Below are 72,089 nucleotides of genomic sequence, written 5' to 3' on the forward strand. Positions count from 1 at the left end.
TGCAGCTGAGGGTCCTGTCTGGTAGAAGGAAAACTAACAAACAGAAAGGACATCCACACCAAAAACATATCTGTACATCTCCATCATCAAAGACAAAAAGTAGATAAAACCACAAAGATGGGGAAAAAACAGAGCAGAAAAACTGGAAACTCTAAACAACAGAGCACCTCTCCTCCTCCAAAGGAACGCAGTTCCTCACCAGCAACGGAACAAAGCTGGATGGAGGATGACTTTGATGAGTTGAGAGAAGAAGGCTTCAGACGATCAAACTACTCTGAGCTACGAGAGGAAATTCAAAACAATAGCAAAGAAGTTAAAAACTTTGAAAAAAAATTAGAAGGATGGATAACTAGAATAACCAATGGAGAGAAGGGCTTAAAGGAGCTGATGGAGCTGAAAGCCAAGTTTCGAGAACTACGTGAAGATTGCAGAAGCCTCAGTAGCAGATGCGATCAACTGGAAGAAAGGGTATCCCTGATGGAAGATGAAATGAATGAAATGAAGAGAGAAGGGAAGTTTAGAGAAAAAAGAATAAAAAGAAATGAACAAAGCCTCCAAGAAATTTGGGACTATGTGAAAAGACCAAACCTACGTCTGATTGGTGTACCTGAAAATGACGGGGAGAATGGAACCAAGTTGGAAAACACTCTGCAAGATATTATCCAGGAGGTCTTCCCCAATCTAGCAAGGCAGGCCAACATTCAGATTCAGGAAATACAGAGAACGCCACAAAGATACTCCTCGAGAAGAGCAACTCCAAGACACATAATTGTCAGATTCACCAAAGTTGAAATGAAGGAAAAAATGTTAAGGGCAGCCAGAGAGAAAGGTCGGGTTACCCACAAAGGGAAGCCCATCAGACTAACAGCTGATCTCTCGGCAGAAACTCTACAAGCCAGAAGAGAGTGGGGGCCGATATTCAACATTCTTGAAGAAAAGAATTTTCAACCCAGAATTTCCTATCCCACCAAACTAAGCTTCATAAGTGAAGGAGAAATAAAATACTTTACAGACAAGCAAACGCTGAGTGATTTTGTCACCACCAGGCCTGCCCTAAAAGAGCTCCTGAAGGAAGCACTAAACATGGAAAGGAACAACCGGTACCAGCCACTGCAAAAACATGCCAAATTGTAAAGACCATCGAGGCTAGGAAGAAACTGCAGCAACTAACGAGCAAAATAACCAACTAACATCATAATGACAGGATCAGATTCACACATAACAATATTAATGTTAAATGTAAATGGGCTAAATGCTCCAATTAAAAGACACAGACTGGCAAACTGGATAAGGAGTCAGGACCCATCAGTGTGCTGTATTCAGGAAACCCATCTCATGTGCAGAGACACACATAGACTCAAAATAAACGGATGGAGGAAGATCTATCAAGCAAATGGAAAACAAAAAAAGGCAGGGGTTGCAATCCTAGTCTCTGATAAAATAGACTTTAAACCAACAAAGATCAAAAGAGACAAAGAAGGCCATTACATAATGGTAAAGGGATCAATTCAACAAGAAGAGCTAACTATCCTAAATATATATGCACCCAACACAGGAGCACCCAGATTCATAAAGCAAGTCCTGAGTGACCTACAAAGGGACTTAAACTCCCACACAATAATAATGGGAGATTTTAACACCCCACTGTCAACATTAGACAGATCAACGAGACAGAAGGTTAACAAGGATATCCAGGAATTGAACTCAGCTCTACATAAAGTGGACCTAATAGACATCTACAGAACCCTCCACCCCAAATCAACAGAATATACATTTTTTTCAGCACCACACCACACCTATTCCAAAATTGACCACATAGTTGTAAGTAAAGCTCTCCTCAGCAAATGTAAAAGAACAGAAATTATAACAAACTGTCTTTCAGACCACAGTGCAATCAAACTAGAACTCAGGATTAAGAAACTCACTCAAAACCGCTCAACTACATGGAAACTGAACAACCTGCTCCTGAATGACTATTGGGTACATAATGAAATGAAGGCAGAAATAAAGATGTTCTTTGAAACCAAAGAGAACAAAGACACAACATACCAGAATCTCTGGGACACGTTCAAAGCAGTGTGTAGAGGGAAATGTGTAGCACTAAATGCCCACAAGAGAAAGCAGGAAAGATCCAAAATTAGACACCCTAACATCACAATTAAAAGAACTAGAAAAGCAAGAGCAAACACATTCAAAAGCTAGCAGAAGGCTAGAAATAACTAAAATCAGAGCAGAACTGAAGGAAATAGAGACACAAAAAACCCTTCAAAAAATTAATGAACCCAGGAGCTGGTTTTTTGAAAAGATCAACAAAATTGATAGACCGCTAGCAAGACTAATAAAGAAGAAAAGAGAGAAGAATCAAATAGATGCAATAAAAAACGAAAAAGGGGATATCACCACCGATCCCACAGAAATACAATCTACCATCAGAGAATACTACAAACACCTCTATGCAAATAAACTAGAAAATCTAGAAGAAATGGATAAATTCCTCGACAAATACACCCTCCCAAGACTAAACCAGGAAGAAGTTGAATCTCTGAATAGACCAATAACAGGTTCTGAAATTGTGGCAATAATCAATAGCTTACCAACCAAAAAGAGTCCAGGACCTGATGGATTCACAGCTGAATTCTACCAGAGGTACAAGGAGGAACTGGTACCATTCTTTCTGAAACTATTCCAATCGATAGAAAAAGAGGGAATCCTCCCTAACACATTTTATGAAGCCAGCATCGTCCTGATACCAAAGCCTGGCAGAGACATAACCAAAAAAGAGAATTTCAGACCAATATCCTTGATGAACATTGATGCAAAAATCCTCAATAAAATACTGGCAAACTGAATCCAGCAGCACATCAAAAAGCTTATCCACCATAATCAAGTGGGCTTCATCCCTGGGATGCGAGGCTGGTTCAACATACGCAAATCAATAAATGTAATCCAGCATATAAACAGAACCAAAGACAAAAACCACATGATTATCTCAATAGATGCAGAAAAGGCCTTTGACAAAATTCAACAACCCTTCATGCTAAAAACTCTCAATAAATTAGGTATTGATGCGACGTATCTCTAAATAATAAGAGCTATCTATGACAAACCCACAGCCAATATCATACTGAATGGGCAAAAACTGGAAGCATTCCCTCTGAAAACTGGCACAAGACAGGGATGCCCTCTCTCACCGCTCCTATTCAACATAGTGCTGGAAGTTCTGGCCAGAGCAATCAGGCAGGAGAAGGAAATAAAGGGTATTCAATTAGGAAAAGAGGAAGTCAAATTGTCCCTGTTTGCAGATGACATGATTGTATATCTAGAAAACCCCATTGTCTCAGCCCAAAATCTCCTTAAGCTGATTAGCAACTTCAGCAAAGTCTCAGGATACAAAATCAATGTACAAAAATCACAAGCATTCTTGTACACCAATAACAGACAAACAGAGAGCCAAATCATGAGTGAACTCCCATTCACAATTGCTTCAAAGAGAATAAAATACCTAGGAATCCAACTTACAAGGGATGTGAAGGACCTCTTCAAGGAGAACTACAAACCACTACTCAATGAAATCAAAGAGGATACAAACAAATGGAAGAACATTCCATGCTCATGGGTTGGAAGAATCAATATCATGAAAATGGCCATACTGCCCAAGGTAATTTATAGATTCAATGCCATCCCCATCAAGCTACCAATGACTTTCTTCACAGAATTGGAAAAAACTACTTTAAAGTTCATATGGAACCAAAAAGAGCCCGCATCGCCAAGTCAATCCTAAGCCAAAAGAACAAAGCTGGAGGCATCACGCTACCTGACTTTAAACTATACTACAAGGCTACAGTAACCAAAACAGCATGGTACTGGTACCACAACAGAGACATAGATCAATGGAACAGAACAGAGCCCTCAGAAATGACGCCGCATAGCTACAACTATCTGATCTTTGACAAACCTGACAAAAACAAGAAATGGGGAAAGGATTCCCTATTTAATAAATGGTGCTGGGAAAACTGGCTAGCCATATGTAGAAAGCTGAAACTGGATCCCTTCCTTACACCTTATACAAAAATTAATTCAAGATGGATTAAAGACTTATATGTTAGACCTAAAACCATTAAAATCCTACAAGAAAACCTAGGCAATACCATTCAGGACATAGGCGTGGGCAAGGACTTCATGTCTAAAACACCAAAAACAATGGCAACAAAAGCCAAAATTGACAAATGGGATCTAATTAAACTAAAGAGCTTCTGCACAGCAAAAGAAACTACCATCAGAGTGAACAGGCAACCTACAGAATGGGAGAAAATTTTTGCAACCTACTCATCTGACAAAGGGCTAATATCCAGAATCTACAATGAACTCAAACAAATTTACAAGAAAAAAACAAACAACCCCATCAAAAAGTGGGCAAAGGACATGAACAGACGCTTCTCAAAAGAAGACATTTATGCAGCCAAAAAACACATGAAGAAATGCTCATCATCACTGGCCATCAGAGAAATGCAAATCAAAACCACAGTGAGATACCATCTCACACCAGTTAGAATGGCCATCATTAAAAAATCAGGAAACAACAGGTGCTAGAGAGGATGTGGAGAAATAGGAACACTTTTACACTGTTGGTGGGACTGTAAACTAGTTCAACCATTGTGGAAGTCAGTGTGGCGATTCCTCAGGGATCTAGAACTAGAAATACCATTTGACCCAGCCATCCCATTACTGGGTATATACCCAAAGGACTATAAATCATGTTGCTATAAAAACACATGCACACGTATGTTTATTGCGGCAGTATTCACAATAGCAAAGAGTTGGAACCAAGCCAAGTGTCCAACAACGATAGACTGGATTAAGAAAATGTGGCACATATACACCATGGAATACTATGCAGCCATAAAAAATGATGAGTTCGTGTCCTTTGTAGGGACATGGATGAAACTGGAAAACATCATTCTCAGTAAACTATCGCAAGGACAAAAAACCAAACACCGCATGTTCTCACTCATAGGTGGGAATTGAACAATGAGAACTCATGGACACAGGGAGGAGAACATCACACTCCGGGGACTGTTGTGGGGTGGGGGGAGGGGGGAGGGACAGCATTAGGAGATATACCTAATGCTAAATGACGAGTTAATGGGTGCAGGAAATCAACATGGCACGTGGATACATATGTAACAAACCTGCACATTGTGCACATGTACCCTAAAACCTAAAGTATAAAAAAAAAAAAAAAATGATGAGTACATGTCCTTTGTAGGGACATGGATGAAGCTGGAAACCATCATTCTCAGCAAACTATCGCAAGGACAAAAAACCAAACACCGCATGTTCTCACTCATAGGTGGGAACTGAACAATGAGAACACCTGGACACAGGAAGGGGAACATCACGCACCAGAGCCTGTTATGGGGTGGGGGGAGGGGAGAGGGATAGCATTAGCAGATATACCTAATATAAATGACGGGTTAATGGGTGCAGCACACCAACATGGCACATGTATACATATGTACCCTAAATGGAGACTTCTGATAACCCTAAATTCCAGGATTAAATATGTGTCGTGGCACATCAGTCAGCCTGATCACACACATTCTTATAATCTGCTCATGACAGTTAGGAAAGGGAAGGGAATTGACAAGCGCTTTAAACACACAACAATGGAAAATTCTAAAATAAACATGAGAGAGTTGTCATGTCTAAAACAAAGTAGATATCATTTTAGATATGAAATGGTTCAGTACAAATTTCCATCACTGCTGATTCATTACAAGTTTCTAGAACTATTTTATCAAATGGGTCATTGATGAGATAAAAACTGCATTAATATAGATGTTGCCATTTTTTCAGGGATTATTTAATTGAGGGGGTAGTTGACAGAGTTTGGGAAGAAACGTGTAATATTTCCTCACTCTCGAGTATAGCGTTTTAATGGTTAATAGCTAGATAGAAAAATGTGTGTGTGTGTGTGTGTGTGTGTCACCATCACAAACATACATATACATGTCCAGTGACTCAGGAATTTCATCACTGCCTGTCTCATATGAAATTTAAGATTTAGTGGTGAAACGTAAGAAAAACTAGAAAACAGTGTTACATCTCTGAATGCTCAATTAGGGGAGAAAGTAAAAAAGATTTGGGAATACATCAAGAAAATGGAACATCTGATTGAAGGAACAGCATTCAAAGAGCAGATCAAACTTTCATTTGGTTGAGCAAAGTACTTTCCTTCCTGCTGCCACCTGAGTGTCCACAGTGAAGGAAGAGTAAATGAGTAAATATAAGCAAAGCCCTTAAAAAGCTTCCTCACAGTGTCAGTGCTGTATGATTGCTTAATTAATAAATCTGGAAAGATGTGCAGAAACTTAACCATTGTTACTTCCAGAGGCAGAACCTGATAGGCTGTGGAAGAGGGAAAGAAGGAAACCTAGATTTCAGTGTATGTTATTTTGTACCTTATGAATGTCCTACAAGTGTGTTATTCTTGGTGCTTTTACTGTGAATTTCTTTTTTAAGAAAGAACCATCACCACCAAAATAATGTATAAAACAACCATTTTATTTTGTTCATGGTTCACAAGGCTAGAAAGACACAGAAAAGATGGCTTATTGCTGCTTATTGGTGTTTGGGGACTGCAGAGAAGACTCATTGGCTGGAGTTGAATCCACAGCAAAGGAATGGCATCATCTGGAGGTGACTTCACTCACATGTCTGCAGAGGACATGGGGCTTGGCTGCAGGACCTATAGGAGATCTCCCAGGTACCCTGGGCTTCCAGGTAGCAGAGCAGTCTCAGGACATTCAGAGCTTTGACTTGGTGATCAAGGGCACCATAGGTGAGTGACCTGAGTGAACAAGGCAGATGCTCATGGCCTTTTTAAACATAACTTTGGAAGTTACACAGCATCACTTTCATGTAATGTGTCAGTGACAAGTGAGCACTAGTGTCCAGTCTGGTAAGGGTGGGTATAGACCCCCAAATCTCAAGGGGAGAATAGCAAAAAAATTGCAAACATCTTTAAAAAGCCACATGCATATTCTAGTTTAAAACTACTCAGGTTTTATCTCTCCTGGGCTTCCCACCACAGCTCTGGGGTGATCTTAGGGCTTATGTTTCCTTCTCAACTTGGAGGAAGCAGAGAAAGGGACCTTGGTAGTGGTTGTGGCCAAGGGTCTTTTGCTTATGTCCTGGGAGATCTACCCAAGAGAGATGTAGGTCAGCAATTGCCCAGTCTCACTTATAATTGGGAGCTAAATGATGAGAACTCATGGACACAAAGGGGAAGAGCAGACACTGGGCCTACATGAGGGTGGGGTGGGAGGAGGGAGAGGATCAGAAAAAATAACTATTGGGTACTAGGCCTAGTACCTGGGTGATGAAATAATCTGTACAACAAACCCCTGTGATATGAGTTTACCTACATAACAAACCTGCACATATCCCCCGAACCTAAAATAAAAGGTAGAAAAAAAAAAAGTTCTCAGTAGCAGAGATGCCTCTCAAATACATTGATAAAAGATATGTTACTTTATCACATAGGCCAGGAGTAAGGTAATTGTGGGTTTTACTTCTGCCTCAGTCCCTGTGAGTTGATTGACAAGTAAATGCAAACATAACATTGCATTATGGGGCAATAAAAACTAATGTCTGCCTTAAATGTTGCCCTATCAAGGAACCATTTAATTGACTGTTAAATTTAAAAATCACAAGATTTAGGCTGGGCGCGGTGGCTCACGCCTGTAATCCCAGCACTTTGGGAGGCCGAGGCAGGTGGATTACCTGAGGTCAGGATTTCGAGACCAACCTGGCCAATATGGTGAAACCCCACCTCTACTAAAAATACAAAAATTAGCTGGGCGTGGTGGCAGGTGCCTGTAGTCCCAGCTACTCAGGAGGCTGAGGCAAGAGAATAGCTTGAAACTGGGAGGCAGAGGTTGCAGTGACCCAAGATTGCACCATTGCATTCCAGCCTGGGCGACAAGAGCGAAACTCCATCTCAAAAAAAAAAAAAAAAAATCACAAGATTTAACTATTTGGAATGGAGAGGAAGCTTTATTTCTTATAAGGGGTTACAGCCTGCAACAGGCTGAGAAGAATGCCTCTGGCTAAGACCAGAGACAGGCACTTTGAAGGAAGATAGGTTGGGGTAGGAGCATTATGCTGGACAAGTTAGCTAAACATACATCTTCAACTGGTTAGAGGAGGAGCTATGAATATGCATGAAGGTGGTCCTGATGCACGTGTATTGAACCAATATGCATGTAACATATGACCTGTGTTCACTCTGGGGTGGAGACCTAACATTTGAATGTATTATAATTAGGCCCTATCAGTCAAAAGGTCTTTTCAGGACACAAAGGCACTCAAGTGTGCAACCTCTGTAAACCCAGCCAGAACCAGTTTATGGTGGGTGGTCTTCTTATCAGGAGAAAGTTACTGAAATCAGTCTCTTGTCTAATCAAAGCTGTAGTTATGGTGCTTGGGACAGGGGTTGGGAGCCAATTAGTGTCTGCTGAAGAGCTACAGTTGTTTTCATTTTGCTTATCTCAAGGCCAGTGCTTATTTAGCTGCTAGAGAAAAAAGAAAACCCTTGTGGCAGTTAGACCATAGTTAATCTTTAAGTTTAAGGTGCTTGACCTAACCCTTGCCTGGCATGGCCTTAGGTCTTGTTTATAATTTGGCATCTAATATATGTTCTTCTAGTAACTGGAGACTGATGTGCTGCAGGGCCAGACAGCTGTGTTCTTAGCTGAGTGACAAGCAAGGCTTTGCTGGGCTTTTTTTTACCTTATTCACCTTATAGTCCAAGCTGACCAACTCAAAACTATACACATGGGGCCAGAAAATCATCAGCCTCTGAGGGTCAGCTATATGATCTTACAAGAGCTCATTAGAGATGAAAAACTGCTTTGTAAATTCCAGGGCATACCTTTAGCTCAAGATTGCCCCTCTTCATATTGTCTCCTTTTTTCCAGTGGCTCCAATAGGCAAAAAACATAGAAAAATTGTTAATTTTGGAGACTTGTTCTGTTTCCAGTATTGAGAATTTAAATTCCAAGCTGTCCGCTAGCTGCAAAAAGCAAGGAAGTTGTGTCACACTCACTTTCCTCTGCAGCTTTTCCTGATCAGTGTGTTCCCCCTAGAATTTATGAAATTGAAAGCATTTAACATTTTATATCAATTTTATCATATTAATACATCTAGATGTAATAGCCACAAAACACAAAGCCATTAAACATTTTTTTTTCTATTGCAAACTAAACCCATAGCAGTAAATCCAGCATTTGCAGTTAGGTTAGCATTACTGCTGTGGGAACTATTCAGGTTGGAAAGCAGACGAGGGAGGGTACAGGGGTGGCAAAGAAGGAGGCAGCTCTTGCAATAGGGCAGCAGCTGGGCTGAAGAAAAGGCTGGATGGAGTGTTGGCGTCCTCCCCACCCTCCCACCCTCCCACTCCAGCTTTACTCCAGCCCTGAGAACTTTTAACATTTTGGGGCCACCCAACACTCACCTTTATAATTTGTCACTGTTGTTTTTCTTACCTCCCACCTGGAGAAGAGAACAAAAAACAAAGGCATCACCTAGGTGCATATTTTCCCCCTCACTTCATCCAGCACAGAGGAAAGAAGCCAGGGTTGGATCCATTTCTAACCCCATAGGTCACTGTGTCTTCTACCAGCAGATGGCAGTTCAGCTGCTGCTCTCAAACCATGGAGGGCTCCATAGACACCCAGGTATCAAAGGCTTATCACCGTTCCCCTTCATTCTTCCTTTTCCCAAACAGTGATGGAGCCGAATCTTAGTGAGTCAGGGTTGTTCTAGCAAATTCCACTTCTGGGCCAGGTTCAATGAGTCATACCTGTAATCTCAGCACTTAGAGAGGCTGAGGCAGAAGGATCACTTGAGGCCAGGAGCTCAAGATAAACCTGGGCAACATAGCAAGACCCTATCTTTACAGAAAAAAAAAAACAAAGACCCCTGGATGGTGGCACCTGCTTGTAGTCCCAGCTATTCGGCAGGATACATACCTGTAATCCCAGGTTAGGCAGGAGGATCACTTGTGCCCCGGAGTTCAAGGCTGCAGTGAGCTATGATTGTTCCACTGCACTCCAGCCTGGGTGACAGAGTGAGAAGTAAAAAAAATTTGCTTCTGATGCCAGCTGTATTGGGGATTCCCAAGAACACTTCTGGGTTAAACAAATTGCTAGGAGGACTGACAGGACTTGGCATGTAGTCACAGTATGGCTACAACTTATTACAGCAAGGTCAGCAAAGGGTAGAGGTCACCGGGCCATGTCCAGAGGAAACCTGGTACCAGCTTCCAAGCATCCTCCCCTAGTGTAGTCACATAGGATGTGCTGAATTCCTCCAGCAACACGCTGTGACAACAAATGCAAAATGTTGTCACAGAAGCTCCTTAGAAACTCAGTGCCTGGGCTTTTTATTAGGGGCTGGTCATGTAGACACTGTCTATTATGCACAAATCAAAATTCCAGATTCCCAGAAAAAAAGCAGGTGTTCCACAGAAACCTTATTATTTAGGTACAGTGGAGCCATTTGATCAGCGAGGGTTGGGGGAACCCTTCTGAAATCCAGGTTCCCAAACCTTCCCAAAATTCACGTTCCCAGATACCAGCCAAGGATAGGATAGCCATCTCAGGCCACTTCAATGGCAACTCTACTTCAATTGATTTTTTTTTTTTTTTTTCAGATGGAGTCTCACTCTGTCACCAGGCTAGAGCGCAGTGGTGTGATTTTGGCTCACTGCAACCTCCAACTCCAGGGTTCACGCAATTCTCCTGCTTCAGCCCTTGAGTAGCTGGGATTACAAGCACGTGCCACCACGACCAGCTAATTTTTGTATTTTTTTTAGTAGAGACGGAGTTTCACCATGTTGGCATGTATGGAGCTCGATCTCCTGACCTTGTGATCCACCAGCCTCGGCCTTCCAAAGTGCTGGGATTACAGGCATGAGCCACCACACCCAGCCACTTCAATTGATTATTAGTTTGCAAGTTTGTAATGCTTTCAATGGTTCAACCCCTGTTTGATGTTAGTTCTGAGTTCAGACTTGTGACAGACACACTAAGGCAGCTGAGAGATTATCAAATTCACTCAGCTTAATTTTTGTGGTGGTTGCTATTATCTATTTTTATTTGTGTATATTTGAATGCCAAATACCAAAATTCAAGCATAAACTTTGTGATGAATTGTTTGAAAAGTGGAGATTTATTAAATGAGGAATGATTCCTTTTGAAGCTTTTTGTGTGGTATGCAAAAATGGAGAAAGACACCAGCACATAATAACAGCTAAACATGGAAGATGTATGATTTCCTCAACTAATATTATATAAAATTGTAAACAGATTTTTTTTATTAAAAAGAATTCAAGCCGAGTGCAGTGACTCACACTTGTAATCCCTGCACTTTGGGAGGCCTAGGTGGGTGGATTGCCTGAGCTCAGTAGTTCAAGACCAGCCTAGGCAACATGGTGAAACCTTGTCTCTACTAAAATTACAAAAAATTAGCGGGGCGTGGTGGTGAGCACCTGTAATTCCAGCTACTCGGGAGGCTAAGGCAAAAGAATTGCTTAACCTAGGAGGTGGAGGTTGCAGTGAGCTGAGATTGCACCACTGTACAACAGTGTCACCTGGGCGACAGAGCGAGACTGTCTCAAAAGAAATAAAAAATAAAAAGAATTCAGATTGAGATATAGTAATTGCAGTGGAAGTTGTAAACATCTGCCACACTATATAACAGCAGCAGTCTTTCAGCTCAAATGACAATTTGAAAGTACTACTGCTAGAAGTATTTTCTGATTCCAAAGATGCAATCAAATTTTGAAGAGCCAAGATGAAATCTACTGCAACAACAACAAAAGTAATAGCTTCACTATGATCACAGAGATGATCAATGATCTAAATGCCTCACCTATTTTCAGCAGAGCCATGGATGCAAGTAATCACAAGGCAGAAGATATTTTCCCTTTGCTTCCGAACTACTTTTGGTGGTGATAATACAAATACAAACTGTGGTTGATGTTTGCATAAGGGCACATGCTTGGTCCAAGCTGAAGTAAAGATTCCAAGTTGTGGGTCGTCCTGCCCACATTCTGCATCATGATGTCAAAATAGCATCTGATGTTCTTTGCATTTTCATTGAAGTAATTATCATAAAGTTGTTCTCTTACTTCAGCATTTACACTATTAGAATTGAGTGATTAAAGGATTGTGTGATTTTTTTTGGCATTCGATATTCTTCATTTCCTTTGCAGTTGGAAACTCATTGGCTCCTGTAACTAACACAGTTGAGAAAGTTGTTAGTTGATGTAAAGTCTTGAAGTAATAATTTTAATTTTCAAGAAAAGATTCCAAAATTTTTCTTTACTTTAAAAATAATCCATTGAGTGAAGTTTACTTGTTTTTTGTTCATAGTTCTTTTTTTTTTCACTAGGAAACAAATGTTTTATTCCTTTTTTCTGTTGCTCAGAGGACAGATTGTGATACAGAAAACAGCAGTCTGGCCACAGAGGCTGGGTTTGGTTGATTTCCACAGGCACATGGAAGACAGGAATGGTGGGATCTGGTTTGAGCTCCCAGTCTCATTATGACCTTTGACCTCTTCCTGTACCCTCTGTGGCAGTGCTGCATGGAGCCTACTGGGTCTCTAACCTACTTCACTCACCTCTCTGACCACTGACCGGCAGCGCAAAGGATGCGGGAGTTGTCTCTGCTGACCAAGGGGACGTGGGCAGAGAAGCAAAGGCCCCTTACCCTCCCTCTGTCCATTCCAGTGTGCTGGCCACAACAGAATGGGAATCCTTCAGTCATCACCTGCTGGAGACTCAGCTTCAGGGATGGGAGCCTGTGTCCAGAAAAACTGGGCTGTAGATTGAAGTCTCAGAAGCAGGAAGGTTGGAGAGGGGTGGGGTACCAGAGCCCCTGTGGTTATTGCTGATAAGATATGCAAGGGCTACATTCCCCAAGGACAGATTATTAGTCCTGGGCCTGGGCTGGGCACAGTGGCTGACACCTGTAACCCCAGAATTTTGGGAGGCCTAGGCAGGTCGATTGCTTGAGGCCAGGCAAAACCCCATCTCTACTAAAAATACAAAAATTAGTTGGGCGTGGTGCTGCATGCCTACAGTCCCAGCTACTCGGGAGGCCCAGGCATGAGAATCCCTTGAACCCATGTTGCTATGAGCTGAGATCATGCCACTGCATTCTGGCTTGGGTGACAGAGTGGGACTCTGTCTGAAAAAAAAAAAGAAAAAAAGCAGCAGCCCTGGGCCTGGAATCCCTGGGTGCTATGTGAAGGGCAGGGCAGATGGGGCTCCCTGGGGCTTCCCCAGGGAGAAAAATAACCATAGAAGGGTATAGTAGCCTCCTGAAGGCAATGCTGGGCTCACAAACTCCTTGCTTTGCTTTGTATCTCCAATTGCTGATCTTTAGAACAGACTGGGGTTGGAGTGGGATAAGGAAGCGAGGTTCTTGTAAAAGAAGATGAGGAAAGATGAGGAGGAAAGATGAGGAAAGTGGTGCAAACCTTCCCAGGTCCCAAGACAACTGAGGACTCCTGCCCATGCTCTAAAGGGAAGGAGCTAGACTCTCCAGGGAAAAAAAGCAGACTCCCAGGAGTAGGAGGTGATAGGGGGCAGAGAGGAGCAGATGGCCACATGGCTCAGCCCCTGCCCAGGAAAGTGAGTCCACAGTTCACTAACTATAATAACCATGAACAAGTAGCCATGAACACTATAGTCAGCAAACACACACACAGACACATAACAGGAGTTGGAGGAGCCTGCAGGCTGCAGTGGTGAGGCAAGAGATTAGTTGGATCATCAGGTGGAGGAATGGTGTTAGAGGGGACAGGGAAGGGCGTGGGGGGACAAACAAGTCCTTGGCTTCTCTTGGGGAAAGATTTGTTGCTGAAGTGGCTGTTTTCTTAAGCATCAACATTTGCATCTAAAAGTTCAAGTAGCTGCTTTCAGATTCCAGAGGCTTCCCAACTGGAGGGCTGCACTTCATTCAGCTCTCTGCTTTCTGGAGTTTTGTTGCGTTTGCAGTGATGAGGTTGTCCACCTGGGCTTCCTCCTCCCCTGGGGTCCTGGGCTTCTGATTGAAACTGCACTTGCATCTGCAACCTAGGATAAGGAGGATCCCAACGGAGAAGTGGACCACAGCACATACCAACCCCCGAATCTTTAGGGTCTGGTAGTCATAATGAAAAGGGTCAATTTCCTTTTCCTTCTCAGCTGCACTGGCCAGGACAATGAGGGCCAACAGACTGCATAGAAAGATTAGCCCCACCTCCATGGTGCCTGCACAGCCAGTCCCCTTCCTGATATGATCCCAGGAGGATGTGTCGAGTCCCAAGGAGCCTGGGAGTGGCATGTTCCTAGTTTTCAATCTCTTTAGGGATAGGATTATGCAAATTGAAAGAAGAGCAAACAATGTTACTGAAATAATCCATGGCATAATGGAACCTGAATGCATTAAAGAAATAATGGAGGCCAGGCGACATGGCTCACACCTGTAATCCCAGCACTTTGGGAGGCCGAGGCCGATGGATCACTTGAGGTCAGGAGTTTGAGACCAGCCTGGTCAATATGGTGAAAACTAGTCTCTACTAAAAATATGAAAAATTAGCCAGGCGTGGTGGCATGTGCCTGTAATCCCAGCTACTGGGGAGGCTGAGGCAGGAGAATCACTTGAATCTGGGAGGCGGAGGTTGCAGTGATCCGAGGTCTCGCCACTGCACTCCAGCCTGGGCAACAGAAAGAGAACCGGTCTAAAAAAAAAAAAAAGAAATAATGGAATATTCACAAGTGTCAAGACTGTTCTTAAAATGGAAAAATATTAGGCTGGGTGCAGTGGCTCATGCCTGTAATCCCAGCACTTTGGGAGGCCGAGGTGGGTGGATCACGAGGTCAGGAGTTTGAGACAAGCCTGGCCAACATAGTGAAACCCCGTCTGTATTAAAATTACAAAAATTAGCCGGGTGTGGTGGCACACGCCTGTAGTCCCAGCTACTTGGGATGCTGAGGCAGGAGAATCACTTGAACCCAGGAAGCAGAGGTTGTGGTGAGCCTAGATCATTTCACTGCACTCCAGCCTGGGTTACAGAGCCAGACTCCGTCTCAAAAACAAAAAGAAAAAGGAAAGAAAACATTATGAGCAGGAAAATAAATTGTGTCTTGAAGTGATAATCATTATTGTACTTACCATGACTGTCTTCTGAAATGCATCTCAACCCTTGAATAATTTGATTCTTTTATGTGGATGGTACTAAATGCTTTTCCAGCATGGGAACAAGTGGGATTATCATCAATGGTGGCAAAGAAGGGAATAGAAATGGAGAAAAATGCTTCTTTTTTGGTCAGTGGCCATTTATTTTTTATTTTTATTTTTAACTTAAACTTCAATAGCTTTTGGAGTACAAGTGGTTTTTGGTTATGGATTAATTATAAAGTGGTGGATTCTGAGATTTTAGTGCACCTGTCACCTGAGTAGTGTACACTGTACCTAATGTGTAGTTTTTTTTTTTCTTTTTTCAGATGGAGTTTTGCTCTTGTTGCCCAAGCTGGAGTGCAATGGCGCGATTTCAGCTCACTGCAACCTCCACCTCTCGAGTTCAAGGGATTCCCCTGCCTCAGCCTCCCAAATAGCTGGGACTGCAGGTGTGTGCCACCACGCCCAGCTAATTTTGTATTTTTAGTAGAGACAGGATTTCACCGTGTTAGCTAGGCTGGTCTTGAATTCCTGACTTCCTGATCCACCCGCCTCAGCCTCCCAAAGTGCTGAGACTACGGGCGTAAGCCACCGCGCCTGGCCATGTATAGTTTTTTTAGTCTCCGGCCTCCTTCCTACCAGCCCCTTCTGAGTCTCTAAAGTCCATTATATCACTCTGTATGCCTCTGCGTACTCATAGCTTAGCTCCCACTTATAAGTGAGAACCTACGGTTTTTGGTTTTCCACTCCTGGATTACCTCTGTCAGTGAACATTTTAAAAAGTTATCGTGATCAAGAGATCCAGCATACTCCTGAAGAATGGAAAATGCATGTTTGCCATGAAAGATGGTATTACATGGTTTAACAAAATTTGAAGAGCAATTCCGAGTTATCTTTACGACAGTTTACAGGTTGGTAATGCTCACGTCCAGCGTGTTTTCTTACGGTGAGCGTCCAATGGACCAGAAGTGAGCAAGTGGAGCCACACGGGCGCAAGTGGAGGTGGTGCTGCGGTGGCGCCGCGGGGCCACAGGAACCGACCGCGTCTGGAGAAATTCCACTCGTGAATTTTGCCAAATGAGGAAGTGTTGAGGACAGCCAAATCATCAGGGAGATGTAATTCATGAGAAAGCTGTGTAATTTAAATACTCATAATTTATTTTCAGCTAACGAATAAAACTGCAGTACTGCACTTGCTGCATCTGGGAACTAACTATCCTTTCTAAAGGAGCGGCACGAGGGCTTGTGGGAAATGTAGTCTGCACTTTCTAAGGGAGCAGCGCGAGGGCTTGTGGGAAATGTAGCGTGCATTTTTTTTTTTTTTTTTTTTTTAAGGGAGCGGCGCGAGGATTTTTGGGAAATGTAGTGTGCACTTTCCGGCCCCCGTCGCGGGAGCCGCTTCGGGCCTTCTGCGCATGTCCGCCATATGGCTCCAGGTTTGTTTTTCTCCCCGGCAGTATGAGGGGGAGGGCTCCCGGCATCTCCTGGCGTCGGGGTAGAGGACGCGGAGGGTGAGTAAGGGAGGTCAGGGGCGAGGGTGGACTGGGGGTTCCGCGCGGCCTGGGGGTGGGAGAGAGGGAGCGGCTTTGCCGCCTGGCCTGGGTCCGAATCCTGCCTTGGTTCTTGCGCTCCCGGAGGGAACGCGCAGGTCCCGCGCCTGTGACAAGTGAGGTTGGATTTTCTCTTCCTTGAGGTGAAGGACGCCCTGAGGCCTCCGCAGGACGGCGCAGAAACGGGCCTTCAGCCCAATAGATGCGCGCTTCTCTCCTTATTCTTTCCCCTCAGAATCCGCTGTCATCTCACAACCACCTGTCGTCAGCGTCGCCGCGGTGTCACTGAGATGCCGAGGCGAGCGGGGTGGCGGGAAGCGCCCGCGAGGTGGGGAGGGACCCAGCAGGCGCGGACTCCACACCCAGCCTCTGGCCAGCGTCACTCGGCTTGCTGTGTCCTCGCAGGTCGCAGCTTCATGGCCTGATGCCTTCGGGAAGTATTTTGAAGTCATCGTGGCTGTGGATTGAGGAATTTGTTTCCACTGACCTGTGAGGCTGCGCACGTGGAAGGAGGCACCCCAGGCCCTCCAGCACTGTCCAGCCTCGCCTGTGTCCCCAGTAGCACCAGTGGGCATTTCTAGAGGGTCCAGCTCGTGGCTCAAGTGACAGGAAGAGGTAGGGAGCTTTCAGTCTTGGATGAGGATTCGAACTGAAGGGCTTAGGCCCAGCTGCCTTGGAGCAAAGCAGCTGTTGTGGGGTAAGAAGGGAAGGGTGGGGGGCGAGGGCCCAGGGGCCCTCCTAGGAGGACACCCAATCAGTTGGGCTGAGACAGCACGGGTGGGAGGAGCAGAGGCTCGATTTGTGTCCTGTCCAGACCCCCACAGGCTGGGTGATGGTGGGGGCTTTGTGCCCATTCAGATGTGGGGGCAGAGGAGGGCAAGGCCGAAGGAGCAGACAGCACTGCTTCTTGGGGAGTTGTGAAGGCATCATGCGGAGGGACGAGCTTAGCAGCCAAGTGGAGGACAGCACCCTCCATGCCTGGATTCGTTACTCGCTCGTTCTAGATGCTGAGCTGTTGGCGCACTGCAGCACAACTAGACATGTACGGATGCCCCCATCTTGATCTCACAGAATCAGAGGTGCATCTGTGAGAAAGGTCTGTAAGTTATCTATTTACGCTTTATTTAAAAGATGGGGTGGGGTGGGGCGGACAGGAAACGAGCTTAACGTGTTAAGTGACTGATGACATTGACACATTTTGTTGTGGCAGAGTCAAGAACAGACACTGAGTCGCTTGAGGACTCAGGAGGGTGTTTGCTGCGTTGACAACAGAGTAAGTAAAAATCAGTTTGCTTTTTTAAATCCAAAGATGGTTTTGAGAACCTGAAACCAAGTTAGAGCAAGTTCGTTTTCCTTCCCAAAAAACTGAGCAGGGCCGGGCGCGGTGACTCACGCCAGTAATCCCAGCACTTTGGGAGGCTGAGGTGGGTGGATCACGAGGTCAGGAGTTTGAGACCAGCCTGGCCAACATGGTGAAACGCCGTCTCTACTAAAAATAAAAAAAATTAGCCGGGAGTGGTGGTGCGCACCTGTATTCCCAGCGACTTGGGAGGCTGAGGCAGGAGGTTGCAGTGAGTTGAGATCATGCCATTGCACTCCAGCCTGGGCGACAGGGCAGGACTCTGTCTCAAAAAAGCAAACAACCAAAAAAAAACTGGGCTGAAAAATACCACATCACTTTTTTCAAAACCTTGTTGGGATTCTCTGGTTTGTAATAAAGATTAAAACCTGAGTATTTTTGTCTAGCATCAGTTTTAATAAAAGTATTATGTTCCACTCTTTGGCTTTTCCTAACTTGCTTAATTAGTTTAATATATCGGTTTGCATACTCTGTTAGAATACAGCGTAAGTTGTTTTTAAGTCAGTAGAAAACAAACGTTTTTACATTTGAAAACTAATGAGTCCAAGCAGTACATAATCATGCCAGAGTCATGCATGGGCATGTGAGTATCTCCCTTTCAGAGATGTTTTGCCAGCTGCGAAGTGGACCTTTTAAGGCAAGTGACATCACTCATGATCTTTTCTTATTTCTCTGCTACACCCTCACAGTTTGCTCTGCTTTTCCAACACCAGTGGAAGATGATCACATCCCAGGTAAGTTGTTTATTTTTTCACAGTTTTGTTTAAAAGTAATTATTGAGGTTTAAAAAATGTCTATACATTCTAGAAATAACCTCAGGGAAAATACAGAGGAGAGGTCACATTACAGTTCAGGGGTCAAATGCAGCCTGCCTCATGTTTTTTTATGGTCCACAAACGAAGGATGGTTTTTATAGTTTTAGGTGGCTGAGGGAAAAAAAAGAATTATATGAAATTCAGATTTCATTATCTGTAAAGTTTTATTGGGACTCAGCTATGCTCATGTATTTATGTATCGTCTGTTGGTACTTTCATACTACGAGGGCAGAGTTGACTGGTTGCAGCAGAGACTGTAATGGCCCAGAAGCCTAAAATATTTACTGTGAGACCCTTTATAGAAAATGTTTTCGGATTTCTGATAAAGAGTTGATGAAGAGCAAGACAAAAATGTCATGTAAGTGAATTCAGATCTTGTGATCTCAGAGTTATGAAACTGGAACATAAAACATAAAGTCAATGGGCTTTATTAGGTGACACTGTGAAACTTCCGATAACAGTCTTGCAGTTACACGAAAAAGTAGTACAACAAAGTGAATAATTCATGAATTATTCACTTTTTAATTATTCATGAATAATTCATGTGCAGTCCAGGGGAAAACTTAAGAGATATCAAGAGAAAGTATGTGATTAAAAAATTCAAATAGGCCGGGCTAGGTGGCTCACGCCTGTAATCCCAACACTTTGGGAGGGCGAGGTGGGTGGATCACGAGGTCAGGAGTCTGAGGCCAGCCTGACCAACATGGTAAAACCCCGTCTCTACTAAAAATACAAAAATTAGCTTGGCATGGTGGTGTGCACCTGTAATCCCAGCGAGACAGGAGGCTGAGGCAGGAGAATCGCTTGAACCCAAGAGGTGGAGGGTGCAGTGAGCCAAGATTGCACCGCTGCACTCCAGCCTGGGCGTCAGAGTGAGACTCCGTCTCAAAAAAAAAAAAAAACAAAAAATTCACATGAATTGTGTAGCATTAGGACTTATGGTTGTTTAAAGAAACAGTCCTGGTAGGCTAGTGATCATGGGTTGTTAGGATGTGGCAGGCTTTGTGACAGCCCTAGAGACTGGGCAGAACTGGAATATTTGCAATAACTTTCAAGGGATTCTACCTAAAAAAAAAAATTATGGTAAAATACACATCACATGAAATTCACAATTAAGCCATTTTAAGGTATAGAATTCAATGACTTTAGTACATTCACAATGTTGTAACACCATAACCACCATTTACTTCTGGAATATTTTCATCACACCAAAAAGAAACATGGTACCCTTAATAAGCAGTGTTGTAACTTAATAAGCAGTTGCTCCCTTTTTCCCCTCTGCTCCAGCCCCTAGCAACCAATAATCTCCTTTCTGTCTTTATAGATATGCCTGTTTTAGATATGGCATACAAATGGAATCATACAATTTGTAGCCTTTTGTGTCTGATCTCTCACTTAGAATAATGTTTTCAAGACCCATTTATGTTGTAGTTGTATATCAGTACTTTGTCCCTTTTTATGACTGAACAATATTCTATTATATGGGTATACCAACTTTTGTTTATCCATTCATCTGTTGATGGACATTGGGGGTCATCCTGTGTTTCGCTATTGTGAATGGTGCTCCTATGAGCATTCATGTACAAATAGTTGTTAGAATACATGCTTTCAATTGTTCTGGGTATATACCTACAAGTGAAATTGTTGGGTGATATGGTAATTTTACATTTAATTTATTGTGAAACTGACAGTTTTCCACAGCAGGGTGCTTTGCAATCCATAGGAATTTTTAGTTAGCTTTTCTATTTCTGCAAAAAAGTGTGTTGAGTTTTTGATAAGTATTGCACTGGGTAAGTATTGGAGTGGGTAATAACACTTCGGGGAGTGTTATCATCTTAATATTAAATCTTATAATCCATGAATGTAAGATTTTTTTCCCCTAGGTGTTCTTTCCTTCATTAATGTTTTGTAGTTTTCAGTGTACAAGTGTTGCATATCCTTGCTTAAATTTATTCGTTTTTCATTTAAATGCTATTGTAAATTATATGAAATTCAGACTTCAGTGTTTATAAAGTTTTATTGAGACTCAGCTATACTCATGTATTTATGTATAATCTGTGGGTACTTTCACACTATGAGAGCAGAATTGACTGGTTGCAGTAGAGACTGTAATGGCCCATAAGCCTAAAATTTTTTGTTTAAATGGTATTGTAAGTGGAATTGTTAATTTGCTTTTTGACTGTGCATTGTAATGAGTACACAACTAATTTTTGAGTGTTGATCTTGTATCCTGTAATTTTGCTGAATTTGTTTCCTACTTGTAGTAGTTTCTTTGTGGATTCTTTAGTATTTTCTGCATATAAGATCATGTCATCTGCAAACGAAAATATTTTATTTCTTTCTTTCCAATTTGGGTGTGTGTATTTATTTAGCCTAATTGCTCTTGCTGGAACTTTTAGTACAATGTTGAATATATGTGGCCAAAGCAGGAATCTTTATTTATTGTTAGTTTTTTGTTTTAGCAATAACCATTTTGGGACGTACAATTCAGAAGCAGTGTTATGTATATTCATACTGTACATCTAATCTCCAGAACTTTTTCATCTTGGGAAATTGAAATTCTTTACCCATTAAACAGTAACTCCCCATTTTCCCTTCCTCCTTGCCCCTGACAACCACCATCCTACTTTCTGTTCTGAGTTTCACTACTTTTGCTATATCTCATTTAAGTGATATCATACAGTATTTGTCTTATTGTGACTGGCTTATTTCACCTAACATAATGTCCTCAAGCTTCCTCAGTGTTGTAGCATGTGTCAGAATTTATCTCCTTTTAACGTTGAATGATATTTCATTGTACCCATGTTTTGTTTATTAATTCATCTGTCAGTGGACATTTGGGTTCCTTCCTCCTTTTAACTGTTGTGAATAATGTTACTGTGAACATGGGTGTACAACTATCTCTTTGAGATCTTTCTTTCAGTTCTTTTGGTTATATAGTCAAAAGTGGTATGGCTGGAATCTATGGTAATTCTATTTTTAATTTCTTGAGGAAACACCAACCTGTTTTCTACAGAAGGTGCACCATTTTACAGTCCCATCCTCAGTTGTACAGGATTCTGATTTCTCCATGTCCTTGCCAACACTCGTATTTTCTTTTGTTGTTTTGATAGCAGCCATTGTAATGGGTGTATGGTAATTTTTCATCGTGGTTTTGATTTGTATTTCCCTAATGATTAGTGATGTTGAGCATATTTTCATAAGCTTGTGGACCATTTATATATCTTTTATGGTGAAATGTATTGGGGAATCTGCTCTGATAGTCACATAGGTTCTTTTCTATTTTCCCTAAGCATTGGCTGGTTTGAGAAATAAAGGGACAGAGTACAAAAGAGATAAATTTTAAAGCTGGGCGTCTGGGGGAGACATCACATGTTGGTAGGTTCTGTGATGCCCCACAAGCCATAAAACCAGCAAGTTTTTATTAGGGAGCTTCAAAAGGGGAAGGAGTATGCGAATAGATGTGGGTCACAGACATCAAGTACTTTACAAGGTAATAGAATATCACAAGGCAAGTGGAGGTGGGGTGAGATCACAGGACCACAGGACCGGGGTGAAATTAAAATTGCTAATGAAGTTTCGGGCACCATTGTCATTGATAACATCTTATTAGGAGACAGGGTTTTGAGAGCAACCGGTCTGACCAAAATTAATTAGGCAGGAATTTCCTCTTCCTAATAAGCCTGAGCACTATGGGAGACCGGGGTCTATTTCACCCCTACAGCCTACAGACCATAGGAGACGGTCACACCTGGGGGGCTGTCTATAGGCCTATTCCCCCAGGCATGTATTCCTTTCCCAGGGATGTTCCTTGCTGAGAAAAAGAATTCAGCAATATTTCTCTCATTTGCTTTTGAAAGAAGAGAAATATGGCTCTGTTCTGCCTTGCTCACCAGTGGTCATAGTTTAAGGTTCTCTCTCTTATTCCCTGAAGAATTGCTATTATCCTGTTCTTTTTTCAAGGTGCCCAGATTTCATATTTGTTCAAACACACATGCTCTACAATTTGTGCAGTTAATGCAATTATCACGTGGTCCTCAGGTGACATACATCTTCCTCAGCTGACAGGATTAAGACATTAAAGTAAAGACAGGCATAGGAAATCACAAGGGTATTGATTGGGGAAGTGTTAAGTGTCCATGAAATCTTCACAATTTATGTTTAGAGATTGCAGTAAAGACAGGTATAAGAAATTATAAAAGTATTAATTTGGGGAACTAATAAATGTCCATGAAATCTTCACAATCCATGTTCTTCTGCCTTGGCTTCAGCCGGTCCCTCTGTTTGGGGTCACTGACTTCCCGCAACAAAATGTCTGTTCAAGTCCTTTGTCCATCTTTGAATCAGATTATTTTGTTTGCTTTGAGTTGTAGGGATTCTTTTTTTTTATATTAATTCCTCATCAGATACATGAATTGCAAATATTTCCTCCTGTTGTGTTGGTTGCCTTTTCATTCAGTTAACCATGCCCTTTGATGCAAAATTTTTAAGTTTGATATATCCAATTTATTTTTACTACTGTTGCCTGTGGTTTTTGGTATTATATCCAAGAAAACATTGCCACATATAATGTCAAGAATCCATTCTCCGATGTGTTCTGCCATGAGTTTTGTAACTTTAATTTTAATTCTTAGATTTAGGTGTTTGATACATTTTGAGTTAGTTTTTTTGTTTTTTTTTAGTTTTGTTTTTCATGTGGCTATCCAGTTTTTCCAATGCTATTTGTTAGAAAAATTATCCTTTCCTTATTGACTGTTCTTGACAACTTTGTTGAAAATCATTTTACCATACATGCATGGGTTTTCAAGATTATTTTGGCTAGTTGAGATACCTTGAAATTCCATGTAAACTTCAGGATGATTTATTTCCATTTCTGTTACTATGTCTCCTTTGTAGACTGACCTTTTTTTTTTTTTTTAATCAATATGTAATGTTTTGCTCTTGTAACAGTTTTTGACTTAAAGTCTCTTTTGTCTCAGTATAGCCACTGTGGCATTCTTTAGGTTACTATCCTCTTCTGTCATTTCAATTTTAACCTATTGCATTGTGTGTTTGTATCTAAAGAGAGTGTCTTATAGACTATGTATAGTTGGATCATATATTTGTATTTATTTTGCCAATTTGTTTTTCCTTTTCTTTTCTTTGTTTTTTTTTTTTTTTAGTAGAGACGGGGTTTCACCGTATTGGCCAGGCTGGTCTCAAACTCCTGACCTCATGATCTGCCCGCCTTGGCCTCCCAAAGTGCTGGGATTTCAGGTGTGAGCCACCATGCCCAGCCTATTTTGCCAATTTCTGTCTTTTAGTTGGGAGTTTAGTTTATTTACATTTAGAGTAAATGATAAACTGATAAAGGACTTATGCCATTTTGCTGTTTATTTTCCATATGTATTACATCTTTTTTGTTTTCAGTTTTTCTGTGTATGCCTTCTTTTGTGTTTTTTTCTAATGTGCCATTTTAATTCCTTTTGTATTTCTTTGTATTCATTATTTACCTAGTGTTAATACTTGGAATTGCAATTAACATCTTGAATTTATAACAATCTAGCTTGCATTAATGCCAACTAAGCCTTAATATTATATAAAAACTCTGCTCCTATACAGCTTTGTCCCTGTCCTTTGTCTTCTTCTTATTATCACATATTATGCCTTCATAAATTGTGTGCACATTACATAGATGCATAATTATTGTTTTATGTATCTGTCTTTTAAATCACATAGAAAAAAGAGAGAACATAGGCCGGGCGCGGTGGCTCACGCTTGTAATCCCAGCACTTTGGGAGGCCAAGGCGGGCGGATCACGAGGTCAGGAGATCGAGACCACGGTGAAACCCCGTCTCTACTAAAAATACAAAAAATTAGCCGGGCGTGGTGGCGGGCGCCTGTAGTCCCAGCTACTCGGAGAGGCTGAGGCAGGAGAATGGCGTGAACCCGGGAGGCGGAGCTTGCAGTGAGCCGAGATCGCGCCACTGCACTCCAGCCTAGGCGACAGAGCGAGACTCTGTCTCAAAAAAAAAAAAAAAAAAAAAGAAAAAAGAGAGAACATAAAAGCCAAGAATACAATAAGACTGGGTTTTGCATTTACTTACAGTAGTTACTTTTACCATTTGAATTTTTTGTTTGTTTGGACTGGAGTTACTGTCTAGTGTCCTTTTGTTTCAACCTGAGGGACTTCCTTTTTTCATTTCTTGTAGGACGGGTCTAGTACTAACACATTCTCTCAGATTCTGTTGATCTAGGAATGTTTTAATTTCTCCTTCCTTTTTGAAAGGTAGTTTTGCCTAATGTAGAATTTTTGTTATTTTTTTTTCTTTTGGCACTTTAAAGGTGCCATTATCCTACTGCCTCTGGCCTTCATGGTTTCTAATGAAAGACTGGCTGTTAATCTTATTTCAGATCCTTTGTACATGGTTAGTCCCTTATCTCTTGCTACTTTCAAGACGCTTTGTCTTTTGACAGTTTATTATTTCTCTCAGTTTGAAGTTCTTTGATGTTATCATAATCGTAGTTTCTTGAGAGTCTTGGACATAGAGATTCATATCTTTCATCAATTTGGAAGTTCTTCAGACATTATTTCTTCAGATATTTTTTGGTTCCCTTTTCTCCTCTTCGTCAGTAACTCTTGTTATTAACTTGTGAGTATGCTTGATGTTGTCTCCTGGATCTCTTAGGCACTGTCCATTTTTCACCATTCTTTTTCTCTGCTCCACAGAATGAGTAATCTCCATCAGTGTCTTCAATTTTGCTGATTCTTTGTTCTCTTTGAGCTCCAATCTGTTATTAAATCCTTTCACTGATTTTAAAAAATTTTAGTTGTTATACTTGTTAGCTCCAGACAGTCCTAATTACATTTTTATAATTTGCTACTCTACATTAATATTTTATATTTGGCATGGCATCATTCTCCTGGTTTCTGTTAGTTCTTTGTTTGATTTAGCTCTTTGAGCACATTTAGAACAGATGGTTTAAATTCTTCATCTAGTAAGACCAATATCAAAAGTGTCTTTGAGGACAGGTTTTATTTCTTTGTTCTGTGTGTCTGTGGGTCATACTATCTTCTTTGCCTTCCTCATAATTTTTTATTGAAAACTGAACATTTGGAATATTAAAATGTGCTAACTCTAGAAATCAGATTCTTTTCCTCAGAATTTGTTGTTGCTGTTTATTTTGTATTGTTTGCTTATTTTGTGACTTTTATAAACTATTTTTGTAAAGTCAGTGTTCTTTGTTGTACATGGTCACTGAAACCTCTGTTCTGTTAGTTTAGTGGTCAGTCTGTGATTTGACAGAGATTTCTTTAAATGCCCAGAGCCAAAACGAAACAAAAAACTCTTCTGGTCTGTGCATATTGGCCCTGTTTTAGGGCGCTCCTGTAATGGTTTGCCAGGCCATTTACATCTCTGCATTAACCTTTACTTCCTGCTTACACAGAGCATGAAGGTCAACCAGACGTGAAAGCTTAGGTTCCTCTCAGGTTTTTTCTGAGCATGCATATTGCCTTGGACTTACACATGACCTCAATTCCCTGCTTTATGCAGGAGCTTTCAAACCCCTTATCCCCACCCCTGGCCCCATGTGTTTCCTTCCCAGTTTTTACATTCCCAGTTTTTCAGTCCATCTGCTGCTTTTCTCATCTGGCTGCTGTGGCCAGATAATTGCCTTCAAATGCTTTCAACAAGCACTTCCTGGAAGACTAGCCCTGAGAAAGTTTCAAGGCAGGCAAAACAAAGACAAGCCTGTGAGCCACTTCTTCAGAGAGCCCGCATAGACAGATCAAAATACACAACTACGGTTCTCTGAAAACAAGATGCATACTGTCCACTTTGGCACAGGCATCAGCAAGCCATACCAGGAATGTTCTGGGTGTACTAGGTTTTTAATTAGATTGGAGAATTCTGAAAAGCTTGATGCTGAGAGGTGTGTTTTTTTTTTTTTCCAGCTTAATTGTTGCTTTAGTTTGGGATGGAGTTTTGGAATTACCTTTTCCATTTTCAGCCTGCCTCCCACATCAGTTTTTGAGTAATTACTCTGTGGAACAATAGATGTGCCTGGCCCATCTTGTCCTTTTCCTGCACTACCTCTGCCATTAGCCATTTCTCCAAAGGACATTTGTTCTTTTCTAGTGGAGGATGGAATTTAAAAACCAAGATCTGGATGCTCATTGCTAAAGGCTGTCACTGCCTGAGACCCTCTCAATTGACAGAGTTAGGAAATACATGTGTGTATGTATACATACACACACACATAGAAATACACATGTGTACACCTATTTTTGTATTGGTCTGTCTATACATATTTTTTAAACAATGAGTTTACATAGACCTTTCCCAGTTTCAATCTTAACCCCATAGCCTTTCTGTTTTCCATCTTTGTAACTTCTTTCTTCAACAGTGAGAAACCAGGCTATATCATTATCCACAATATTTGCTCCTTCTCCCTGTTTGTATCCAATCTTTCTTTGTTTCTTTTTTTTTTTTTTTTTTTTTTTTTTTTTGTGAGATGGAGTTTCGCTCTTGGTGCCCAGGCTGGAATGCAATGGCATGATCTCAGCTCACCACAACCTCTGCCTTCTGGGTTCAAGTGATTCTCCTACCTCAGCCTCCCAAGTAGCTGGGATTACAGGCATGCGCCACCACTCCTGGCTAATTTTGTATTTTTACTAGAGACAGGCTTTCTCCATGTTGGTCAGGCTGGTCTCAAACTCCTGACCTCAGGTGATCTGCCCACCTTGGCCTAACAAAGTGTTGGGATTACAGGTGTAAGCCACCATGCCTGGCCTGTATCTAATCTCTTAAACCTGCCAGTGCTACTTGTCTCCTCAGCTCTGGTTTGATCCCTTAGATCACCATTCCTGGAATTATCCATAGTTGCCATATTAAATATTCAAATTAGATTTGATGTATTAAAACATTTTAGAAGTTAAAAGGGGCCATTTGACTAAGTCTTCTTATTTTTGGAAAAACATCATTAGTTTATGTAAGCTTATCAAAAATAAAATTTCTGATTATTAGCAACACAGTATCTAAACCTGTCTCTACAGGTTGTCAAGCCTCTACTTTGTCTATTAAGTTATAAGGACACTTATCCCATTCATGAAGGCAAAGCTTCCTAGTCACCTCCTAAAGGCCATGCCTCTTCATACTATTGCAGTAGTATGAGATTTAAACATATGAAGTTGTGAAGGGGACACACATTCAGACCATAGCACTAAGTATTTTATTCTACTGAATACTACCATAAATGGAATTATTTTCTGAATTTCCTTTTGGATTGTTCATTGTTGGAGTATTTTTTTTTTAAAAAAACCTAATTGTTGTGTGTTGATTTTGCACTTTGCAACTATGCCAAAACCATTTGTTAGCTCGTAGATGTTTTGTGGATTATTTGCTAAATAATGTTATCTGCAAATAGAGTAGTTTTACTTCTGCCTTTCAATTTGAATGTCTTTTCTTTTTCTTGCCTATTTGCTCTGGCTAGAACTTTTAATACAGTGTTGAATTGCAGTGGTGAAAGCACTATCCTTTGCCTGTTCGTGATCTTAGGGGGGGATCTTTCAGTCTTTCACTATGGAGTATGTTACCTATGAGTTTTTCACATATGCACTTTATTATGTGGAGGAACAGGCAGCAATCTTTGCTGTTTGGGAGCCTCCGCTGGTGACACCGAGGCAAACAGGGTCTGGAGTGGACCTCCGGCAAACTCCAGCAGACCTGCAGCAGAGGGGCCCGACTGTTAGAAGGAAAACTAACAAAGAGAAAGGAATAACATCAACATCAACATCAACAAAAAGGACATCCACTCAGAGACCCATCCGAAGGTCACCAACATCAAACACCAAAGGTAAATAAATCCACGAAGATGGGGAGAAACCAGCGCAAAAGGCTGAAAATTCCAAAAACTAGTACACCTCTTCTCCTCCAACACACTCCTCACAACTCCTTGCCAGCAAGAGAACAAAACTGGACAGAGAATGAGTTTAACAAATTAACAGAAGTAGGCTTCAGAAGGTGGGTAATAACTAACTCCTCCAAGCTAAAGGAGCATGTTCTACCCAATGCAAGGAAGCTAAGAACCTTGAAAAAAGGGTAGACAAATTGCTAACTAGAATAACCAGGTTAGAGAAGAACATAAATCACCTGATGGAGGTGAAAAACACAGCACAAGAACTTCGTGAAGCATACATAAGTATCAATAGCTGAATCGATCAAGTGGAAGAAAGGATATAAGAGATTTAAGATCAACTTAATGAAATAAAGTGAGAAGACAAGATTAGAGAAAAAAGAATGAAAAGGAACGAACAAAGCCTCCAAGAAATATGGGACTATGTGAAAAGACCAAATCTGTGTTTGATTGGTGTACCTAAAAGTGACGGGGACAATGGAACCAAGCTGGAAAACACTCTTCAGGATATTATCCAGGAGAACTTACCCAACCTAGCAAGAGAGGCCAACATTCAAATTCAGGAAATACAGATAACACCACAAAGATATTCCTAAAGAAGAGCAACCCAAGGACACATAATTGTCAGATTCAGCAAGGTTGAAATGAAGGAAAACATTTTAAGGGCAGCCAGAGAGAAAGGTCAGGACAAAGGGAACTCCATCAGACCAACAGCAGATCTCTCTACAGAAACCCTACAAGCCAGAAGAGAGTGGGGGCCAATATTCAACATTGTTAAAGAATTTTCAACCCAGAATTTCATATCCAGCCAAACTAAGCTTCATAAGTGAAGGAGAAATAAAATCCTTTACAGACAAGCAAATGCTGAGAGATTTTGTCACCACCAGGCCTGCCTTACAAGAGTTCCTGAAGGAAGCACTAAACATGGAAAGGAACAACCAGTACCAGGCACTGCAACAACATACCAAATTGTAAAGACCAATGATACTATGAAAAAACTGCATCAACTAATGGGCAAAATAACCAGGTAGCATCATAACGACAGGATCAACTTCACACATAATCATGTTAACCTTAAATGTAAATGGGCTAAATGCCTCAGTTTAAAGACACAGACTGGCAAATTGGATAAAAAGTCAACACCCATTAGTGTGCTGTATTCAGGAGACCCATCTCATGTGCAAAGACACACATAGGCTCAAAATAAAGGGATGGAGGAATATTTACCAAGCAATTGGAAAGCAAAAGAAGCAGGTGTTACAATCTTAGTCTCTGATAAAACAGATTTTAAACCAATGAAGATCAAAAGAGACAAAGGGCATTACATAGTGGTAAAGGGATCAATGCAACAAGAAGAGCTAACGACCCTAAATATATGTGCACCCAATACAGGAGCACCCAGATTCATAAAGCAAGTTTTTAGAGACCTACAAAGACACTTAGTCTCCCACACAATAATAGTGGGAGACTTTAACAACCCACTGTCAGTATTAGACAGATCATCGAGACAGAAAATTAACAAGGATATTCAGAACTTTAACTCAGCTCTGGACCAAGCAGACCTAATAGACATCTACAGAACTCTCCCCACCCAAATCAACAGAATATACATTCTTCTCAGCACCACATCACATTTATTCTAAAATTGACCACATAATTGGAAGTAAAACACTCCTCAGCAAATGCAAAAGAATGAAAATCATAACAGTCTCTCAGACCACAGTGCAATCAAATTAGAAATCAGGATTAAGAAACTCACTCAAAACTGCACAATTACATGAAAACTGAACAACCTGGTCCTGAATGACTACTGGGTAAATAATGAAATTAAGGCAGAAATAAAGAAGTTATTTGAAACCAATGAGAACAAAGACACAATGTACCAGAATCTCTGGGACACATTTAAAGCAGTGTCTAGAGGGAAATTTGTAGCACTAAATGCCCACAACAGAAAGCAGGAAAGATCTAAAATAGACACCCTAACATCACAAAAGAACTAGAGAAGCAAGAGCAAATACATTCAAAAGCTAGCAGAAGGCAAGAACTAAGATCAGAGCAGAACTGACGGAGATAGAGATACGAAAAACCCTTGAAAAAAATCAATGAATCCAGGGGCTGGTTTTTTGAAAAGATCAGCAAAATAGAATAGCCAGAAGAATAAAGAAGAAAAGAGAGAAGAATCAAACAGATGCAATAAAAAAAGATAAAGGGGATATCACCACTGATTCCACAGAAATACAAACTACCATCAGAGAATACTGTAAACACCTCTATGCAAATAAACTAGAAAATCTAGAAGAAATGGATAAATTCCTGGACACATACACCCTCCCAAGTCTAAAGCAGGAAGAAGTCAAATCCCTGAATAGACTAATAACAAGTTCTGAAATTGAGGCAGTAAATAATAGCCTACCAACCAAAAAAAGTCTAGGACCAGATGGATTCACAGCTGAATACTACCAGAGGTACAAAGAGGAGCTGATACCACTCCCTCTGAAACTATTCCAAGCAACAGAAAAAGACAGAATCCTCTCTAACTCATTTTATGAGGCCAGCATCATCTTGATACCGAAACATTGCAGGGACACAACAAAAAGAGAAAACTTCAGGCCAATATCCCTGATGAACATTGACACAAAAATCTTCAATAAAATACTGGCAAACCGAATCCAGCAGCACTTCAAAAAGCTTATCCACCATGCTCAAGTCAGCTTCATCCCTGGGATGCAAGGCTGGTGCAACATAGGCAAATTAATAAACGTAATTCATCACATAAACAGAACCAATGACAAAAACCACATGATTATCTCAGTAGGTGCAGAAAAGGCCTTTGAGAAAATTCAACACCCCTTCATGCTAAAAACTCTCAAAAAACTAGGTATTGATGGAACATATCTCAAAATAATAATAAGAGCTATGTATGACAAACCCACAGCCAATATAATACTGAATGGGCAAAAACTGGAAGCATTCCCTTTGAAAACCACCACAAGACAAGGATGCCCTCTCTCACCACTCCTATTCAACATAGTATTGGAAGTTCTGGCTAGGGCATTCAGGCAAGAGAAAGAAATAAAGGGTATTCACATAGGAAAAGAGGAAGTCAAATTTGTCTATTTGCAGATGATATGATTCTATATTTAGAAAACCCCATCATCTCAGCCCAAAATTTCCTAAAGCTGATAAGCAACTTAAGGAAAGTCTCAGGACACAAAATCAATGTGCAAAAATGACAACCAGTCCTATACACCAATAATAGACAAACAGAGAGCCAAATCATGAGTTAATTCCCATTCCCAATTTCTACAAACAGAATAAAATACCTAGGAATACAACTTACACGGGATGTGAAGGACCTCTTCAAGAAGAACTACAAACCACTGCTCAAGGAAGTAAGAGAGGACACAAACAAATGGAAAAACATGCCATGCTTATGGATACGAAGAATCAGTATCATGAAAATGGGTATATTGCCCAAAGTAATTTATAGATTCAAGCTATCTCCATCAAGTTGCCATTAACATTCTGCACAGAATTAGAAAAAAACTACTTTAAATTTTATATGGAACCAAAAAAGAGCCCAGATAGCCAAGATAATTCTAAGCCAAAAGAACAAAGCTGGAGGCATCACACTACTTGACTTCAAACTATACTACGAGGCTACAGTAACCAAAACAGCATGGTACTGGTACCAAAGCAGATATATAGATCAATGGAACAGAACAGAGGCCTCAGAAATAACACCACACGTCTACAACCATCTGATCTTAGACAAACCTGACAAAAGCAATGGGGAAAGGAGTCCCTATTTAATAAATGGTGTTGGGAAAACTGGCTAGCCATATGCAGAAAACTGAAACTGGACCCCTTCCTTACACCTTATACAAAAATTAACTCAAGATGGATTAAAGACTTAAACCTAAGACCTAAAACCATAAAAACCCTAGAAGAAAACCTAGGCAATATCATTCAGTACGCGGGCATGGGCAAAGACTTCATGACTAAAACACCGAAAACAATGGCAACAAATGCCGAAATTGACAAATGAGATCTAATTAAACTAAAGAGCTTCTGCACAGCAAAAGAAACTGTCATCAGAGCGAACAGGCAAACTACAGAACGGGAGAAAATTTTTGCAATCTATCCATCTGACGTAGAGCTAATATCCAGAATCTACAAAGAACTTAAACAAATTTAGAAGAAAAAAACAACCCCATCAAAAAGTGAGTGAAGGATATGAACAGACACTTCTCAAAAGAAGATATTTATGCGGCCAAGAAACATGAAAAAAGCTCATCATCACTGGTCATTAGAGAAATGCAAATCAAAACCACAATGAGATACCATCTCATGCCAGTTAAAATGGCAATCATTAAAAAGTCAGGAAACAACAGATGCTGGAGAGGATATGGAGAAATAGGAACGATTTTATACTGTTGGTGGGAGTGTAAATTAGTTCAACCATTGTAGAAGACAGTGTGGTGATTCCTGAAGGATCTAGAACCAGATACCATTTGACCCAGGAATCCCATTACTGGGTATATACCCAAAGGATTATAAATCATTCTACTATAAGGACACATGCATATGTACGTTTTTTTGTGGTACTATTCACAATAGCAAAGACTTGGAACCAACCCAAATGCCCATCAGTAATAGACTGGATAAAGAAAATGTGCCACATATACACCATGGAATACTATGCAGCCATAAAAAAGGATGAGTTCATGTCCTTTGCAGGGACATGGATGAAGCTGGAAACCATCATTCTCAGCAAACTAACACAAGAACAGAAAACCAAACACTGCATGTTCTCACTCATAAGTGGGAGTTGGACAATGAGAACACGTGGACACAGGAGGGGAACATCTCATACTGGGGCCTGTCAGGGTGTGGGGGGCTAGGGGAGAGATAGCATTAGGAGAAATACCTTATGTAGATGATTGGTTGATGGGTGCAGCAAACCACCATGGCACATGTATACCTATGTATCAAACCTGCATATTCTGCACATGTACCCCACAACTTAGAGTATAATAATAAAAAAAACCTGTTGACTGTAGTCACCCTGTTTTACTATCAAATACTCAGTCTTATTCATTCTAATTACATTTTTGTATGCATTATTTGAAGAAATTTATCCACTTTGCCAGTCTCCCATTTTTCTTATTTATTTAATCCTAATTTCTCTCTTAAGACCAAATCCAGATGAAAACTTGGCTTATAATCTTATAACAGTTCCCTTGTTTGTTGTGAATCACATTTCAACCCAAAGGATTCCCTTTAGCATTCCTTGCAGAGTAGATCTAGTAAAAACATACTCCCTTAGCTGGTGTTCATCTGGGAATGTCCTCATTATTGACAGGCATGTTTGCCAGGCATAGAATTCTCAGTTACAGCTTTTTCTTTCAGCGCTTTTAATATATCAATCCAGTGCCTTCTAACCTCCAAGGTTTCTGCTGATGGTTTTTTTTTTTTTTTGAGACGGAGTCTCACTCTGCCACCCAGGCTAGAGTGCAGTGGCGCGATCTCGGCTCACTGCAAGCTCCACCTCCTGGGTTCATGCCATTCTCCTGCCTCCGCCTCCCGAGTAGCTGGTTCTACAGGCGCCCGCCACTTCGCCCGGCTAATTTTTTGTAGTTTTAGTAGAGACGGGGTTCCACTGTGTTAGCCAGGATGGTGTCGATCTCCTGACCTCATGATCAGCCTGCCTTGGCCTCCCAAAGTGCTGGGATTCCAAGCGTGAGCCACCGCGCCCGGCCTGCTGATGATCTTTTTGAGGTTCTTTTGTATGTGAAAATTGCTTCTCCTTTGCTGCTTCAAGATTCTCTGTCATTTTTTTTTCCTGACTGTTTGGTTATAACATGTCTTGGTGGATGTATTTGAGTTTATTTTGAGTTTATTGTGCTTCCTGCATGTATAGATTTGTGTCTTCCACCAAATTTAGGAAGTTTTGGCTTTTCTGCAAATACTCTATTTCCTTGCCTCTCTTTTATTCTTCTACGTTTCCCATAATGTTTGTGTTGGTCAGCTTGATGGTGTCCCATAGGTCCTTTGGGTTCCGTTTATTTTTCTTAATTCTTTTTTGCTCTGATTCTCAAACTTGTTAATTTCAATAGTCTTATACTTAAATTCACAGATTCTTTTTGGCATTCCCAAATCTGCTGTTGAACTCCTGTGGTGAATTCATTATTTCAATTATGGTACTTTTTAATTTTAGAATGTCTATTTGGTTCTTTATTATAATTTCAATCTCTTTTTTGATATTTGGTTTGTAAGTTGTTGTATGTTTTCTTTTAGCTTTTGAGTATATTTAAGACTGTTGATTTAAAGTCTTTGTTTAAGAAGTGTTATGTTTGGTTTGCCTCAGGGATATATGTCAATTTATATTTTTCCTGTGATTGGACAACACTTCCAGTTTCTTTGTATGCTTTGTGATTTTCTTGTTCCTGTTGAAACTGGGCATTTTAATATCATAATTTGGTAACTTTAGAAATCACTTTCTCATTCTTCTCTAGACTTTGCTGTTCTTCATTATTGAACTCTTCAGTCATCCATTTGTTTTTATGAATTTTTCAAACAGGTTTTTGCAGTCTCTATTTTAATTTCTAGTCATGTGTGGTCACTGGATTCTCTCTCTTTAGCTTGTGTTCAGGTACTGTTTTAACAGGCATTTTTCCTGGAAGGCCAGGATTCAAGCAACAACAACCAAAAAAAAGAAAAAAACAAAAAAAAACTAAAAAGAACAACAGCAAAACCCCTTTCCTATTATTTGCAAATTGGCTCTGTCCTGGGGCACTTTTTAAGCACTTAGCCTGGTCCATTTAGAACTTCATCTTAGTCTTCACTGCTTGCTTGCACTGAGCACAGAGATTAGCCAGAAGTAAAACCTTAAGGTCTTTTGAGGTCTTTGCCAAGCTTCTCCTGTCCTGGGTATGTGCTTGGCGTTCTGAATTCCCTAAACCGTGTATGCCTAGTGTTCCATTATTGGAACGCTAAGCATGTGGGAGTTATTTATATCCTACTGCTCAGGGTCATTTCAAGGTCTGATTGCAAAAATTAAAAAAATTGCAACCTCAGGCATAAATGGGCTATAATGTACACAGTGCTCTTGATTGCCCTCATTTCCCCCCAGAAAAGTCTCTCCTTAGCTTTTTTTTTTCTTTCGGAATTCATTTTAGAATGGTATTTATCTCCTGGATTTGTGTATATTTTACAAGCTATTCTTTTATTATCTCTTTTTCTAGTTTTTATTTTGTTATAATTTGTGCAATTTTATATATTTAGATTTGTACAATTCTGTATTTTACATCCATTTTGTTTTCTTTCTTTCTTTCATTTTTTTGAGACAGAGTTTCACTCTTTTTGCCCAGGCTGCAGTACAGTGGTGTGATCTTGGCTCACTGCAACTTCCGCCTCCCAGGTTCAAGTGATTCTCCTGTCTCAGCCTCCTGAGTAGCTGGGATTACAGGCACCTGCCACCATGCCTGGCTAATTTTTGTATTTTTAGTATAGACAGGGTTTCACCATGTTAGCCATGCTGGTCTTGAACTCCTGACCTTGTGATCCTCCTGCCTTGGCCTACCAAAGTGCTGAGATTACAGGCATGAGCCACTGCACCTGGCCCATTTTGTTTTCTAGTAGTGTTCAGAGAGTATTTGTTTTGTTTTCACAGTTAGGCAAATATTAACATTTAATTTTGGAATGCTCTTTTTTTAATCTGTGATTTTTTTTTTTTTTTTTTTTTTTGAGACGGAGTCTCACTCTGTCACCCAGGCTGGAATGCGGTGGCACAATCTTGGCTCACTGCAATCTCTGTCTCCTGGGTGCAAGTGATTATCCTCCCTCAACCTCCCAAGTAGCTGGGATTACAGGCGTCCACAACCACGCATGGCTATTCTTTGTCTTTTTAGTAAAGATGGGGTTTTACCATGTTGGCCAGGCTGGTCTTGAACTCCAAACCTTAGGTCTCTCCCAAGCTTCAGAATCATCTCTGTAGCCTTCCACTGGACATGCTCACTTCCATGACATGAAGACGTTCTAAGAGCAGCATGGCCTGCATGTGTCTTATTGTCACTCTGCACTCTCCCCTCCCCCAACACCCACCCTCCTGGTTCTGATTTCCAGACCTTCTAAGGCCTCTATGCAGGCCCTCTGGAAGTAGCCCTTCCTCTCTTCCTTTGCTTAGTGAATTCCCTCTTCCACATCTCCACTGCTGTCCCTTAGTATAGACAATCTCTTCTAATGCTGCTCTCCAGCAGTCTCAACTCTACTTTGGTGGCATTGCTTCCTCAGTGAAAACTGAATTATGTTACAGAGATTCAGGTGTGTATTTCCAGTTCACCATCAACTTCTGCTATTCGCATCAATGACCTGGGGTGGGGGGAGCAGGGAGCCTATGGCCTAAAGGAAGTATGCAAGATAATTGTGTTTATGTCATATACTGCCAGTCCTTTAGGGCGTGGGAGGAAAATATCAGCATGCCTATTTATATTTTTATCTAAAAAATAAGAAGAAAATTAAGCTTTCCTTATATATGGATTGATTGTATTTTATTTACTTTATGAATAAATATAAATAAAACTAGTAGTTGCTAAAAATTTTTACGGATTAGATGAGTGATAAATATTTGGAGAACACTAAACAGGATTAAAGCCAAAAGTATTTCCTAGTCTCCCTCATCTTCCATGCCTCTGCAACCTTTACCTCTTCACAGGTAAGACATGCTCTTATCCTGTTAAGCAGTTCCACTGACTTGCCACATATTTTTTCAGGTTTTTAACCTTTTCTTAAGTTTTTGTTACATGTTTGCAAAGGAACTAAAGTTTTATCACTTTAGTGAAATCTAATATGTTGACACACTCTCACATGAATTTGCACAGAACACTTTTATGATCCATATGTGTTACACATATCTGTGGTGTGAGTCCTTTAAGTCCTGTGGTAGGTATGTCTCTGTATGTATGTTTCCTTATGAGAAGATATGTTCCTCTCTTGTAAGGAAGCTCTTGTGTTCAAATTGGAATACTCAGAAACTAAGAAAGCTCTAGGCACATGTAGGCAATAAATATTTTTGTATTAAGTAATAAATTAATGTACCAACAGGATATTTCTACTACGATCTTTACCCACAATGTGTAATATAAAACAACATATATCATAGAGGCCCTTTATAACAGTTTCTATTTAATTTTCAACAATAAAAATGGTAAGAATTTGTCCCTAAACATCTTTTTTCACGTCAACTGATTCTTATCACTTCAAACTGAGCAGAACTGTGATTTTCCAGGGATCAGTGTCATTTAGGGATGTGACTGTGGGCTTCACTCAAGAGGAGTGGCAGCATCTGGACCCTGCTCAGAGGACCCTGTACAGGGATGTGATGCTGGAGAACTACAGCCACCTTGTCTCAGTAGGTAGGTAGGAATTGTTTCCCATGTAGAAGGCCAGAATGCATGTCCTTTCTTATCAATAGAAACTTGTGAAACTTTTGTACAATATAATAATATTTAGATTTGAGATTCAGAGGTCAAGGACAATTTATCCCTTTTGGATACCAGAAAGAATGTTTTCCTCTGCCCCCATGACAGGATTAAATGAAGTGTGTGTGTGTGTGTGTATGTGTGTGTACTGTTTGGGGTATACTGTCTTCCTCCTTCAGGAAAACCTACCCAGTTTGTCCCAAGTAATACAATTCTCATTCACAGGGTATTGCATTCCTAAACCAGAAGTGATTCTCAAGTTGGAGAAAGGCGAGGAGCCATGGATATTAGAGGAAAAATTTCCAAGCCAGAGTCATCTGGGTGAGTTAGTATGTGCCAGATGGAATTTAAAGGAAGGTAGATCACAAAGGGTAAGTTTGGATAATAAGACCATTGAAATGTTCTTTAGGAATCATGTTTTAGAGGCTCCAGACCTTTGGAAGTAACATGTTGACATGACCCAAATATGCAGTGACTCTGAATCACCCAGCATCTCCCAGTATCACTTCCATACACACATCTTGTTTTTTTTTTAATTGTGGTATAAACTATATAGTTAAGCCAGAGATTAATAAAATTTTATATATATATAAAACACTCATGTACCCATCATTGAGATGAATATACAGAGTGATTTTTCAACACCCCCGGAAAGCTCCCTGGTATACTCTTCCCAGTAAAAAGCATCCCTCCTTCTATAAGATTAAATATATTTTTCTATACATGCTTTTTTGAGTTGCTCATTCATTAGCTTTTTACCATATTTACCATTTTTTACAGAATTATTTTAAAATAGCCTGGGCCCAGTGGTTCATGCCTGTAATCCTAGGACTTTGGGAGGCTGAGGTGGGAGGATCGCTTCAGCCCAGGAATTTGAGACCACCTTGGGCAAAATAGGAAGACCCCATCTCTATGAAAACTTAAAAAATTAGCCAGGCATGGTGGCACACACCTGTGGTCCCATGCCTGGCTAATTTTTGTGATCTCACCTACTAGGAAGCTGAGGTGAGAGTCTTGCTTTAGCCTGGGAAGAGGCTGTGGTTAGCTCTTGTTTGTGCCAATCCACTGCAGCCTGGGTGACAGAGCAAGATTCTGTCTCTAAAAAATAAAAAGCAATTAAAATTAAAATTAAACATTCAACCAGTAACGATTTCAGCGTGAAGCCTGAAAAAATTTGTGTTGAAAAAGCTCTCCGGATAATACTGTTAAACATTATTTGTTAAGTACTGTTGATTGTTAAGTACTGTTGATGTAGGGCTCTGAGAGAAAATCATAGGTAAAGTAATGGCTGCCAGGAACATAGTTGGTGAACAAGAACAGAACTGCATGAAATATTTTAAAATCAGTGTTTAACAAAGAATATTGTTATAGCAATCCAGCTGGTATTTGTGCTTAAATGAATTATACAAACAGTCCTTTCATGTTTTTTAGTAAATGAACTTGGAAAATTTGGGAAGGCAACTTTTTAAAAACACTGTTAGACTGCAAACTGACAATGGAAAAACAATCAGTATGAGATTATGATGGGAATGAGCAATTTATGAGGGACAAACAACTGAACTTACCTAGAGTGAAATATATTCACTCTAGACTTGTAAAAGAATGGCTTGGTTCTAATCTGAATCTAAATGTAAAGATATGTTTACTTCAGTGATACCTTGTTAAAAAAAAAAAGCGTTTGTTCTTGGTACATTGGACTTGGTATAGTATAGTGCAGTTGATGGAATAAAGGGCAAATCCCATGGCTGGAATAGAACCATAAACCTGATCCTATGGCAAGATGGCTTGTTCACTCATTGATTTCACTCTTATTGTTGCATACTTTTATTCCTAGTGAATCAGAGCTAGAAAAACAATTTAGCCAGGTGCAGTGGCTCATGCCTGTAATCCCTGCACTTTGGAAGGCCAGTATGGATGAATTGCTTGAGGCTAGGAGTTCGAGACCAGCCTGGCTAACATGGCAAAATCCCGTCTCTACTAAAAACATAAAAACTAGCCGAGCATGGTTGTGTATGCCTGTAGTCCCAGCTACTTGGGAGGTTGAGGCATGAGATTTGCTTGAACCCAGGAAGCGGAGGTTGCAGTGAGCCGAGATCATGTCACTACACTCCAGCCTGGGTGACAGAGCAAGACTCTGTCTCAAAAACACCACCACCACCACCAACAACAACAACCAAGAACAACAAAACCACACAGAATTGGAGCCTGAATTATAGGACTATCTATGAATTAGAACTTTTAGAAATTTAATTTGCTGCTGCTGTGTTGAATTGAAAAGAGGTATAAGACTGGAAGTGTGCACATTGTCATAACGTAGGTGTGAGGAGATAATGGCCTAAACTGAGCCATGCCTTCAAATATAATGCTAACTCTTACATATCCTTGTCAACTAACCTTTCTTGTCACTCTGTATTTCAGAATTAATTAATACCAGTAGAAACTATTCAAGAATGAAGTTCAATGAGTTTAACAAAGGTGGAAAATGTTTCTGTGATGAAAAGCATGAAATAATTCATTCTGAAGAGGAACCTTCTGAATATAATAAAAATGGGAACGGCTTCTGGCTGAATGAAGACCTTGTTTGGCATCAGAAAATTAAAAATTGGGAGCAACCTTTTGAATACAGTGAATGTGGGAAAGCTTTCCCTGAGAATTCACTCTTCCTTGTACATAAGAGAGGTTACATAGGACAGAAAACCTGCAAATATACTGAACATGGGAAAACCTGTGATATGTCATTTTTCATCACTCATCAGCAAACACATCCAAAAGAGAACCACTATGGTAAGGAATGTGGAGAAAATATCTTTGAGGAATCCATTCTCCTTGAACATCAGAGTGTTTACCCATTCAGCCAGAAGTTAAATCTCACTCCAATTCAGAGAACCCACTCAATTAACAATATTATTGAATATAATGAATGTGGAACCTTTTTCAGTGAAAAATTAGTCCTTCATTTACAACACAGAACACATACAGGGGAAAAACCTTATGAATGTCATGAATGTGGAAAAACCTTCACCCAGAAGTCAGCCCACACAAGACATCAGAGAACACACACAGGTGGAAAACCCTATGAATGTCACGAATGTGGGAAGACCTTCTATAAGAATTCAGACCTCATTAAACATCAAAGAATTCACACAGGGGAGAGACCTTATGGATGTCATGAATGTGGGAAATCCTTCAGTGAAAAGTCAACCCTTACTCAACATCAAAGAACACACACAGGGGAGAAACCATATGAATGTCATGAATGTGGGAAAACCTTCTCATTTAAGTCAGTCCTTACTGTGCATCAGAAAACACACACAGGGGAGAAGCCCTATGAATGCTATGCATGTGGGAAAGCCTTTCTCAGAAAATCAGATCTCATTAAACATCAGAGAATTCACACAGGTGAAAAACCTTATGAATGTAATGAATGTGGGAAGTCATTCTCTGAGAAGTCAACCCTTACTAAACATCTAAGAACTCACACAGGTGAGAAACCTTATGAATGTATTCAGTGTGGAAAATTTTTCTGCTACTACTCCGGTTTCACAGAACATCTGAGAAGACACACAGGGGAGAAACCTTTTGGATGTAATGAATGTGGGAAAACCTTCCGTCAGAAGTCGGCCCTAATTGTTCACCAGAGAACTCATATAAGACAGAAACCCTATGGATGTAATGAATGTGGAAAGTCATTCTGTGTGAAGTCAAAACTCATTGCACATCATAGAACACACACAGGGGAGAAACCCTATGAATGTAATGTTTGTGGAAAATCATTCTATGTTAAGTCAAAACTAACTGTACATCAGAGAACACACTTGAGGAGAAACCCTATAAATGTAGTAAATGAGGGAAATTACTCTGGGTGAAGTCAGAACTTTGTAGAACACAGAACAAAGGGTGAGAGAAATCTGTTAATATAATTATAGCCTTTGCTGTGAAGTCGGTTCTCACAGTATAGAACTTAAAGAGGGAAAAAAACAATATGAAGATAGGGAATGCAGGAAAACATTATTCTGGAATTTGGACCATACACTATGTTACAAAACTAAAAGTGGAAAAAACTTATTAGTGAATGAATATAGGAAACATTTTGCCCAATGCCACTCCTCATTAAACATCAGAGAATTCACATAGGGTGAAACCTGGGTCAGCATCCCTAGGTTGAGAGAGGATGCATTTTTCTGCTACTACTACAGTTTCACAGAATATCTGAGAAGACACACAGGGAAGAAACCTTTTGGGTGTAATGAATGTGGGAAAACCTTTCATCAGAAGTCAGCCCTAATTGTTCACCACAGAACTCATATAAGACAGAAACCCTATGGATGTAATGAATGTGGAAAATCATTCTGTGTGAAGTCAAGAGGCCAGAGAAAATGCACAAACTGTAGGAAACTATAGGAAAGCATTTACTATGAGGTTATATTTTATGGAGTATTATATGTAATAAGAAGTAGCTTCTCAGTGAATATCAGATAGTAGAGAAAGTATTTTTAACTGTATCGAATGTGTGGACGTTTTAAGTTAAAATCTAAATTTAACATAGAACAGGTTGAATTGCAGGATATCTAGCAATTTAAGAAAATGTGGAAAAAAGATTTTTATTGAGAAATAGCATTTTACTTTGTTAATATCCAGTTTAGTTGTCAAGACTGCTATTTTCTAAGAGACTTGAAAAGATGCCACTCGAGCCAATAGCTATAAGTAGTTCAAAGGTTTATTGCTTAGCCATATGAAAAATAAGGGAAGATTTTTTAGCAAAGGGACCCACAAACAAGAGTGCTCTTGTATGTCCAGAAGAAAGAGAAAGACCCTCAATCTGGGGCCATAGTACAGGAGCCCACCAGCAGCATTTTTGAGTAATCCTGGGGCAGACTAAATTTGGACGACCCGTCTCAGAATGGTGGATCAAAGCGGCAAGTCAATTTGCCTTGTATGCAACTTATGAGGATTACTAGAAGAGAGTGGGTACAGATTTCTGGTGGTTTCTGCCCTGCAGATGTCTAACACATAAGCCAGGACATTCTGCGGTGAGTGACTTATTGTACCCAACTCTATTTCTCTCCATACTGAAACACGTCTTTCATAGGTGATATAACTTTTTAAAATGTATATGTAGATATAACTTAAATATGGAGCTTTCAAAAAGCACAAATAGGCTGGGCATGGTGGCTTGTGCCTATAATCCCAGTACTTTGGGAGGCTGAGGTGGGCAAATCACCTGAGGTCAGGAGTTCCAGACCAGCTTTGACCAACATGATGAAACCCTGTCTCTACTAAAAATACAAAAATTAGCCGGGCATGGTGGTGCACACCTGTAGTCCTGGCTACTAGAGAGGCTGAGGTGGGAGGATCACTTGAACCTGGGAGGTGGAAGTTTCAGTGAGCTGAGATCATGCCACTGCACTCCAGCCTGAGTGACAGAGAGAGATTAAAACAAAGAAACAAACACAAAAATAGACTTTGCTATTGGGTAAGGTATAGTAGTTGGCAGCAGAATGGACCCATTGAGGATAACTATAAAATTACAGAAAATATTTAAATGCAACTAATTGCTATAGAAGCAAAGAGGACTAAAGGGGCAGAATTCTAGAGAGTGGTAAATCTCAGAAAGCACATGCACAGAATGCAGCTCTGGGGGCCCTTTCCACTTGTGGCTATAGGGCAGAACCTGAATATTGAACTTGATTCAGGCAGAGGACCATAACCTGGGGGTCAGGGGAAGGCATGGGGGGACCAGAAACCAGGAGAACAATCAAGACTGCAATGAAAAAAATGGATACATTAGGGGCTTCAAACACATATAATTTCTCAAGAAATTTCCAGATGTCTCATGCTGCATAGGGCAGGAGCCTGAAAAGCTAATTTGAGAAGATAATAAGTAGGATTTTTGTTCTGTTTTGCATTTTGCAGTATAAAGGAGAAATTATTAGAACTTAGGAAGTGCCAGCAGGTTGGCGAACATGCCATCAGTAAAAGCCCTGGAAACAAGGTCATACTAGAGATTGGTTCTGCCTTGTCACAACTGCAAACAATACCTGAGTGGAATATTCAAAAACTTGCTTAGAAAGAAAGCTCTAGGAACAGATGGCTCCACTGAAGTTATTCCAAATATTTAAGAAATAATACCAGGCTTTTATAAACTTTTCTAGAAGAAAAAAGATGGAACTTTTCCAATTCAGTTTTTGAGGCCAGTACAACCTTGATACCAAAACCTAAAACAAACGAAAAACCTATAAAGCTATAGACCAAAGTCTCATAGATTTAGATGCAAAATCCTAAAATTGAAAAAAAAAACAAACATCTAGCCATATCCAAAAACTATTATCATCACCAAGAGATGTTTATTAGGGCAATCAAAAGATGATTTATTATTTAAAAAAAACCAATGTGGCCTTCCATTCCTCTTTCTTTTGATTCCCCTTTTTGACTTTTCATGTATCTCTCCTGCCTTCCTCCCCCAGAGTGGAGGAGTTAGACTTGCCTCGTGGGATGAGAGGAGTTTTGGCTTTGTGTCTGCTGGCACCAAGAGGGCTGAGGGTGAGGTGTGGAAGGGACAGGGGGAGGAGATGGGCAGCATTGTTGAGAGATTGGTAACACTGAGCAAATAAATACGTTGAGAATGATGACAGCAAGATTTCTCCATTAAAGAAGGTATTTATAAAAATAGGAATGAGGAGAGCTAGAAAACCTGGAGTGTGGCATTAGAATAGAACTCATATCTTTTAAATATATAGGAACAAATAGAGAAATTGTTGTGTGTGCACATATGCATATATTTTGTGTTCATTCTACTGAGAGGACCTAAACAGTGACACCTCAGAAATAGTAAGCAGACCAACTGCCAAGTTATTAGTTCCTAAATACTATCCACAAAAAAGGGGACCAGGGATGATTCCTAGTCAGAGATTGGGAGAAATACAAGATGAGCCTGGATCATCTCATGTACCTAACAGTAAGAAAATACTCTGGCTGGTCTCAGTGGCTCATACCTGTAATTCTAGCATGTTAGAAGGTCGAGGTGGGTGGGTTGCTTGAGCCCAGGAGTTTGAGACTAGCCTGGGCAACATGGCACAACTGTCTCTACAAAAAATACAAAAATTAGCCAGGCATGGTGGCATGCACCTGTAGTCCGAGGTACTCAGGAGGCAGAGACATGGGAGGATCACTTGAGCCTGGCAGATTGAAGCTGCATTGAGCTGTGATCATGCCACTATACTCTAGCCTGGAAGACAGAGTGAGACCCCATCTCAGGAAAAAAGAAAAGAAAAAAGATGTCATTCAGCAGGTTAATGGATAAACTGTGGAACATCCAGAAAACTTTAACATTCTTCAAAGAAATAGAAAACACAACCCTAAAATTTATATGGGAACCACAAAAGACCTAGAATAGAGCTATCCTGAGCAAAAGGAATCAAACTGGAAGAATCATATTACCTGACTTCCAGTTATTCAACAGAGCTACAGTAACCAAAACAGCATGATACTGGTATAAAAACAGACACATAGGAACAGAATAGACAACCCAGAAACAAATTCATACATCTACGGTGAACTCACTTTTGACAAAGGAATGAAGAACATACATTGGGGAAAAGATAATGTCTTTAATAAATGGTGCTGGGAAAACTGGATATCTATATGCAGAATGAAACTAGACCCCCATCTCTTAGCATATACAAAAATCAAAATTAACTAAAAAGTTAAATCTAAGACCTCAAACTATGAAACAGCAAAAAGAAAACATTGGGGAATCTCTCCAGGACATTGGAGTGGGCAAAGATTTCTTGTGTAATACCTGACAAACAGGCAACCAAAGCAAAAGTGGACAAATGGGATCACATCAAGTTAAAAAGCTTCTGCACTGCAAAGGAAACAACAAAGTGAAGAGACAACCCATAGAATGTGAGAGAATATTTGCAAACTATCCATCTGTATTAGGCCATTCTTGAAGTACTGTAAAGAAATACCTGAGACTGAATAATTTATAAAGAAGAGGTTTAATTGGCTCACGGTTTTGCAGGCTGTACAGGAAGCATGGTGCTAACATCTGATCAGCTTGTAGGGAGGCGTCAGGAAGTTTCCAACCATGGTGGAAGGCAAAAGGGGAGTAAGTATCTCACATGGCAGGAGCAGGGGCAAAGAGAGGGGGGAAGGGAAGTGCCACACAAACAGATCTTGTGAGTACTCAGATTTTGTGAGGGGTGCCTGAGGTCATGGATACCCCATTTACCCTGATGTGTTTATACACATTTCATACCTGTATTAAAATATCTCATGTACCCCATAAACATATATACCTACTTTGTACCCACAAAAATTTAAAAATAAAGTTAATTTCAATGTTTAAAGACTTGTTATTAAAATAATAGCAGTTTCTATAAATTTAATATTTCAATAAAACTCCCAATATTTATTCTTAACACTGGAAAAAGTTTTCCAAAACATATATGGCAGAAATATGGGCCTTGATGTGAGGGCAGCATCAATTAATGAGGGATCCTCTCCCTTGACCAAAACACCTTCCACCAAGACCCACCTTTAACGCTGAGCATTACCTCTCAAAATGAGATTTGGGCAGGGACTAATATCCAAACTGTATCAACATCTGACAAGGTGTTCACAACCAGAATATATAAGGAGCTATAACAATTCTTTAGAAAAAAATCTAATCTGAGTTAAAACTGGGCAAAAATCTGAATAGACATTTCTCAAAAGAAGACATACAAATGGCAAACAGGCATATGAAAAGTTAATATCATTGATCCATTAGAGAAATGCAAATCAAAACTACAATGAGATATCATCTCACCCCAGTTAAAATGTCTTCTCTCCAAAAGACAGATAATAAATGCTGAAGAGGATGTGGGGAAAAGGGAACCCTTGTGCACTGTGGAAATGTATATTAGTACAACCACTATGGAGAACAATTTGGAGGTACCTCAAAAACTAAAAATAGAGCTACCATACAATCCCACAGTTCCACTGGTAGTTATATACCCCAAAGAAAGGAAATCAGTATATTGAAGATATATCTGCACCATGTTTACTGTAGCACTACTCACAATAGCCAAGATTTGGAAGCAACCTAAGTGTCTATCAGCAGATGAATGGATAAATAAAATATGGTACATATACACAATGGAGTACTATTCAGCCATAAAAAAGAATGAGATCCTGTCATTTGCAACATTATAGATGGAACTAGAGATCATTAAGTGAAATAAGCCAGGCACAGCAAGACAGACACCAAATGTTCTGATGTATTTGTTGGAGCTAAAGATGAAAACAACTGAACTTATAGAGAGTAGAAGGATGGATACCAGAGGCTGGGAAAGGTAGTGGGGGCATGGTGAGGGGGAAGTGGGGAATGTTAATAGGCACAAAATGTAGAATGACTAAGACCTAGTATTTGATAGCACAAGGTTACTACAGTCAGTAATAACTGTGCATTTTAAAGGTATAATTGAATTGTTTGTAACACAAAGGATAAATGCTTGAGGTTATGGATACCCCATTTACCCTGATGTGATTATTAGACATTGCATGCCTATATCAAAATATATCACGTACCCCATAGATATATACACCTGGTATGTACCCACAAAAGTTAACGTAAAATTTCAATGATTAGTTAATAACAGTTTTCTTTAAGTGTTTCTGTAAATACAATTTCAATAAAGCTCCCAATATTTATTCTTAGTACTGGAAAAAGTTTTCCAAAATGTGTATGGCAGAAATAGGGCCAAAATAGGCAAGAAAACTATTTTCGAGATGTCAGTTTTCCTCAAATTGTTCTATTAATTAAACACCACTTGAACTAAAATTTGACAAGTGGATTATAAATTTATGTGGACATTCAAAACAATTGTGGATACATGAGTCCAGAATCACAGCCATAAACTATTACGTGCTTGGGAGATTTTCAGAAAATATGCCAATGAAATCCAAGGGGAAAGACACGTCTTCAAAAAGTGATGTTACCTTTGACTCCCCAAAGCATATATAAAGCCTCAACTCATCATAGATCTAAATATAAGAGCTCAAACTTAAAACTTGTAGAAGAAAACATGAGAAAATTTTTGTAGGTTTGAGTTAGATGATGATTTCTATATAGGACAATAATATGGAACATACAAAAATAAATTTAATGCACTTAATTTAAAATAATACAAATGATTTACTCATTTTAAACTTTGCTAAATTAGATTTTGTTAAATTCAAAAGCTTGTGTTCTTCAAAGCACACAGTTAAGGAAATGGAAAGGTGAGTTATGGACTAAAAAAAATACCTGTAAAACAGCTTTGGGTAAGAATAGAAGAAAAATCCCAATAAGAAAATTGGTGAAAGAATGGTGTGGAAAGTTCATTACAGAAAAATGAATGGCAAATTATCCTGATTTGGGGGAGAGTGTTCAATACCAATGCTAATTTTTAAAATGTCCTGTGTTTAATTTTTTGGAGTTTGTGATTTGCAACATGCCCCTACTGCATGGAGGGAGAGGAGATGGTAAAATGAACAGAAGTAATAATTGTAAACATAAAATCTCAATGGATCATCATTTTCCACAGAACAGAATAAAATGTGTACCTGTCAATTTACAACACCACTCGGTAGGAGCACAATACAATAATTCCACTATTCTTAATATGGGCCAAATTTCTGATCTCAAAACCAGCTCAGTTTTCCTATACAATTGATGTTTATGGGGGCTTTTTGGGGGAATAAACAGAAATTGACTGTTAGACCATCCTTGCATTGCTATAAAGAAATACCTGAGACTGGGTAATATAAAGAAAAGAGCTTATAAAGGGAAGAGGTTTAATTGGCTCAGGTTCTGCAGGCTTTACAGGAAGCATGGTGCTGGGATCTACTTGGCTTCTGGTGAAGCCTCAGCTTTCTAGTCACAGCAGAAGGCAAAACAGGAGCAAGAGAGAGGGAGTTGGGGCAAGTGCCACATACTTTTAGATGACCAGATCTTGGGAGAATTCAGTATTAGGAAGACAGCACTAAGCCATATGAGGGTTCCATCCCCATGATCACCTCCCACCAGGACCTACCTCCAGCACTGGGAATTACATTCAACATCAGATTTAGGCAGGCAAAAATATTCGAAGCATGGGATTGACCTCCCAGTCTTAAAGGTTGAGAAGTTTAACATTTGTCATCTGAATTTCTTTCTCAATAAACCAATCGTTAGGACTCCCACATAGTTTCATGGACCTGAAACTTTACAGAGAACCACAACTGGACAATGAGAACTGTTGCCAGTTGGCTAACTCCTGTTCCTTCTCTCTCATTCCTGTTCTCCCACAGGTGGTTACAATGAGATGCTAGACCTCTCATCTAACCACCTGCTGCCTGTTGATCATCTTCCTTATTCCCCTTAATTCCTGCCTATATAAACTCCTAATTTTAGTTGGGAGAGAGACGGATTTGACGGTTAGATTGACAGCATCCACAATAAAGCTCTTCCCTGGCAACACTCGTCTTAGTGACTGGCTTTCTGTGTAGTGAGCAACCACACCTAGGCCAAACCCCTAGTGTTCAGCAACAATACATTTGTTCTACTTGATCCTCTGAGCTAATATCTTTGCCTTATGAAAACTTGCCTCACAGCCACTCAGATCAGGGGATGCTCAATGAGGAAGAAACCATTAAGAACTATGTTATCCAGTTTTGTCTAGGGCTGCTGTGATCGGGCAGTTCACTGTGCAGTGAGAAGCCTCCAGAGCAACATGCAGCAGCCCTGTCATCACCCTATTTTCCTCCTGCATCTAGCAGAAATCTTCACACACTTGTGAAGCCAACTCTAGCCATAACTGCAGCCCAGGCCGAAGCTTTTTGCTAATAACCAATGAGCTAGAAAGGTGGGGTTGGTCCATTTCTCTGTGCATTGTATCTAAGCCATGTAGTTTGGGCCCTAGAAAAGAGCTCTACCTAACAATGAGCTATTCTGCCAAACAGTCAACTGAGGATTTAAAAACTTGGACTTGTAGGGACTTTCAGTATTCTCTAATAAAGATGCACTCTATGTCCATATCTTTTCGTATTTTCAAGTGCAAAAAGTAAACATTTTTGCTCAAATATTCCAGTTACCAAATAATTCATATGATGGTATTGGATTGACCCCCAAATAAATGTAAGCTGAGAAACTGGGCAAGGCTGATATGTTCACCTCCTCCCACATTCATGGAATGGGAGATGTACCTAGTGAGATCTGTAGTTGTATGGATCTTGCCGCTGGCTTTTTTTGGATTAGTTGAGACACTCAAGCCCCAGAATCCTTTAAAAATCAATAAGGTCCAGATTGAGGACCCTCAGAATGTCTGCTCTTTTCATCTTTTCACTTACGCCAACCACTTTCTTCACTGATGACAAGCACTCAAATTATATTTCTCTCTTTAATACTAATACACAAGTGTTAGAAATGAAAAATAGAAAACAAAGGGTGTATATAAGGTGTGTGATACTTGGCTTTAAGTGAAACCAGTAATGTTCCAACTAAAGATGTGCTTTCCTAGTGTTACACAGCTCATTCAGGTGGTGCATTTCTCTGAGTGCACTGCTGGTATATGATGAGTAGTTGCAAGGGGCCAGTTTGTTAGTAGAACACCGGGATAGAGGCTCTCCCACTTCCTCCTACACCTGTCTCTGGTTCTCCACTCATTTCAGGACCCCTTTCCTCAGCTTCTCTAACACACTAAGCCTGCATCTACTCTCAGCAGGATTCCATTGAGACAGAGGTAAATACTAGCCGAATTCATGACTTCAACAGAATTTGAGCTGAAGTAAATATTTGCAGAAGTATAACAAACTCAATATAATGCATGCCATAAAAGAGGTGTGGCTGTAGTGCCAAGGAAGCAGAATGAAAGAACTGCATTTTCAGGTAGAACAAGAACAAGAAAGTTACCTGAAAAAAGTGACAATTTAAGCTGATTTTGATACTTGGGTATAATTCTAATGGGCAGAGAAACACATGGGCAGTTGAAACTGAGAGAGGGTGGTTATCTAATATAATAGGGGATGTTTGGGGCTAATGTGAGTCATGCAGTTTGGCTAATGAGTGGGGAAAAAATGTAAGATCTATGTGGAGAATCTAGAAATTTGCTGTTGGAAACAAACTGAAAAACAGGGAAAGATATCTGCACCAAAGTGTGGGATGTAATTGTGTTTTAGAGAGTAATCAGAAGATTTTAATATGCATTGAGCAATAAGAGTCTAGGGGTGAGGAGGGGGTTAATGTAATAAGGAGGGAGGATGCAGAGAGGACCTAACAGGCTTAACTAATTCATTAATTCATGTTAGGCCCTGGGGTTGTGGTGTCAAGCAGAAATAGCCATATTACAATCAAATGCAGTGGAAGAAATTAAGTAATTGCACACATCTGAGCATAATCATGGCAGAGACGTATACTCAATAGAAGCAATCTCAATCTAGCAAGATTTGAGTATTCAGTCCTAGTACTTACTAGGAGTGATTGAGAATATACTTTCTGTCACAAATGATTCCCTGTTAAAAAGTTTGGGTTTTATCTTTTCGATAAGGAGATACCACTGAAAATTTTGGATCAGGAACTAAAATTTAAAAAGTAATTTTTTTCCATATTTCTTCCAATCATGTTTTCTTCTTTCTAAAGATGTGCATTACATGATGTACACCATGACATTCTGGAAGCTGAGTCAGAGACAGCAAATCGCATAAGTGCCTCTTCCATCCTGAGTTCACGTCCAATGGGCATGAAGTGTTCTACTTTCATTCAATGAAATTCTTTTTTGAGACAGAGTCTAGCTTTATCTCCCAGGCTGGAGTGCAGTGGCAAAATCTCGGCTTACTGCAATCTCCCCCTCCCGGGTTCAAGCGATTCTCCTGCCTCAGCCTCCTGAGTAGCTGGGATTACAGGCGTCTGCCACCATGCCCAGCTAATTTTTGTATTTTTAGTAGAGACGGGATTTCGCTCTGTTGGCCAGGCTGGTCTCGAACTCTTGACCTCGTGATCTGCCCACCTCGGCCTCCCAAAGTGCTGGGGTTACAAGCATGAGCCACCACATCTGGCCAATGAAATTCTTTAAATAATGTTTCTGTGAGCACTCAGTAACTCATAACAGTGGAGAACTCAACTTACATTATAGCTTTCTAGATCGTGGATTTTTTCTTCCCTACATTGCATTGTTCAATTTTCTAGAGTTATAATTAGGCATATTTGGTTATATTTTTTGGCTGGTAAAAAGTCAAAATAAGAGGAGGCATAGTGATCTTAAGAACTTCAGAACTCCAGCCTGGGCGACAGAGCAAGACTCTGTCTAAAAAAAAAAGAAAGAAAAAAACTATAACTTTGTTAGGTTCAGGGGTATACGTGCACGTTTATTTTATAGGTAAATTGTGTGTTGCAGGGCTTGGTGTACAGATGGCCACCCTCCACCTTAAGTAGGCCCTGGTGTCTGCTGTTCCCTTCTTTGTGTCCATGTGTAGTCAATATTTAGCTTTCACTTATAAGTGAGAACATGAGGCATTTAGTTTTCTGTTTCTGTGTTAAAAAACTGTAACTTGCCTACTCTGCCTATGGAGTAGCCATTCTTTTTCCTTTACTTTCTCAATAAACTTGCTTTCACTTAAAAAAAAACTATAACTTCAAAACATGTTTCTTTGCATCTCATAAAACTGCCATTAGAGATTTCATGTACTAGGTTTATCATTTTCCACTATATTTAGGTACAATTTAAGTACTTGCCTTCAAATTTATTGCCAAAAACCCCTTATCCCAACTGACATGTTTGTAGTTTTGGGTTTTGTTTGTTTCTAAAAATCAGTATTCTTACTTGTTCCATCCTGATTTCAAAATTGTGAGGGTGATTTACTTTGGTAAAATACACACAAACAATATCATTTAATTTATTTGTAAGTGTACAATTCAATGGCATCAAATACATTCACAATGTTATATAACCATCAATACTATCTATACCTAAATTTTTTTCACTTTCCCAACAAAAACTTGATCTACTCAACCATAATCTTTCCTTCTCTCCTCCCTGTCGCTGGTCACTTGTATTCTGCTTTTCTGTCTTTATGGATTTGCCTATTCTAGGTACAGCATGTAGGGAGAATCATGAGAAATGTGTCACTCTGTGTCTAGATTATTTCTCTAAGCATAACATTTTCATGGTCCATCCATGTTTAGCATATATTTTAAAATTAATTTTTATGGCTGAATAATGTTCCTTTGCATGTTCATGCCATGATTTGTTTACCCATTCATCTGTTCATGGGCACATGGGTGATTTGTACCTTTTGGCTATTGCGAATGATGTGCCTGTGTACAGTGATGTACATATGTCTGTTCGGATCTCTATTTTCAGGTTTTTGGATGTACACCTTACAGCAGAATTGCTGGGTTACATGGCACTTTTATGTTTAAACTTCTGAGAAAACACCACACTATTTTCTTTTCTTTCTTTTTGTTTTTGAGACAGAGTCTTGCTCTGTCACCCAGGCTGGAGTGCAGTGGCGCAATCTCAGCTTACTGCAACCTCTGCCTTCAGGGCTCAAGTGATTCTCCTGCTTCAGCCTCCCAGGTAGCTGAGATTACAGGGGTGCACCACCATGCCCAGATAAGTTTTGTTTTGTTTTGTTTTGTTTAAGTACAGACTGGGTTTCACCATGTTAGGTAGGCTGGTCTCGAATTCCTGTCCTCAAGTGATCCACCTGTCTCGCTCTCCCAAAGTGCTGGGATTACAGGTGTGAGGCATCATGCCTAGCCCACCACGCTATTTTCAACAGCAGATAGACCATTTTACATTCCCACAAGCAATGCACAAGTGTTCTAACTTCACCACTTTCTTGTCACTTCATGTTATTTTCCATTTTTTCTTAGCATACACATCTTACTAAGTAGAAAGGGGTATCTAATTGTGATTGATATTTGCACTTCTCTAATGACTAATGATGTTAAGCATCTTTTCAATTGTTGTCATTTGTGTATATTCTTTGAGTAATGTCAAAGAATTTTCAAGTCCTTCGCTTGCTTTTAATTAGGTTATCTCTTTGATTGTGGTGGTGTTATTCATGTTCTTTATATATTTTGGATATTACTATCCTGTCAGACACATGATTGGCAGATATTTTATCATATTCAGTAGGTTGTCTCTTTGCTTTCTTGATAGTATTCTTTGATGCAAAAAAGTTCTTAATTTTGATCAAGTCCAATTGACCAATTTTTTCATTCTGTTGTCTGTGTTTTTGGTATCATGTTCCCAAATCCAATGTCATGAGGATTTTCTCCAATGCTTTCTTCTGAGAGCTTTAGTTTTAGGTCTTGCCTTTAGATCATAAATCCATTTTGTATTAATTTGTGCATATGTTGTAAAGTAAGGGTCCAACTTCATTGTTTTGCAAGTAGGTCTCCAGTTTTCCCAGCACTGTTTTTTGAAGACTATCATTTTTCTGTTGAATGGCCTCTGCATCTTTGTCAAAAACAATTCACCATATAATTGAAAGTTTACTTCTGGGATCTCCATTACATTGATCTATTAGTACCACAGTGTTTTAATTATTGTAGCTTTGTGGTAGGTTTCAAAGTTAGGAAGTAGGAGTATCCCAAATTTATTCGTCTTTCTGAAGATTGTTTTGGCTATTTGGTGCCCTCTGTAATTTTATGTGAATTTGAAAATTAGCTTTTCCTTTTCTGTTGAATTTTGTATCTCTCTTTGGGTAATATTGGCATCTTAACAGTGTTAAGTCTTCCTATACACAAACAGGGATGTCTGCCCATTTATTTGTTTCTTCTTTAATTTCTTTCAGCAGCAGTTTATCATTTTTAGTATATAAGTCTTTAACCTCCTTAAATAAATTTATTGCAAAGTATTTAATTCTTTTTAGGTGCTATTGTAAATGGAGTCACTTCCTAATTTTCTTTTTGGATTTTTCATCAATGGTATAGCAAACAAAATTTCTCATCTTGTACCCATAATCTTGCTGAATTTGTTTATTAGCTCTGGTGATTTTCTTTGGATTCTTTGGAATATTCTACATATAGGTTCATGTCATCTTCAAATAGAGATATTTTTACCTCTTTCTTTCTATTTTGGATGTTTTTATTTTTCCTATCTAATAGCTCTGGCTAGAACCTCCTGTTAAATAGCAGCAGTAAAAAGGAGTATCCTTGCCTTGTTCTTAGTGAGAAATCTTTTTAGTTTTTCACCACTGATTATGGTGTTAGCCATGGGTCTTTCATAAATACCCTTTGTCATGTAGAGGAATTATTCCTTTATTCCTAGTTTTCTGAAAGTCTATCATGAAATAGTGTTGGAATTTTTCAAATGCCTTTTTCAACTGACACAATCAACTGAAACAATCATGTATAGGTTTTTCCCCCTTTCTTCTATTAATAATATGTATTGCATTAGTTGATATATTTGTATTGAACCACCCTTGCATTGCTGGGATAAATGCTATTCACCCATAATGAATAATTCTTTCAACAGACTATTGAATTCAATTTACTAATATTTTGTTTAAATTTTTTGCATCTATAATTGTAAGAATTTTGAGTTTCAGTACAATATTTAATAAATAAAGTAAGATAATCAACACTTTATTATAAAATAGGCTTTGTGATAGATGATCTTGCCTTGCTGTAGGTTAATGTAAGTGTTCTGACCATGTTTATATGGGCCAGATAAGCCATGATGTTTTGTAGATCAGGTATATCAAATTCATTTTCAACTTATATTTTCAACTTTCTTTATGGAGATGTAACCCCATGGTAACTCAAGGTGCATCTGTAGTTGGTTTACTGTATTGTTCAAGTCTTTTTTTTTAACTTTTCATCTATATAATTGATCTCTTTGTGACTGTATGTAGGGCACTGAAGTCACCAACTATTATAGAATTGTTTATTTCTCCCTTCCATTCTGTCAATTTTATGTCATATATTTTGAGGGTTTGTCATTAGGTGCATAAATGCTTACAACTTTTTTTGCTCTATTGACTCTCTTAGTGATATAGTCTCCTTTATCTCTTTTAAACTTTAAGATTTAAAGTTTATTTTGTTTTAATATTATTATAGCCACTCAGATTTATTTTGGTTACTATTTGCATGTAATATATTTTACTATACTTTTACTTTCAAGTTATTTTTGTCTTTAGACATACAGCGTGTCTCCTGTAGATTTTGTATTGATATTGTTGTATCATGTTTTTTAAAAATTAATTCTGCTATTGTTCTTTGATTGGAATTGTTAATCTGTTCAGATTTAAAGTAATTACTGGTAACACAAGGCTTAATTTTGCCACTTTGTTGCTTGTTTTTTATTATTTATTTTTAAATTATACTTTAAGTTCTAGGGTACATGTGCACAATGTGCAGGTTTGTTACATATGTATACATGTGCCATGTTGGTGTGCTGCGCCCATTGACTCATCATTTACATTAGGTATATCTCCTAATGCTATCCATACCCCCTCCCCCCACCCCATGACAGGCCCCAATGTGTGATGTTCCCCACCCTGTGTCCAAGTGTTCTCATTGCTCAATTCCCACCTATAAGTGAGAACATGCAGTGTTTGGTTTTCTGTCCCTGTGATAGTTTGCTCAGAATGATTGGTTTCCAGTTTCATCCATGTCCCTACAAAGGACATGAACTCATCCTTTTTTATGGCTGCATAGTATTCCATAGTATTCCATGGTGTATATGTGCCACATTTTCTTAATCCAGTCTATCACTGATGAATATTTAGGTTGGTCCAAGTCTTTGCTATTGTGAATAGTGCCACAATAAACTTACATGTGCATGTGTTTTTATAGCAGCATGATTTATAATCCTTTGGGTATATACCCAGTAATGGGATGGGTGGGTCAAATGGTATTTCTAGTTCCAGATCCTTGAGGAATTGCCACACTGTCTTCCACAATGGTTGAACTAGGTACACCAATCAGATGTAGATTTGGTCTTTTCACATAGTCCCATATTTCTTGGAGGCTTTGTTCATTTGTTTTTACTCTTTTTTCCCTAAACTTCTCTTCTCACTTCATTTCAATCATTTGATCTTCAGTCACTGATACCCTTTCTTCCACTTGATCAAATTGGCTACTGAAGCTTGTGCATGCATCACGTAGTTCTTGTGCCATGGTTTTCGGCTCCATCAGGTCATTTAAGGTCTTCTTTATGCTGTTTATTCTAGTTAGCCATTCGTCTAATCTTTTTTCAAAGTTTTTAGCTTCTTTGCAATGGGTTCAGACATCCTCCTTCAGCTCAGAGAAGTTTGTTATTACTGATTATCTGAAGCCTTCTTCTCTCAACTCATCAAAGTCATTCTCTGTCCAGCTTTGTTCTGTTGCTGGTGAGGAGCTGTGTTCCTTTGAAGGAGAAGGGGTGCTGTAATTTTTAGAATTTTCACCTTTTCTGCTGTGGTTTCTCCCCATCTTTGTGGTTTTATCTACCTTTGGTGTTTGATGATGGTGACATACAGATGGGGTTTTGGTGTGGATGTCCTTTCTGTTTGCTAGTTTTCCTTCTAACAGTCAGGACCCTCAGCTGCAGGTCTGTTGGAGTTTGCTGGAGGTCCACTCCAGACTCTGTTTGCCTGGGTATCACCAGCGGAGGCTGCAGAACAGCAAATATTGCAGAATGGCAAATGTTACTGCCTGATTCTTTCTCTGGAAGCTTCGTCTTAGAGGGGCACCTGGCCGTATGAGTTGCCAGTCGGCCCCTATGGGAGATGCCACCCAGTTAGGCCACTCAGGGGTCAGGGACCCACTTGAGGAGGCAGTCTGACCATTCTCAGATCTCAAACTCCATGCTGGGAGGACCACTACTCTCTTCGAAGCTGTCAGACAGGGATGTTTAAGTCTGCAGAAGTTTCTGCTGCCTTTTGTTCCTGTTGCTTGTTTTTGATATGCGTTATAAGTTTTTGTTCCTTACTTCCTTCATTACTGCCTTTTTATGTAATTTTTTGTTGTGAAACTTTTGATTCTTATCTCACTTACTTATACGTATATTCTTTAGATACCTACTTGGTAGTTACTATAGGGATTACATCTAGCATCCTAAAGTTATAACAATATAATTTGAATTGATACCACTTAAATAGCATACAAAAACTGTTTCTTGGCTGGATGCGGTGGCTCATGCCTATAATCCCAGCACTTTAGGAGGCCGAGGCAGGTGGATCACGAGATCAAGAGATTGAGACCATCTTGGTCGACATGGTGAAATCCCGTCTCTACTAAAAATACAAAAATTAGCTGGGCGTGGTGGTGCGCACCTGTAGTCCCAGCTACTCAGGAGGCTGAGGCAGGAGAATCGCCTGAACCTGGGAGGCGAAGGTTGCAGTGAACTGAGATCATGCTACTTACACTTCAGCCTGGTGACAGAGTGAGACTCTGTCTCAAAAAAACAAAACAAAACTATTTCTCTACAGTTTCATCCTACTTTCTGTTATTAATACTACAGACTGCATCTTTATTCATTGTGTGCTTAATAATTTAGATTACTAATTATTTTTACACATTTATCTTTTGAATTCTATAGAAAATAGAAAGTTAGATTACAAACCAAAATCAGAAAACAAAATTATTCTTTATAATTGTCCACGTATTTACTTTTGCCTTACCTTTTTTTTTTTTTTTTAAACATGGTGTATTAGTCTGTTCTCCAATTGCTATTAAGGAAGTATCTGACACTGGGTAATTTTTAAAGAAAAGAGGTTTAATTGACTCAACAGTTCCACATGGCTGAGGAGGCCTCAGAAAACTTAAAATCATGGCAGAAGGCACCTCTTCACAGGCGGCAGGGGAGAGAATGAGAGCCATCAGGGGAAATGTTAGAAGTTTATAAAACCATCAGATCTTGTGAGAAATCACTCTCATAAGAACAGCATGGGGAAAACCACCCTCATGATTCAATTACCTCCCACCAGTCCCTCTCACAACACATGGGGATCATGAGGATTACAATTCAAGATGAGATTTGGGTGGAGACACAGCCAAAACATATCAGAGGCTTCAGGTTACTGTCTAACTTTCTTTCATTTTAACCTGAAAGAATCTCTTTCGCATATATTGCAGGGCAGGTCTATGGAAAAATGAACCCCTTTAGCTTTAAAAATTTTTTTGAGAGTGTCTTCATTTATGTCTCATTCATGAGGTAAAATAGTTTTTCTGAATATAAAATCATCAAGTAAAAATTTTTCAAAGCATTTTTTTCTTTTTGAGATGGAGTTTCGCTCTTTGTCACCCAGCCTGGAGTGCAATGGTGCGATCTTTGCTCACTGCAACCTCTGCCTCCTGGATTCAAGAGATTTGCCTTCCTCAGCCTCTGGAGTAGCTGGGATTATAGGCACCTGCCACCACGCCTGGCTAATTTTTTTTGCATTTTTAGTAGAAACAGGGTTTCATGGTTTCACCATGTTGGCCACACTGGTCTCTAACTCCTGACCTCAGGCAATCCACCCACCTCGGCCTCCCAAAGTGCTGGGATTACAGGTGTGAGCCACCACACCCAGCCTCAAAGCATTTTAAATATATTCAACCACTAACTTCTGGCCTCTAAGGTTTCTCATGAGGAATTGCCTGATAATGTTACTGATGGTTTGTTGTATGCGATAAGTCACTTCACTTTTGTTGCTTTCAGTATTCTCTGTCTTTTAATATTTGATTATAATGTATCACAGTATGAGTATTGTTGAGTTTATCCTATTCAGGGTTTGTTGCGCATCTTTGACTTGTAGATTCATCTTTTTGCATAAAATTTGGGAATTTTTTAGGCAGTATTTATTCAAATATTCTTTTTGCCCCAGTCTATCTGTCTTCTCCTAATGGGATTCCCATGCTACATATGTTTGTTTGCTTGATGGTATCTCACATATTCCCTAGGCTCTGTTCAGTTTTTATTACTTTTTTTCTTTCTTTTTCTCAGAGTCAATAATTTCAATGGTTCTTTCTTCAAGTGTATTTATTATTATTTTTGGCTTGCTTAAATCTGCTCTTAAACCCCTCTAGAGTATTTTCAGTTATTGTACTTTTCATCTCTAGAATTTCTTGGCTCTTTTTTATAATTTCATATCCTTTTTGGAATACACATTTTTTCAGACATGATTTTCCTGTTTTGTCCCTGTCTTCCTTAGCTCTTTGAATATCTTTAGGACAGCTGTTTAAAAGTTTTTGTCTAGTAGTAAGTCTGATATACTCATCCAGGCTTCCTTGGGTTTTGATTTATTTGGCTCCTTTAAGTGGATTATACTTTCCCCTTTTTTTATGCCTTCTTTGTTGTTTTTGTTGTTGACTGGACTCTGAACCTTATAATGCACAAACTGGAAAGCAGATTTTCCCTCTTCCTCCAGGGCTTGTTGGGCTTTAAAAAATGTTTTATGGTGTTCCTTATTGGAGATTAGCCTGAGGTAAAAACTTAAGGTCTTATTCAGGTCATTACTGGGCCTTTGTCTTTCCCTAGGAAGGTATGTTGGCTTTCTAAATTCTCTCACATATGCAATTACTTTTTAGTTTCCAAAAACAGGTGTATCCCTTTTGAATCCCTTGGTGGCTACTTCAGTTTATGGAGGTTGGATAACTGGTGACCAGCCTACATGCCCACACCACATTTATCAGAGAAGCATTCCATAATTAGAGCACAGAGCCCTCATATTTGGAAGGCCAGGTCTTTATTGCCCACCCTGGCTCCAGCAAGACCTTTCACCCTTGAATGTGGGTTATGGACCCCAATGCCACATGACATGAGACTGTAGAGACTGTGGTTGGGGGATGGTAGTTGCAACTCTGCTGGTGGCTTAAATAAAGCAAAGATTACCATAATGTACCAGCCAAGCTGTCCCCTGGAAGCTGTGAGTGTTCAAAATAAACTATGGAGGTTCAAAACATTTGCCTCAGCCAATTTCTTCCAATATAATTGTGCAGATAGAGAGATGGATTTTTGGTAGTTTGTACTTTGCCATTTGTCTTGACTTCACTCCCCTAAGGATCAGTTTTAATAGTAAAGCATAATTACTCTTTGAAGCATGCTAGTTTTCATGTATTAGAAGTCCTAATTTGTTCCTCTTTTGTTAAATTTAAAATGTGTATGACTCATTATACTGGCATCCTGAAATAAATAACTCTTTGTAATCCAGACATTTTGATTAATCAGAAAATTGCATTACACTAACATCCTAGTCAATTAAATGTCTATGCAGCACTGTGGTCCCACTTTGCAGAGTGACTATAATTGCCTTGCTTTGCCAATAGTAATTGTTCTAGAGTGTGAAATAATTATAAGTGTATGAAAGCTCTTGTAGAGAGAACTTCACCTAGGCTTGTGGCATTCACTATTAAAGCAATGAGTGCCTTCTGGTGACAGTCAGCTCAACTGACTTCAAATTTTTGCAGAGTGTCACCACAAATACTAAGTATAGATTTCAGTTTGAAAAACTTTAAATTTACCTTTTATTGCTGTGTTTGGTGATATAAATGCAGCTAAAAGCATGAGTTAACAAAGTGAGATTTAGAAAGGAAATGTCATTGACTGCCTGAGCTATGTACTTCATGGAATATGTTTTTGTAATAAAGCCCCTAGAAAATCAGGAAACTTATGAAAGAAGCTTTACATATATATATGCATACATATATGTTTAAAACTTATATTGGACTAAGGTTAGAATACTTAATGAGGTCTAAAATGACAAATGGGGATGTGAGAATGTAAGCAAAGTAACCAAAGACTGTCAGTTCTTAATTTGTTGGCAGCACATGCTCACCAGGAACCCGTTGTCTAAAAGCCAATCCCCTGAGAACAAACAGCATTGAGTCTGAAATTCAAATTTCCCAGAATGGAAAATGATGAGCCCTAGAATTTTAGAGTCTTGTCACTAAATTTGCAAAGTTCAGTTACACCACAGCCCAGCTACTTACCAACTGCCTTATTACTCTTCTCTTTGGGCCTACTTAACCCAACTAAAGAATCAGGGAGTCAGACTAAATACCCATAAAGGTCCTCCTAAAGACACATCCTCTGGTTCATTTTGAATATCTAACTTAACATTCTGTCCCTGCAGATGTTCTTTTTTATAACATCATTTTAGAGCTGTAGTCTATCTGCAGAGGAAGGGCTACAGGCAGGTTTGGAGTGCATGAGTTCATTACAAATGCCATGTTTTATAAATTGATGCCAGTGTTCTTGACCTGTCTTATGAACAACTGAGACCTTATTTCCTGTGTCACTCTCTCCCCTTTGCATCTTACACTCTCAGCTAGTCTTAAAGGTTTCCATTGAGTTCTGAGGACAGACTTTCAGAATCCTCATTCTCTTGCTTCCTTTCCTCTAGAGTTATCTCTGTTCACTATTGTCCTTATTATGTGTTTTTTTCTGATTATGAGGCAACTAAAATAATCTGATTATTGATCACTGTGTTGAACCTCTAACTGCATTTCTTCAATGGTTAGACATATTTTTCTATTTTTTGAGATAGAATCTCATTCTGTTGCCAGGCTGGAGTGCAGTGGCATGATCTCAGCTCACTGCAATCTCTGCCTCCCGGGTTCAAGTGATTCTCCTGCCTCAGCCTCCTGAGTAGCTGGGACTACAGGCATGTGCCACCGTGCCCAGCTAATTTTTGTATTTTTAGTAGAGACGATGTTTCACCATGTTGGCCAGGATGGTCTCGATCTCTTGACCTCATGATCCGCCCACCTCGGCCTCCCAAAATGCTGGGATTATAGGTGTGCACCACCGCACCCAGCTGACATATTTTTCATATTTAATATTTCTAGTCAGTATGAGTTTTTAAATACGCATATTTTGTTTACTATTTTTCTTCCTTCAAGCCTCTGAAAATATTGATGGTGTCTCAAAATTAATAATTTATGGATTGAAAAAATTCCATTTATCTATTCATATTTATTTATAATGTACCAAATCTAGTGCAATATGTAGTCCCAGGAATTTGGTTCCCATTTTGGAGTTATACTTGAATTTCGTTTATAAACCCAAGTTCATTTTTCTCTCCTCTGGCACATATATTCATAATCATCTTAGCATTCTTTTAGTTGTTACAGATGAGGTAACTGCAGTTTGATGTTTACTCTCCACTCTTTTTCACCTGCAAATGGTAGCCAGAGCTGCGTTGTCCTATAAGTTTGCTCTACCCTTGATAAAAGAACTTACATTTTATAATCATTGCTATGGCTGTACTGGATCGTGGATCCATAACTCTACAGGTTTGTCAAACACTGCCAAATGCTACACCACAAACACTGATCTTTATTCTTTGCTTATTAAAACAAGCAACCAACCAGGTTAATGCATTCCAAGAGGAAAAAGATATTGACCAAACTAACTTTGGAAAATGGTATTTTGACTGGATAAGGTTTACACAAACTGAGCTGTGTGTAAACACTGTATCTAGTTGGTAATTTTGTTTATCACGGGGACAAAAGTTAATTCTGACATTACTTTTCATTTTCATTTACACTAGGCTAGAGAAAATGAATAAGTTGTAGAGAATGTGAGCTAGATTCCTCACTGTTACAGAAGGAAGTTATAAGTTAGAAAGGGTACAAGACTAGAAAAAATCCTGTGGTGCCAGATTAGAGTTAAAAATATCAATATGTACACAGATAGATATGTAGATAAGATAGACTCACAGAGAGATGGTAGTTAGGCAGATAGATGATAGATAGATAGATAGATAGATAGATAGATAGATAGATAGATAGATAGATAGACAGACAGATATACAGATACATATATCTAGAGATTGATAGATGATATATATATATATGGGTTAGGACACACTATTCCTAGTTCTGTCTGCTAAGAGATACATGCATCCCATAAGCAATGAGGATAAATCTTGGTTTCTAAATAACATTCTCCAATATAATTATTCAGATCTCTGGAGCAATGGTTGCTTCTAGTACTGGGTCAGTGAAAACATAAGATGATCCTGGAGCATCCTGATGTGCCAGCAGGCCAGAAAGTGCTCAAAACACAAGGATGTGGCATGCGTCACAATCCAAAGTAAAATATAAAGAGACATGAGTCCATACTATGCAAATAAATTGTTAATTAAATGAATGAGAAGGAAGAGACTAATCTTTCCCATGGAAGAATTTCAAATAATTTATGTAGAAAACATGAGGGCAAAGGAAAATCACCATTAGAACACTACAGTGATAGTGGCTGTTGGCAAGATCCAATGAGGGATCCATATTAGTGGGTGAAACTTGAGGAGGAAACAGTATCTTTGCAAAGCCTGAAAGTATCTTTAACGGAATATTTACTAATTACCATGGTTATTTTAATATACATTCACAAATTTATTGTTATTTCTGCCTTAAAGAGGTGGAGTTTAATTTTCCTCTCCTTAAGTGTGGGCTGGATTTAGTGACTCAATTTTAACATATAGAGGGTGGAAGGGAAAAATAGCCTCGCAGAGGAGCAACCTGGCAGACACAAGCTAAACCGAGTGATCGCGGTTCATGTCACCAGTGATGCCTTACCCCCACAGGATGTGATGAAAAGGCCACCTCACCTCTGCAACATTCTTCCCTCAAATCTGTAATCCTAGTCTAGTCAGACAAACATAAACCAAGGGAACTCCACACATATCTGACTGGTTTTCAGCAAAAGTGCCAAGGTCATGAAAAACAGGAAAGACTGAGACACTGTCACAGAGTCAGAGACACTAACAAATCATGATGACCAAACATGGCACAGTACCCTGTTTTGGATCCTAGAACCAATAATAATAATAATAGAAAAGTGGCAAAATCCAAATGAATTGTATAGTCTAGTTATAGTATTATACCAATGTTAATTCTTCTTAGTGTTGTTAAATATATTATAGTTACATGAGATGTTAACCTTAGGGGAAGTTAAAGGCATATTGAAACCATCCATACTATCTCTGAAACTCTTCTTGAAATCTTAAATTACTTCAAAATAAAAATTTTTTAAATCAGGAAAGAGGCTAAAGCGGGCTGGGTGTGGTGGCTCATGCCTGTAATCCCAGCACTTTGGGAGGTGGAGGTGGGCAGATCACTCTAGCCCAGGAGTTTGAGACCAGCCTGGCCAACGTAGTGAAACCCTGTCTCTACTAAAAATACAAAAATTAACCGGGCATAGTGGTGGGTGCCTGTAATCCCAGCTACTTTGGAGGGTGGAGAATTGCTTGAACCCAGGAAGCGGAGGTTGCAGTGAGCTGAGATTACACCACTACACTCCAGCCTGGGTGAGAGAAAAATAAAAGAGGCTAAAGCATCAAAAAGGGGAGCAGGGAAGCAGGGCTCTCTTTTGTCTTAATAGGGAAGTCTGAGAAGTTATGGCACCATTGTCATATGTTTCTAGCAGAGCAGAATGCCAGGGCTGGGCCATGTCTGGGGAACAGCCTCAGGATAGACTAGACAGCAGATAAGGGAACTAAGGCCAGACCCCAGGAAGAACAAAAATATATATTTATGCAGAGAGAAATATCAATATAAACAAGCTTCTACTGCTCTGATGATGTGAGATGATTGACAAGACACTAATTCATATCTACTCTTACCATCAGAAAATATAAACACTATTAAAACAAAATGTTTACATAGATCCAAGCTTATATTGTGAAAATAGAACTTCTCATTGTTCTCTATGTGGGGGTGTGTACAACACTGGTGGACCCTGCAAGCTTGCTCTGGTACAACTCAAGTACAGGATCATTTGGGAACCCTGAGCATGGCCCCCTGAGCCAATATATAACATGATTGGTCAGGCTGGTTCTGCCTTGGATAACACAGATTCCACTTTAGCTGAGAGAAGGTAATATTTTTTTAAATTCCATTTTGGTTTATCTACACTGTTTTAGAATGTATGGGTTTCTCTAGATCCTCTGTTACTTCAGGTGTGACATTTTATGCACATCACTTGCAGCCCACTGGTGTCCACATTCTGCCATGTGATGTGGAGGATCCTTGCCTCCATGTAGGCCCATTTTTCCTTCTCACTTTACAACATAATTTACATGCATGAAGAACTATATCAGACCATGGAGTAATTTTTGCTTCAATCATCAAACACAGTTTAGAAAACTCAAGAAGGCCGGTCTATTGTATTTATCCATATTTTTATTATTTCTATTTTTCTTCATTCCTGATGTTATGTTTCCTTATTTTATCATTTTTTTCTGAATTAAGAACTTCCTTTAGCCACACCTTTAAGAAGGTTTCTGTGTCCTTCCTTGAGTCCCAGGTTCCCCCTGGCAGCCCACAGTGTGGATCTGGGATACACAGGGCGAGCACAGGCTGTAGGAGGTCTTGAAATTCTGGCAGGGGGTCTGCACTTGACCTAAGAGGTAAGGCACCAGCACTTCTGAAACCAGACAGAATTGGATGGAAGCTGTATTTCAAGGTGATTGTCTGTATTTATGAGGACTAATCTTTTGGATAATCTGGAAGGCCTGGGGGACTCACTGGAAAGATATGGTAATAATTTCAATAAATATTTAAGGGCTAAACAACGTTGAGGCTGATGGGACCAGGGAGAAGCAGCTGCATGCTACATACTGAGATCATCTAAGACAGGAAATTGATGTTTTACATGAGGTTGATTTTGAAGAGTAAGGAGGCATATCTGGTCCCCAGTCTCATCTCTGGAAAGAACTGCACCAGACCCAACCCACCCTAATTACCTGTTCTCCTGATTGTGAAGTCTACGAAAAGAAACACACAGGTCATTTTCAGAAAACGAAGACATGGTGTTAGTAGCAAAATCTCACTGTGGTTTGAATGAGCATTTATGAACTGTCAGGAAGGAGCCCTTCATTGCTCTGTTGTCAAGAATGGGAGACACTAAGAGCTCAGCCAGGGCTTCGACTTAAGCTCCATGTGAATAACCTTGGCCTATGCTCCCTGGACATGCAGTTCACCATCCGCAGAGTGTGGCCAGTTTGCCTGATGGGAGGAATCACATGCACTGTGAGCCACCCCTTGCAGCAAGAAGTCCACAAACAGGACTTTTTCCTGGCAACAGTAAGTGAGGTCAGCTGGGGTCTGGAGCTGCCCAAGACTGGCTGCACGCTCCAGGGATGGGAGTTTTAGTGCCCTGGAGGGAGCCTCTACCTGTGACTGCTTTAGCACTGCCCTGAGAACCATGGTCCACATGGCACCTGTGAGCAGAGATGGGGAAAAGAGGAGACATCGCTGGGCTGCAGAGGTCAACAGGGATGTGGAAGTGTCTTTTATTGCAATTAAGTTTTCTAGTCATCAAATCTCTTCGAGGTATAGAACCAGCTCTGAAATTCTCAAAGTGTTTTGATCATAGTATTCAGGGATTTATTTTTTTAACTGAGATTTACATTACTATGTATTTGCGGTAATGTTTTTGTTAAAAGTTATATAATAATGTATTTAGCCAGAACTCAGTGTCTGTGAGAAAGAAAAGATACTAGAACTTCCTACTACCTTCTATGATATAAAGTTTAAAATTATATAATGTAACCAGTGACTTTCCTGTTTTAAAAAATCACATAATCAAAAAAAACTTACTGTCTGTATATTTTTGTTTTAATCAGTATATACTCATACATGGGTACATTAATTTCTCTCACAGTCAAGTACAATTATAAAATATATATTTTGGAATAATATGACCCACAGATTCATGATGCAATATAGTATGAATTAATTCTTTTTTATTACAGTTGTCTAATGCTGTGTCAGCTTCTCAACAAGGGGTCAAGCCCCCAAAGACCCAATGAATACACATGGCTTGAGTGTCCAGTGGAGCCCACATGGGTGGCACCCCTGGACAACTGAATGTCTGCTGACCTAATTTCTGAAATATTTCTGCACATCAATTACCTATGTCTGCTTGGATGAAGTTGAAAAAATTCAATAATCTCATAATAGAATCTTGAATTCTTTAATGTTCCCAGCAGTGAACCCAATGCCATGGGTGTGGTTTAAACCACTCCCCATGGTTTAAACCACCCCCCATGGTTTAAACCAAGTCTTGTATGCAGCACTACCCAGCTGCATACAAGACTCAAGAATCAGAGGTAAGAAGGTGGCTGGAAGTCATTCAGATTCTACAACATATGTAGTGTTGGGTCAGTTAAGCTCTAAAACAATGCATTTAATAAAATGATGGATTTATATAGGAATTTTCCAAATGGGAGGTGAGGGAAATAGCATATGGAGATTTGATAGCAGATACATTGAAAGTTAAAAAGAAAGGCAGAAATGCAAATCCCTTCTCACTCCTTCACACCTGGGGAAGTTTTGAGCGGCTTGGATGCTAAACATACAGGAGACAAATTCAACAGCCTTATCGATTTTCACACACTCCCCATTTTCTGAAACAAAATGAACAACAATAAAAGCAGATCCAGGGGAAAAAAGGATCAGAATGCCACAAATTCTACGGAGGCTATGGAAATAGTTTTGACTCACACTGCCTGTGACTATTATAATAAAATCAGTCACTAATATAATTTGAAATTTAGGAAAGAAACAAATTGTCTTGTTAGGGTGTCTAGCTCACTGTACCTACTAAGAGAGGCTGTGAGTGCTCTGAGAGTAATTTGAATTCCACATGTGTCATTTCCCTTTAATAATTTTCTTGCCAGGCATTTTATACTTTAAAATTTGTGTGGGAAATTTCTAACAATGGACCTGTTATTATTTTTTCACATTATCTCTACATTTTTCATATTATCTCTACATTCTCACTAGGGATCTTTTCTGTCAAATGAAAGGATATAAAGAAACTTCTGGAGTACTAGATCAGGCTTTCAAATTTGTCACTCAGACACCATTTTCACCCTTTGGTTCATGGGTCACTGCACAGTGGAAAGCAATGGATGTGCCTATACAGTTCATATTGGCTGGGGGCTCAGTCACTGTGGCAGATTTACTGTGGTAAAAACTAATACCAGAAATGTTTCTCAAGAAAAGAGAAAGGACCAGCTGAGTGAGAATATATCTATGAAACTGTTTTTCTCAAGAGGAGACTAAAGACTGTGAGCTGGGCGAGCGGTGGCTTATGCCTCTAATCCCAGCAATTTGGGAGGCTGAGGCAGGCAGATCACCTGAAGTCAGGGGCTCAAGACCAGCCTGGCCAACTATGGTGAAAGCCCGTCTCTACTAAAAGTACAAAAATTAGCCGGGCGTGGTGGTGGGCACCTGTAATCCCAGCTACTCGGGAGGCTGAGGCAGGAGAATTACTTGAACCTGGGAAGCAGAGGTTGCAGTGAGCCAAGATCATACCATTGCACTCCAGCCTGGGCAACAGAGTGAGATTCTGTCTCAAACAAAAAGAAAGAAACAAAATAGCCTGTGAGATACTTTTCTTTCATTGAAATCACTGCCTCTTATCTTGGCATAATTTGAACAACCCAAGCAGGGAGAAGCCAGAGCCAGGCACATTTCCCTAAGACTTCACAACAGGTGTTTTATTTATTTATTTATTTGAGATGGAGTTTCGCTCTTGTTGCCCAGGCTGGAGTGCAATGGCACAATCTCAGCGCACAACCTCAGCCTCCCAAAGTGCTGGGATTACAGGTGTGACCACCACGCCCAACCCACAACAGGTGTTTTAATAGTTTATGAGGATATTGATAAATAGCTAGATTGGACTTAGGGATAAATTAATTAAGCCCTCATGTTTTATTGGTGAAAAGACAGATCCCAAGAGACAATGAAAAAGATAGTTGATTTCTACTGTTGGGTTGATCCTGGAACAATCTGGGCCTGAACTGTGCAGGTCCACTTACAGGGGATTTTTAAAAATAAATGCAGTAGATCCATATAGGCAGTATCCACATTTGAAACCAAATGTGGCAGGAAAATACAGTACTGGCCAGGTTCCAGGCCTACATGCACAGAGGGTCGACTTTTCCTACCCACAGGCTCCACAAGGCTGACTTCAGGACCTGGGAATGCATGGATTTGTGTCGAGACCAGCTGGGTCATGGAGATCCCAACCGGGCGGCACTAGAGGAATGAAGACAAAGACACAGAAATAAAGTGCAAAGTGGGAATCAGGGGGATAACAGCCTTCAGAGCTGAGAGCCACAAACAGAGTTTGACCCACATGTTTATTGACAGCAAGCCGGTGATAAGCATTGTTTCTATAGGTTATACATTAGCTAAAAGCATTCCTTACGGGAAACAAGGCATTTTTAGCGAGGAGCAGAGAAACAGACTCTGGCTGATTATCTGCAGCAAAAACATGTTGTTAAGGCACAGGCCGCTCATGCTATTTGTGGTTTGAGCAGTTTTCCACTCTGGGCAGGCCAGGTGTTCCTTGCCCTGCTCCAGTAAACCAACAACTTCTCGCAGTGTGCGTCATAGCCATCACGAGCACGTCGCATTGCTGCAGAAATCCTCTTTATGGCCAGTTTCTTTAAGGCCTGTTTATGACAGGCTTAGGGCCTGTTCCCAGCAAATTTGGGTGTCCAAAGTGGGTCCTGGAACTAATCCTCAGGATACCAAGGGACGACTGTGTTTGAACCGTGGTTTGGGTTTGGAGAGATTAATGACAACAGTGGCTAAGCATGGGAAGTGTTTCTATGGTGGGACTGCACTGGACCACCTCTGAATGTGTGTATTAGAAGTTTAGTAAATAAAACAAATCTAAATTATTATTTGATTTGGGTTAGTGGGATGCAAATAAGATTTATTCAGAGTATCCTCAAAATTCCCCCAGTTTTATTTAGTTTTGTGGAATTATGTCCTCTTTCCAATTTTGCAACATTTCTTTGCATGTTAAAACATTCTTCCCTGAACCCACAATGAGTTTTTTACAACCCATTTCTGATACAAAAAATACTTCAATGAAAAACAGAGCTTGCTTTTGTACATAAGCTAAAAACAAACAAAACAAACCCAGAAGCATAGCTGCTCTGCTCATTCCCTTCTACTCAAGAGAAAAAAAGAAAATAAAGATACCATCAAGGAAACTGATGCCACAGGAAATCTTTTATTCATCATTTGGAAATTTATCACCAGCACACCGAGGGCAATAGCCCTTTCTCTCAGTTGCTTGTAGATAATTCACATCTTTGTCAAAAGATTCTCCTTCAAAAAATGTGGAAAATTGATTTCGAAGAGTTAAGGAAATACAAGTCATGAGGAATGGAGAAGAAAATAACACATAGATAATCTGTCATGTCACATTTTATGTCTAGATATTGAGGGTATCAAGGAGATGTGTGCCTGGTGATGAATAAAGACAAACAGCTGATTTTGGAGGCATGGAATTGGGACTTGGAAGTGCACCCCACCCCCTCCAGCTCCTACTCTCTTCTGTTATTGAACATCTGGAGAGACAGGCATGTTGGTGTCCTTGGTTTACCTACACTAAACCTCTTGTACACAGATGAGCAAACTGAGATCTAGAAAAATGAACTGGCCCAAATTTACAGAATTAGGTGACTTTGTCACATGAGTGGGTGAAGAGTCTCAAAGATTAATGAAGTCTAGAAGATTGTAGGAGAGTCATCAACTAAGTTATGCAAGCTGTCCAATCCCCTCCCAAATTTCACATGGAGAATTTCATGGGAACAGAGCCAAATGAAGAGAGTTGGGTACACACACAAGGGCTGGTGTGGCCATTGAGATGCCTAAGCATTTACCAGGGGATTTTTATTTTTAGAAGGAAATATCTGCAGCATCTTACCAAATGCTCTGCCCAGGATCTCAGAGGCTCTGAGAATACTAAGCTCTGCTTGTGTTCCTACATTATGAAAAACCAAGAGGGATGTAGCCCTTGTGC

General features: G+C 39.8%; 3 protein-coding genes across 3 annotated transcripts in view; 1 reads left to right on the forward strand and 2 right to left on the reverse strand.

The window, feature by feature from the left end:
- Positions 1-12,836, reverse strand: part of LOC116479463 (eukaryotic translation initiation factor 3 subunit L-like) — a 16,332-nt gene extending 3,496 nt beyond the window's left edge. The window contains 3 exon segments of the mRNA XM_058437025.1: positions 8,936-9,145; positions 10,322-10,385; positions 12,691-12,836. Of these exon segments, the coding sequence (XP_058293008.1) occupies positions 8,936-9,145; positions 10,322-10,385; positions 12,691-12,836 (420 nt within the window).
- Positions 12,837-14,033: 1,197 nt separating this feature from the next.
- On the reverse strand, positions 14,034-14,321 carry LOC116479474 (FXYD domain-containing ion transport regulator 6-like). The gene has a single exon (XM_032754598.1). The coding sequence runs from the start codon at positions 14,319-14,321 to the stop codon at positions 14,034-14,036; it is 288 nt and encodes a 95-aa protein (XP_032610489.1).
- Positions 14,322-16,793: 2,472 nt separating this feature from the next.
- Positions 16,794-46,763, forward strand: LOC116461525 (zinc finger protein 37A-like). Its single transcript, XM_032143332.2, is given in 8 exon segments — positions 16,794-17,401; positions 17,791-17,882; positions 17,997-18,059; positions 18,836-18,880; positions 38,148-38,274; positions 38,566-38,661; positions 40,759-42,156; positions 42,159-46,763. Coding segments are annotated over 5 exon segments (1,665 nt in total). The 5' UTR covers positions 16,794-17,401; positions 17,791-17,882; positions 17,997-18,059; positions 18,836-18,865; the 3' UTR covers positions 42,188-46,763.
- The last annotated feature ends 25,326 nt before the right edge of the window (positions 46,764-72,089 follow it).

This window comes from Hylobates moloch, unplaced genomic scaffold (genome assembly GCF_009828535.3).
Source record: "Hylobates moloch isolate HMO894 unplaced genomic scaffold, HMol_V3 SCAFFOLD_3, whole genome shotgun sequence".
NCBI lineage: Eukaryota > Metazoa > Chordata > Mammalia > Primates > Hylobatidae > Hylobates > Hylobates moloch.

Coding starts and splice junctions, on each gene's coding strand:
- LOC116479474 (XM_032754598.1), bottom strand. CDS start 14,321: ATGGAGGTGGGGCTAATCTTTCTATGCAGTCTGTTGGCCCTCATTGTC.